At 48.6% G+C, this 70771-nt stretch overlaps 1 protein-coding gene and 1 pseudogene across 2 annotated transcripts; both read right to left on the reverse strand.

The window, feature by feature from the left end:
- Window positions 1-31713: 31713 nt before the first annotated feature.
- LOC129397867 (large ribosomal subunit protein eL8-like) lies at window positions 31714-32358 on the reverse strand (annotated as a pseudogene).
- Window positions 32359-38308: 5950 nt separating this feature from the next.
- Window positions 38309-43192, reverse strand: NKX2-5 (NK2 homeobox 5). Of its 2 annotated transcripts, none has more exons than XM_003814003.5 (2): window positions 40633-43192; window positions 38309-39091 (listed from the first exon to the last, which is right to left on the reverse strand). In XM_003814003.5, the coding sequence occupies exons 1-2, from the start codon at window positions 40964-40966 to the stop codon at window positions 38448-38450; spliced, it is 978 nt and encodes a 325-aa protein (XP_003814051.1). In that variant the 5' UTR covers window positions 40967-43192; the 3' UTR covers window positions 38309-38447. The 2 variants fall into 2 exon arrangements, with proteins under 2 accessions (XP_003814051.1, XP_054968852.1); XM_055112877.2 differs by lacking the exon at window positions 38309-39091 and adding an exon at window positions 39225-39348 and having other exon boundaries at window positions 40635-43192.
- Between the last annotated feature and the right edge of the window lie 27579 nt (window positions 43193-70771).

Raw genomic sequence — 70771 nt, forward strand, 5'->3', positions numbered from 1 at the left:
TAGTTATGAATTTGGGTGGGAACTCCAGAGAATCACAGGCAGCTCCGATTCCTGTGCTTAGGGCCACTCAATCCACTGGCTTTGAAGCCGCAGATGGGGCCTCTGTGCAGCTTCCAGTGGAGCAGAGTTCAGGAAAGGAAGACAGATGGCTGAGTCATTAGTGGAGGACAAGGGGAAAGCATCCTTCAGCTGGAAATCCAGAGCTCCAGATGGGTTCGTGGTGTCCCCTTCGGGAGCTCTGAGCTTCTAGAAGAATATGGGATGCCACCAGCCTCAGTGGCAACTTTGGTGAGTAAGAAGAGGCTGTCTGGGTCCAGTGCAGTGGCTACCACCTGTAATCTCAGCACTTTGGGAGGCCGAAGTGGTAGGATCACTCGAGTCCAGGAGTTTCAAACCAGCCTGGGCAACATAGTAAGACCCCATCTCCACAAAATATTTAAAACTTAGCTGGATATGGTGGCATGTGCCTATAGTCCCAGCTACTTGGGAGGCTGAGATGGGAGGCTCACTTGAGCCCAGGAAGTCGAGGCTGCAGTGAGCCCTGGTTGTGCCACTGCACTCCAGCTTGGACGACAGGGCGAGACCCTGTCTCAAAAAAAAAAAGAACAAAAAAAGAAAAGAAAGGAAAGAAAAGTGTGTCCCCCTGAGGGCCACAGTCCTCAGAACCACAGTGGCATGCTTGTGTGAGCGCATTTAGCCAACTTGCGGGAACGCAGACAACCAAGGATGGATGCTGGAATGCAGGCTGGAACCAGGCTAGGAAGGACTTTGGTTTTCATGCCAAGAGATTTGGACCTCATCCTGTACTTGATGGAAGAGCCGAGTGTTGACAGTCAAGTGAGGTGTATTCCCAAAACTAGATCTAAGGGAAATCTGGTTTCCTATTAGTGGATGTAACTCACTGTGGTGGTTTTAAAACGTGGCTGCAAATCCTTTGACATTCCTCCTATGGAGTGCAGGTCTACGTCTGTGTCCATGACTCTAAGTCCTTCCCCCTGAATCTAGAAGGGCTTGGGCTGCTCTGACCAACAGGATGCAATGGAGGTGATGCTATATGACTTCCAAGATTAGCTCATAAAAGGCTATCCAGCTTCAGCCTGGTTTGCTGGAACTCTTGCCTTTGAGAATTGTGCTGTCATGTAAGAAGTCCAACTATCCTTGAGGCCACCATGCTGTGAGGAAGCCCAAGCCAGGTGGAGAGGCCGCATGAAGTTGTTCCTGTTGACAGTTCCAACTGAGTCCAGTCTCTGAGTCATTTCGGCCCAGGCTCCAGACACTTCCAGCCCCCAGTCGTTCCAGTCTTCCCAGATGAGGCTGCAGACTCATGGAATAGAAACCCAAGCCATCCACATTGTGCTTCATCTGACTATTTGACCTACAAAAGATAAAAATGGTGGTTGATGCATGCCACTATATTTGGGGTGGTTGGTCACACAGCAATAGATAAATGGAAAATCATCAATTACTCGAGGAAGCCAGAGATCACTGATGCTTTCATCTGGGTAAGGCAGGCAGTAAAAATGTGAGGGAGTGGAGGGATCTGGGGCAAAAGCACTACACCATGCAAACAGGAGACCCACCTGATGGCCCTAGGGTGAGCCCTTTGTGACACCTGGATTACAGCAGTAACACCTTGCTAAATGTGAATGAAGAGTTCTGGGGACACCTCCAACTTCAACCAACTTCACCTGGGACAATCTCGGGGAGGCCCAGCTATTGCAATAGGCCTGGAGTTTGTGAAGCAGAAACCTCAGCCATCGTGTTGGGCCCATCTAGAAAAGCAAGCTGTGGATCAGTCCACCTGTGAGGATTAGAAAGGGCTGCCCAGAGGCTCCACTGAGTCCCCCAGCTCTGTCCACCAGGAAGGAGTGGGTCCTCTCCATCTCTGCCCCTGGCCCCGTTTCCTCCACAAACACCTCTCCAGAAGCACACAGCACACAGTGCCCTGGTCCTGCCACCTCTGTCCCAGGCCTGCCCCAGCCTACCTTCTGGCCTCCTAGCCTCCAGATGTGTTCCCAGCACCTAGCACATACCTTGGGAGTGGTAGTTGCTCAGTGAGTCCATGGTGCATGAATGAGTGGCTATGAATTGGCTTCCCATGGGGCTCCTGTTCAGGGAGAGAATTTACTGATCTGATGCTGAGAGATCTGGTTCATGGGGTGATGCGTTTTCCACAACCAAGCAATAAGTCACATCAGGTTTTCCACATCAGCCTGTGAGCTTTTGTGTTAGTTTCCTAGAGCTACACGTAACAAAGTACCGAAAACTAAGTGGCTTAAAACAAGGGAGGTTATTGTTTCTGGAGCCTGGAAGTCTGAAATGAAGTTGTTGGAAGAGGCCACGCTTCCTCCGAAGGTTCCAGGGAGAATTCCCTCCCGGCCTTTCCCGGCTCCTGGTGCTGTAGCAATCTTTGGTGTTCCTTGGCTTGAAGCTGCATCACTCTAATCTCTGCCCCCGTCGTCACATGGCTGTCTTCTCCCTCTCTGTCTTCACGTCGTCTTCCCTCTGTGTGAGTCTGTCATTGTGTCCAAACATACACTTTTTTATTTTTATTTTTTTGAGACCGAGTCTCGCTCTGTCACCCAGGCTGGAGTGCAGTGGTACGATCTCAGCTCACTGCAACCTCTGCCTCCTGGGTTCAAGCGATTCTCGTGCCTCAGCCTCCCAAGTAGCTGAAATTACAGGCACCTGCCACCACGCCCAGCTAAGTTTTGTATTTTTAGTAGAGACGGGGTTTTACCATGTAGGCCAGGCTGGTCTCGAACTCCTGACCTCAGGTGATCCACCTGCCTCGCTTCCCAAAGTGCTGGGATTACAGGCGTGAGCCACTGCTCCTGGCCCAATTTACACTTTTTAAAAGGAGACCAGTCATATTGTTTAGGACCCACCCTAATGACCTCATCTAGGGGTTAGGACCTTAACATATCTTTACGGGGAACACAATTCAACTCATAACTGAGCTTGGATAACACAAGTCCCCCTAAGACAAGCATCTGCCCCCAGCTTGCAGATCAAAAGACTTCCCAGTCAATGGGACAAGGGTGAGAACCGAGCCTGGGGGAGTCCCCCAGGTTACCAGTGGAGCTCCTACCCTGCCCCACATGGGGGGCTTGTGGGAGTCCCCAGTGTGCCAGCTATACCGTAAGTTTATTGCCTCATTTAAAAGTGCCACCCCCTTTAATTGTTCCTTTGCATCTCTTTTCACATGGTGGCACTCACGACCACAGGTCACTATTTTTTTCACTGTCATCTCTAGGAAGGGTGGGAACCTTATGTATCTCATTAGGTTCTATATCCCCAGCACCCAGCACAATGTCCCAATAAACACTGAGTACATGAGTGAATGAAGAGTGAGTTGTCAGAGGGAGAAAGGTTTCAGAAAGCTCCCTTTGAGCCACTGTAGAGAGGCAGAGACCAAAGTCAATGAGACCAGGAAGGTGGCTGCAGCCACCGGCTGTCACGTAGAAAGCTTTTGAAATTTGACTGGTGGAGGTTTCAACCTGAAAGCAAAATGCCGCCTGGGCCTTGCAGGGAGATAAAGCGTTCGTGTCCAGTGATAACAGCGCCCCTCGGAGCCAGGGAGGCGCTGGGCAGGGATCAACGCACACCCGCCCGACAGACAGACCGACGGGTGGTAAATATAGAACAACATGAAAGCAGGCAGCGCTGGCCCAGCCCCTCCTTTCCAGCTGTGTGGTGGGTGAATCCAACAGAGCAAGTTTTGTTGACCCGCCCCTGTCCAGGGCCACCTCGCCACTGCACCTTTCCTTCCCAGCACCCAGGGACGGTGATAGCAGAGTGTCGTATGCCCTTGGCAAGCCCCCTTGCAAGGAGGGGCGCACACAGCAGACATGTCATATCTTTCTGTTGAAACCACGTTATGCAAACCCATTCAATGACTTCCAAATCCTTTACCAACTCCCATTCAGTGGGTGCTTCTGTGTCCCAGCGGCCACCGCTCACAGCAGCTCCACTCAGGAGGACCTCTTATCCCAGTGACATGCAAGCAGAGCCAGTGCTCAGCAGTGTGTCTGGGCCAAGGTCATGCCTCTGGTGAGCAGAGCCCAGGGCTGTCTGAGTCCAAAGCCTGTGCTCTGATCACTCTATTCCTGACCTCCAATTCCACACCTGTCTGGGAGGAATCTCAGCTTTGGAGGCCTTAGGTCCACATTCCTGCTTGAGGCTGAGACCCACAGGGAAGTGGGGAAGGGAGCTGACATTTGCTGAGACTCTATCCAATTTATGCTTCCAACCACAGGGCTTGGTGGTCTTTGTTAACCCCTTTTGCAGTCAAGGATATCAAAGCTCTGAGTGGTGGAACAATTTGCCTTCATAATGGCAGAGATGGGATGAGAACCTGGGTCAGAAGGTGCAAAGCCAGTGTTTTCTGCACTACCCCACGGTCTCTTCCTGAAGAGGACCTTTCTGCACCTTCCCTTGGCTCACTCACACGTCAGGTCCCCGTCTCTCCTACCAGGGCTTCTTGCTCCAGGACTGGTCAGCCATGGGCCCTGTTTGCTTTGTGGCTGTAGGATGTGGCCAATCCCCTCACCCGAGGGCTGTGCTGGAGATAAGAGGTCAGGGACTGCTGGGCTGGGCTGGGTGGCATTTAGGGGTGGGAACAGCCTTCATGTGGCCAAGGCCCGGTGGAGAGACGCCAGGGTGGTCACAGCCCTCAGGACTTTTTGTATAGATTGAGGAATAAGGACAAGCTACGGATAACCAGTGAAGGCTGACAAGCCCCTCGGTGAGACACGCTTAGAGGAGGCCTTTGAGCTCCAGTGGGAAAATCATTGCTGGGGCCACATCATTCACTAAGCGTTTATCGAGCACTAGGTGCAGGGAAGAGGGATGGGAGGAGGGAGAGGAGGAGGAGAGGGAGGCCACAGAGTCTAAAAGCTTGAGTTCTAAAGGCAGACTGCCTGGCCCATATCCCAGCTCCTCTAGTTGTTGTTACTGCCATGACAACATTTGCCACATCAGGCTACGCTTGCCTGTTGATGATTCTTTCTCTCTGTGTCGTTAGCTATGGCCACAGTAATGCTGCCTAACAACAACTAAAGAACCGCGGAGGTGGCCAGGCACAGTGGCTCACGCCTGCAGTCCCAGCACTTTGGGAGGCCGAGGTGGGCGGATCATTTGAGGTCAGGAGTTCAAGACCAGCCTGGCCAACAGGGTGAAACCCCATCTCTACTAAAAGTACAAAAATTAGACAGGCGTGGTGGTGGGCACCTGTAATCCCAGCTACTCAGAAGGCTGAGGCAGGAGAATCGCTTGAACCTGGGAGGTGGAGGTTGCAGTGAGCCAAGATCATGCCACTGTACTCCAGTCTGGACAATAGAATGAGACTCAGTCTCAAAAAAAAAAAAAAAACATTAAAATAAAAATAAGAACCACAGAGACACACGGCAATAAGAATTACATTCGCGCTGTGGCTTTTGTCATCCAGTTGCGTATTGGCTGGGGAAGAACTGATCTCGGCCAGCTGGCTTCACTCCCTAGGTCTCTCCCTGCCTCCTAGAACCAGTGGCCCAGCCTGGGCTTGCTCTTCTCCAGATGTGGCAGAAACGCAGGAGCACAGGCCCAACGGTGCAAATGCTGCCCCAGCCTCTGCTGCCATCTTATTGCCAACATCCCATGGCCAAGGCAAGTCACAGGGCCGAGCCCAGTGCCAAGGGGGTGGGCTGGGGGACGCAATGAATATATTGCAATGATAAACAAATCTACCACACATGCCCTCCATAGTGTGAGCTCCAATGGGACCCTTACTGATTGCTGGGTTCCTTGTCCTTGGCACAGGGCTGGCCACAGAATAAATACTCAACAGATAATAATAATGATGATAATGGCTAATGTCTATCAAGTACCTACTATGTGACAGGCACTATGCTAAGAGATTTACTTTCTTTCTTCCTTTCTTTTCTTTCCATTCCTCCCCTCCTCCCCTCCTCCCTCCCTCCCTTCCTCCCTCCCTCCCTCCTTTCTTTCTTTTCTTTCTTTCTTTCTTTTTTCTTTCTTTCTTTCTTTCTTCTCTCCTTCCTTCCTTCCTCCCTCCCTCTCTCCCTCTCTCCCTCTTCCTCTCTCTCCCTCTCTCCCTCTTTCTTTCTTTCTTTCTTTCTTTCTTTCCTTCCTTCTTTCTTTCTTTCTTTCGACAGAGTCTCACTCTGTTGCCCAGGTTGGAGTGCAGTGGTATGATTTTGGCTCACTGCAACCTCCACCTCCTGGGTTCAAGTAATTCTCTCGCCTCAGCTTCCTAGGTAGCTGGGATTACAGGTGCGCACCATGACGCCCGGCTAATTTTTGTATTTTTAGTAGAGACAGGGTTTCACTGTGTTGGCCAAGCTGGTCTCGAACTCCTGACCTCAGGTGATCTGTCCACCTTGGCCTCCCAAAATGCTGGGATTACAGGCATAAGCCACTGCATCCGGCTCTTTTTCTTATTTGGCTTAGTAACCCTGTGATGTAGGTCCTACTATTCTCATTTTATGAATGAGAGCATTGAGGTCCAGATAAATTAGTAACTGGCCCTAGGTCACAAGGTCCTTTAAGAGCAGAATGTAGCCTCAGCAGTCTGGCCCTAGGGTCTGAGCTCCCATCAAGTATAAAATAAGTCCTATAAAGGGAATGCTGAGCTCAGCTGGGGCAGGTGGCAGAGGCAGGATGGAAGAGGCCTCCCTTGACCTGAGACTTGAAGGATGAGGAGAACTTACAGGGAGTCAGACTGGGAAGGGCATTCCCGGCAGAGGGAGCGGCACATGCTAAGGCGCAGGGTGAGATAGATCATGGCTGCTGGGAATCTACAAGTGGTTAAGTGCTGCCAGAGAGTAAATTTCTGGAGGCAGCAGGTGGGAGATGAGGCTGGAGGGAAGGGCTTGTCACGTGGCAGGGGTTGTTCCTTTTCTCCTCCATATAGAGTAACTGAATTTCCTGATGGCCATTAACATGAATACCAGCTTAACCCTGCATTTGTCAGCCTCCCTTGCAGCTAGGTAGGTATGGCAAGGTGACTATTTCAGATAATGAGATGAGTGAAAGTTCTGGATTGTGCCCTTAAAGGAACAAGAGCCAGGCACGGTGCCCACGCCTGTAATCCCAGCACTTTGGGAGGCCGAGGAGGGCAGATCACCTGAGGTTAGGAGTTCGAGACCAGCCTGACCAACATGAAGAAACCCTGTCTCTACTAAAAATTCAAAAAATAAAAATAAAAATTAGCCGGGTGTGGTGGCGCATTCCTGTAATCCCAGCTACTTGGGAGGCTGAGGCAGAAGAATTGCTTGAACCTGGGAGGCGGAGGTTGCATTGAGCCAAGATCGCCCCATTACACTCCAGCCTAGGCAACAAGAGTGAAACTCTGTCTCAAAAAAAAAAAAAAAAAAAAAAAGGAACATGAGTGCTCCCCTTCCCTTCTTGGGGTGAAGGAGCCATCTAAGACCAGGAGGTGGCTCCTGCATTTTTAAAAATTACTTTTTACCCAATGGTTCTGTTAGAGACATGGCTGCCACATGTTAAGAATGAATTGCAGAAGATAAGAAGAGCCTGGATTCCCAATACCATCAAGCCACTAATCAGAGCAAATTTTACACGAAAAAGATAGAAACTTCTCATTTGTTTAGGTAATTGTAGTTTGGGTCTTTTTGTTGTAGCAGCCTAACTTTATCCTAACCATTGCATCATACAACTTCATTATACCATGCAGAGGAATTTAGATATTTTCCTCAGATCAGGGGCTGCAAATCAAAGGCCTACAGGGACCAGGCAGGCCATGTGGCAGGCTGGATGTTTCTTTTCACCAAGAAATATACTCTTTGCTGTTCTCCTTGAAACAAAGGACCCTCTTCATCTATCTCTAATTCTCCAAGACATGTATATAGAAATCTTTCTCTGTTCTAAACTGCTATAAGAAAAACAACTAGCTGGGGTCAGTGGTATGCACCTGTAGTCCCAGCTACTGAGGGGAGAGGATCGTTTGAGCCCAGGCATTCAAGGCTAGAATGAGCTATGATCATGCCAATGTGCTCTAGCCTGGGTGACAGAGCAAGACCCTGTCTCTAAAAAAATTTTTTTTTTAATTGGCACCATCATTTTATTGGGGAGCAATAGGGAGTGGTGGGGACTGTGGTGTAGTGGATGAAGATACCTCAGGTCAAGCCGCCACGGAGCTTCTCTAGTTGCTGCCACGTGGGAACAGGGATCTAATTTCTCAGGAGGTTCATGACCTGGATTTGTAAATTTCGCAGTTTATATAGGGGAGGAACTCAGAGGCTGTTGAGAGAGCTGCCACTCAGAGGCCTCAGGGAAAGGCTCGGTCCCACGGACAGTCTGAAGCTCCATACAGCAGTGAGTCCCGTGCACTCCAGGCCACCTGGAACCAAGATGATGCAGGACAAAAGAGAAGTCCACTGGGACCAGCACAGAACCCCACTCCCCGAGCCCTGCTGGCTATGCCGAGGAGGAACAGGAGGCCATTTTCTGAGCTCCTGGTATAATCTTTACAGCTGTGACATAAATATTCATAAAGATCACATACATTGTGGTCGTTTTTTAAAGTTAGCCCTGCCTGGGCCAAACAAAACTAGTTTATGGCCTTGGGTCTAGTGACTGGAAGGCATGATAGAATGTTGAATGAGGACATCGAGGGGACAGATTTGTGTTTCCAAAACACTGTGGAGATTCTGCTTAATTCGGCAAGACCAAAAAATTAAAAAAAAAAAAAAATCGAAGTGTGGAGAATGGGTTGGAGGGCGAGGGCGAGAGACAGCCAGTGTCTGGGCTGGCAGGAGGCAGTGGAGCCGGACCAGGAGATGGTGACCACACTCGTTAGAACCCAGTGCTGCAGCTGAGATGACTAGACTGGCCTCTTTTGCTGGTTCACCCTGGGCAGTGTCTCCGCAAGGAGCCGAGCCTCGCCCTGTGGTCCCGGCTTCGAAGGTTGAGGGATGCTGGCCCCAGCAGAGAGTTGTGTCTCTTGAGCCTTAATCCCTTGAGGGGAAATCTGGCTGTAACAGCACAAATATGGGGACAGCCGGCCCCACCCGCTGCCCAGGAAGCTGCCCTGCCTGTCTATGTCAAGGTCAGAAGTCAAAGTCGTTGAAGGGCAATGTGCCTGGCTTATGGCACCTACGGCCCTGGCCACACAGCTAGAAGCTACACTAAGGCAGCAACGCCCAGGGCATGATTCACAAGCTCCTGGGCTGCAAGAGAGAATTTTAGGTGACTCACAGAAAACATTTGACTTTCAATCGCTTTGTACTTTTTTTTCAAATGCCTTTGGGAAATAAAGCTGGCATATCGAAGCTGTGATTTCACTGATATTACTGTTTAGAATTAGGTGAGTAAAAGCAGTGAGTCCATTAACATGAACTTAAAGAAAACTATAAAATAAGGGGACATGTCCTCAGGGTTTCCTGAGGGCTTTGTCATGGGCAAAAAATCATCATTATAATAAAAATATAAAATAAATAACAGCATAAGCAGTGAGTAGACATGGTAGAGAGGGTGGCGGTGGGACAATAGGCGTGGCTTGAGCTCTGCTTTCCAACTCCACCAGCACGTTTTTAATTCCCCCTGGCTGCTTTGCATGTGCTGGGCATGGGCTCAGCATGTTTGCACACAGCACGTCCCCTGTGGCTCACAAGTCTGCCTGAAAAAGCTTTTCATCCTCATTTAAGGATAAAAACCTAAAAGGTCAAGGGACTGGCCAGGTCAGTGTGTGGCTGCTGGGGACAGGGTGACACAAAGGTTGGGGAGATTCTCACTGCAAACCGCTTTGGGAAGCTGGGCTGGGGGAGGAAGCCGCTCTGGCTCAGGGCGGACACTTCGTCCCCAGGGGAAGTACATCTCCCATTTGCTGTGTTGAGCAGTGGGGAGAGCTGTTCCCAGGATGCCTGGAGGGCAGCCTGGCATTTGGGTCCAGGTTCATAATCTCAGAATCTGGGAGAAAGCATCTTTTTTTCCATAACTAGTTATGTCTCCCCCTAGACCCCATTTTTCTAGGACCCAGTCAAGTTGCTTCCCAAACACTAAAGAATTCTTACAGGTTCCCGGCCTTTTCTTCATCTCACAGGACGCTCTGGTTTCTGCTGTCTGCCCTTCTCCCTCCTCTCCAGCAGTTCTAACCCCATCTGCCCGCAAAGCCTCTGTAAATAAGATAAACACAACAACAGATCTAATATCAAAGGCGTGGGAGGTTGAAAGTGGACACAGGTGACGTGCATGTAGAGCAGACGTCCCGTATGCCTCACCCCTCTTCAGATCACCCCAGCCGCTGCTGCAGGGAGCACCCCTCTGTGAGCACTGTCCAAGTGCACACAAGCACAACCTGAGAGCGGGCCTTGCGCCCAGGCTGCCTACCTCTCACCTGCAACCCAAGGGCTACCCTATTGCCATTGAGGAGTGAGGCGCTGAGGGTCCACTCGGTCCCATGCAAAACCTAGAACTGCAGGGGACTCCATCCCTGTGAGGCAAACCCTCCACCTACAGGAAATGGGAACGGGCAGAGCCCTCCCCTCCCGTCCCCCTCCTCTCTCTCTCTCTCTCTCTCTCTTTCTTTCTTTCTTTCTTTCCTTTCTTTCTTTCTTTATTTTCTTTCTTTCTTTTTCTTTCTTTTCTTTTTCTCTTTCTTTCTTTCTCTCTCTTTCTTTTTCTTTCTCTTCCTTCCTTCTTTCTATAAAATATATATACCATAACATTTCTTGTTTTAACTATTTTCGAGCGTGCCATCCTGTGGCATTCAGTTCTTGAAGTACATTCATACTGTCATGCAACCATCAGTTGGCATGCACCCACCAGCCATATCCAGAAGTTTTTCATCTTTCTAAATGGAAGCTGTACACCTATTACCCCCCAATCCCTCCTCCCTCCAGCCCCTGGAAGTCACCATTCAATTTCATGTCTACATGAATTGAACTACTCCGCGTACCTCATATGAGTGGAATCCTATGGGTATTTATCTTTTTGCGACTGGCTTATTTTATTTAGCATAATGTCCTCAAGGTTTGTCTATATTTTAACATGTTAACATTTTCTTCCATTTCAATCTGAGCTATTTGTTCAGGAAGAAAGCATTAAAAATTTTTTCCTTCCAATCACCACCAGTTACAGAGTTCTTTTTTTCTCCTCCACTCCCACTGCTTCACTTGACAAGTCTTAAAAAAATTCTGACCAGCCTAGGCAACATAGTGAGACCTCATCTCTATAAAAAATAAGCAGAAAATTCGCCAGGTGTGGAGGTGTGCACCTGTAGTCTCACCTACTCGGGAGGCTGAGGTGGGAGGATTGCTTGAGCCTGGGAGGTTGAGGCTGCAGTGAGCCGTGATCACACCACTGCACTCCAGCCCGGGCAACAGAATGAGACCCTTTCTCAAAAGCAAACAAACAAAACAAAACAAAAAAACCCAAAAAACCTCCTTCCTTTTTATGGCTGAATAATATTCCATCGTATGCACATTCTGCATTTTATTTACCTATTCATCTGTCAGTGGACACTTGGTTTGCTGCCACCTTTTGGCTATTGTGAATAATGCTGCTGTTAATCTTGGTGCACAAATATCCACTCTGCTTTCACTTTTTTGGGGTATATACCTAGAAGCGGAATTGCTGGATCTTATGGCAATTGTATGTCATTTTTTTTGAGGAATTGTCATAACTTTTTCCACAACAGCCACACCATTTTACATTACCAGCAGCAAGGGACAAGGGTTCCGATTTCTCCACATCTAGCCAGCGTTTTCTTTCTTTCTTTCCTTTAACTTTTTTTTTTTCCTGTGTTGCCCAAGCTGGTCTCAAACTTCTGGCCTCAAGTGATCCTCCCACCTCAACCTCCCCAGTAGCTGGGTCTGTAGGCATGCACCACCATGCCCAACTTTTGCTTCTTCTTCTTCTTTTTTTAATTCCTTCCTTCCTTCATTCCTTCCTTCCCTCCTATCCCTCCCTCCCTCCCTTCCTCCCTCCCTCCCTCCCTCCCTCCCTTCCTTCCCTCCTTCCATCCATCCATCCTTCCTTCCTTCCTTCCTCCCTTCCTTCCTTCCCTCCTTCCCTCCCTCCTTCCTTCCTTCATCTCTCTCTCTTTCTTTCCTCTTTCTTCTTTTTCTTTCTTTCCCTGCTTGTTTGCCTTCTCTCTTTCTTTTGATAGTAGCCATTCTAATGGGCATAGAATGGAACCTCGTTGTGGTTTGGATTTGCGTTATCCTAATGACTAGTAATGCTGACCATCTTTCCATATGCTCACTGGCCATTTGTATATCCTCTGTGGAGAAATGTCTATTCAAGTCGTTTGCCCATTTTAAAATCAGTTTTTAAGAAATTGTTGTTGGCCAGGCATGGTGGCTCACGTCTGTAATCCCAGCACTTTGGGAGGCCGAGGCGGGTGGATCACGAGGTCAGGAGATCGAGACCATCCTGGCTAACACGGTGAAACCCCATCTCTACTAAAAATACAAAAAATTAGCCGGACGTGGTGGCGGGTGCCTGTAATCCCAGCTACTCGGGAGGCTGAGGCAGGAGAATGGCCTGAACCCAGGAGGCGGAGCTTGCAGTGAGCCGAGATTGCACCACTGCACTCCAGCCTGGGCAACAGAGCGAGACTCTGTCTCAAAAAAAAAAAAAAGAAATTGTTGTTGAGTTGTAGGAGTACTTCATATATTCTGCATATCACTCCCTTGTCAGATACACAATTTGCAAGTATTGTCTTCCATTTTATGGTTGCCTTTTCATTGCTTATAGTGTCCTTTGATGCACAAAAGTTTTTAATTTTAAGAGTTCAACTTATCTATTTTTTTCTTTTGTGGTCGCAATTCTTTCTTCACCTGTGTCTAGGAGTGCACTGTTCATGCTCTTCATTTTCTTTAGTAGCCTGGTGGTGTCTCTGGAACTTGTTGGTACAGAGTAGGGCCATTTTCAAAAGGGTCCTTGACATCGAAAGCATGTGGCATCCAGTGCCCTCTCAGAGGGTGACGCTCCTCACTTGCACAGCTCAGGACGAAACCTCTCCTGTTTCTGGTAAAAGCATTAGGAACATAAAAAGGAGCAAGTGTCTGGGCCTGGGGGCTAATTGCTGGCAGGGCCTCACCTGCCACAGCCCCAGTGGCTCAACCCACATCTGACTCAGGACCACAGGCCCCAGAAGGCTGCCGGATGAAAGGGCAGAGGGGAGGAATTCCAGCATCTTCATTTCAGCCCACAGCTTGGACAGCTGTGTGAAGCAGGCCCCTCATTCCACAAGAGAAAGACAGCCCAGCCATCTGGTTGGTGGGAGTTGGGGGCGTGATTCGTTTCTTCTAAATGCTGTGCTTAAGCCAGGTTGTCTGGCTTTGAAGATGATTCCTGCAGGACCAGTGCGTTCATTTCCTTGCGGGGAAACTGTCAGGTTGAAAGCCCTCCTGCTCCAGGTGGCTCTATCCTCATCTGTAAACACTATTAAGGACTTGGTTTCAGCTCTAACCAGATGAAACTCCTAGAGCTTTTCACTTAATGGGGACAGGGCAGCACAGGGAACAGGTGGGCAATTGGGCCATAGACAGCCCAAATAGTTGGATGTTGTTATCTTTTGATTTTCATTTGTGTTTTATTTCAATGATGCGGCTGTGCTCTTCCAGCATCATTACCCTTCCCATCAGGGACACCAAATTCTTAACCCTGTGACTGCCCCTCTAGAGAACATCCTTTCATTTGCTATGTATTTACTGAGCACCTACTGTGTGCCAGGCAGTGGTGGACCAAATAGAGGCAGGTGAGTCCTCTGGATAAAAGTCTCGGCTCTGAATGCAGCCCGCCTGAGTTCAGTCTTAGCTCTGCTCCTTAATTTCTGTGTCTTGTTGACTAAGACTTTGGGCCTTGTCTGGAAAATGAAGAGAACGATAGTGTTTGTCTGTAGGGTTGTCCTGAGGTTTAAATGTCCTGGTGCAGGGGCAGCAGGTGCAGCCTGACACTTGGTAACTGCTGAGTAGGCATCGACTGTGATTGCATCGTCTCTGCCTTCATGGTGCTTACCTTCTAGAAAGGAGACAGGAAAGCAAGGCACCTGCAAGTGCATAGTAGCAAGCTAGAATGTGAGGCTAAACTAAAAGACTTGGGCGTCTGGGCTTGGTGAGTAAAAGAGTAGAAGCCTTGGTGGCTCACGCCTGTAATCCCAGCACTTTGGGAAGCTGAGGTGGGTGTATTGCTTGAGCCCAGGAGTTTGAGACCAGGCTAGACAGCAAGGTGAAACCCTGTCTCTACAAAAAATAAAATAAAAGAATTAGCCAGGCATGGTGGCATATGCCTGTAGTTACTGGAGAGGCTGAGTTGGGAGGATCACCTGAGCCCGGGAGGTCAAGGCTGCAATGAGCTGTGATTGTGCCACTGCACTCCAGCCTTGGTGACAAAGCGACACCCCGTCTCAATAAATAAATGACAAATAAATAAAAGGACTTGGAAGGATCCAATTTTGACTCAGGCTTGGGAAGATCTTCTCTGAGGAGCAGCACTTAGGCTGAGTCCTGATGGAGGAGGAGGAGACACAGGCCAAGTGTGAGCAGAAGGGGGAGATCTGCAGGAAGTAGCTGAGGAAAGGCGGGTGCAGCTGGAGCTGGTGACCAGGAGTGGGAGATGGGGCTCCGGAGGGCCTTGCTGCCCAAAGAAAGAGTTCAGAGTCCCCTGCAAGAAACAAGGAAGCCTAGAGGCCCTGGTGGAGGGGAGGGATGGTGCCAGATTTCTGGTTTTGAAAAGATCAGTCTGGGCTGGGTGTGGTGGCTCATGCCTGTAATCCCAGCACTTTGGGAGGCTAAGGTGGGTGGATCACTTGAGGTCAGGAGTTCGAGACCAGCCTGGCCAACATGGCGAAACCCTGTCTCTACTAGAAATACAAAAATTAGCTGGGTATGGTGGTACATGCTTGTAATCTCAGCTACTCGGGAGGCTGAGGCAGAAGAATTGCTTGAACCCAGGAGGCGAAGGTTGCAGTGAGCCAAGATCGCGCCACTGCACTACAGCCTGGGTGACAGAGCGAGAGTCTGTTTCCAAAAAAAAAAAAAAAAAAAGAAGAAGAAAAAAGAAAAGATCACTATGGCTGGTTTGTAAAAAACAGACTTTAGAGGCCGGGTGCGGTGGCTCAAGCCTGTAATCCCAGCACTTTGGGAGGCCGAGGCGGAAGGATCCCTTGAGCCCGGGAGTTTGAAACCAGCCCAGGAGTTCCAGACCAATGTAGTGAGACCTCGTCTCTACAAAAAAATAAAAAACAAAATTGGCCAGGAATGGTGGTGCATGCGTGTAGTCCCAGCTATTTGGGAGGCTGAGACAGGAGGATCGCTTGAGCCTGGGGGAGGTTGAGGCTGCAGTGACCCAAGATAGTGCCACTGCACTCCAGCCTCAGCGACAGTGCAAGACCTCATCTCAAAAAAATAAAAAAGAAAAATTTGTCCCCAGAAGTGTATTTCTTTATCTTGAATGAAAAATAAATAAATCCATTCCTTCATTCAGGCAGCACCTACTCACTCTGCCTGCTGGGAGGCAGGCTTTACGCAGGGTGAGCATGCAGACATGGCCTTCATATGATGGAGCCCACAGTTTAGCAGCAGAGGCAGAATCAGGACAGGATTTACAAATGCCACAACTGCTAAAGAAAAGAAGTATGGGAGACTATGAATCTGCAGCTGCTGCTTCCTACATGCATGTTTCATTCATTCACCATTCACTCGTTCATTCAACACCTGTGACCACCTACTGGGTTGCTTGCTCTGTATTAAGAATTGTGGGCACAGGGAGTAATCTGATGCAATAATAATTGCCATGTTACGAAGTCAATTCTCTAACAGTGAAGGCTGCTTTTCAGAAAGGGTGGGTCCATGACATGGACCTTGATGGATGAAGAGGAGCTCACTAGGTAGAAAGGGAAAACTGCAAATACAAGAATGTGGTTGCATATGAGACAATGAGAAGAGAGGATCATTAGTTCTATGGAAAACTCATGCCAGAAAAAGAGCAATTTAAAATAAATAGAGTTGGGGCTGGGTGCGGTGGCTCATGCCTATAATCCCAGCATTTTGGGAGGCCGAGGCAGGCAGATCACCTGAGGTCAGGAGTTCGAGACCAGTCTGGCTAACATGGTGAAACCCCGTCTCTACTAAAAATACAAAAATTAGCTGGGCATGGTGGTGGGTGCCTGTAATCCCATATACTTGGGAAGCTGAGGCAGGAGAATTGCTTGAACCCGGGAGGCGGAAGTTGCAGTGAGCCGAGATTGTGCCACTGCACTCCAGCCTGGGCAACAGAGTGAAACTCCATCTCAAAAATGATAATAATAATAATAATAAATAAATGAAAATAAAAAATAATTTTAACAATAAAATAGAGTCCAATGTAAAAGCATATTTTAAGGGAAGAAAAAATGATTAGTTTGGGACTTTGTCTTAAAGAAATGATTAGTTTCTTTAATCATTTTCTTAAAGAAATGATTAGTTTGGGACTTTGTCTTAAAGAAAATTCATGAAAATAAATTCATCTTACAGTCAACAAAAGTTGTTATGTTTTAATCCTTGGAACAACTCAAGATGGAAGCAAATGCTGATTTGGGGAAAGGTATAGTTTTTTAATGATCAAGTCAGCCACAGGCTTCACTTTGCATTTGATTTCAGTGCAGGTGCCAAGGTTTCCCCAGGGCTGCCTTTTCCTCGGGGGTGTCAAATCATTCTCGGGTGAGGCTGTCTCTGTCTCATTGTTTTCTCTGTCATTTTTCTCTTCATCAATGGTTGACCACTCCCATCCCCGGCCAGTTCCCCATTGCCCATGACTGAGTTGGGATCCACGAGGTTCCCGATGACCTCCTGCATCTGTTGCAAGACTGGTGCCCTTGATTTGCCCTGGATCTGCACCATCTTACCAGACCTTTGTTGGCAAGCTCACAAAGACATTAACAAGATTCATGGTGGCCTTGTTGGGAAGGCAGAGCAATGGACCTAAGCAGGCAGGGAACTTGAGTTGGGGCAGACTGGGTAGGTGGTCAGGTCTTTAATGCTTCCCCGAGCCTCGGTGTAGTAGGGACTTGCACATTGCAGACCCTCTGTAGTTGCTGGGTCCAAGGCTAGGGCAAAGGTGAGGGGCCCAGGGAGCTGAGGCTGGGAATGGAGGCCCGGGCAGCCTCCAGTGCTTGGCTTGCCCTTGAGGGCAACGGGAAGCCCCGACCAGTTTAAGCGGCACAGGACCTGGTCAGCTCCAACCTCAGAAATCTTATCTGAGACAGCTGAGTGGACTGGAGTGGACAGGGAGGAGCTGGGGTCTCAGCCACATTGAGGTAAGGGCTGTCCATCCTCTGCCCAAGGGTGGCTGGTGGCCCAGGTGGTCTCACCCAGCCCCCAGCCCCCTCCTTTGTGTAAGCTGGGTCTGAGGGCGGATGCTCCCTCATGCTTGAGAAGAGGCTCTTCTGGAATCATGGACTGCCAAGGCAGGAGTTACAGGGAGTCAGATGGGAAAGCAGGAGCTACTTTGCGTAGGATGGCCAGGGAAGCCGCTCTGAGGAGATGATCCTTAACTGATGACTGGAGGCTGAGAAGGGGCCGGGGGCAATGAGCCTGTGGAAGGGCCTCCCAGCATGGGCAAAGGTCCTGAGGCAGAAGAGGCTTCACTGTGAGCCTCGTGCAGGAAGAGGAGGGTCTAAGCTGAAGCTGAAGAAGCAGATGCTGGCGCGGCACACCTTGGAATTTGGATCTAAGTTTAAGGAGAAAGCACCCAAGGGCTTTAATCAGGGGAGTGATGTGATTGCATCTGACTTGTGTCTTCGTAGGATTCCACTGGCTGTAGAGGCCAGAGGGGAGCAGGGAGATTGGAGCCTGTGACTGGAATCCTGGTAAAACCTCAAAGTGGCTTGGACCAGGGCAGTGGCAGTGGAAACAGAAAAAAGTGAGCAGATGTGAGGTGTAGTTTGGAGCTTCATTAGACTGGATCCACCAATGCCACCCCATACATGTATCCAGATCACAGCCCCACCTCTCAACCCTGAGGCCATAGAGCATGCTGGAAATAGCATGTGTTTCAGAGTGAGACAGGTCTGGCTGGAGTCCCAGTACCCTTACTGTAAAGCAGAGCCAGTTCCATCACCTTTCTGAGCCTCAGTTTTCTTATCTGTGAAATGAGAAACAGAAAGTGAAACAGAATTACCATATGATCCAGCAATCGCACTCCTAGATATAGACGCAAGGGAATCAAAAGCAGGGACATGAATAGATACTTGTGCACCAATGTTCATAGCAGCATTACTCACAATAGCCAAAAGGTGGAAGGAACCCAACTGACCATCAACAGGGGAAGAGATAAACAAAACGTGATCTATCCAAACAATGGAATATTATTCAGCCAGGAAAAGGAAGAAAATTCTGCCACATGCAACAACATGGATGAACGTTAAAAACATCATGCTAAGTGAAACAGGCCAGTCACAAAAGGACAAATAATATAGGATGCCACTTATATGAGGTATCTAGACTAGGGAAATCCGTAGAGACAGAAAGTAGAAAGGTGGCTGCTGGGGGCTGGAGAGGGTAATGGGAGTTATTTTTTAAAGAGAGCAGTTATTTATTAAAGAGAGATGAAAAGTTCTGGAGATGAAGAGTGATGACATTTACACAACTTGTAGGTGTGCTTGGTGCCACTAGATTGTACACTTAAAAATGGCTAAAATGGTATATTTTATGTAACATATGTTTTACCACAATAAAAATATTTTTTTGGCTGGGCGTGGTGGCTCACACCTGCAATCCCAGTACTTTGAGAGGCCGAGGTGTGTGGATCACCCGAGGTCAGGAGTTCGAGACCAGCCTGGCCAACATGGTGAAACCCTGTCTCTACTAAAAATACAAAAATTAGCCAGGTGTGGTGGGGGCCTCCTGTAATCCCAGCTACTTGGGAGGCTGAGGCAGGAGATTCGCTTGAACCCGGGAGGCAGAGGTTGCAGTGAGCCGAGATTGTGCCACTGCACCCCAGCCTTGGCAACAGAGCGAGACTCCATCTCAAAAAAAAAAATTAAAAAAAAAAGGGAACAACAATATCTGCCTCATAGGGTGTTTTGTGGAGTCCAAGAGGCCCCCACCTCAATGCGACCCCAGGCATAGGTGGGCTGAATGAGGAAAGGCCAGCATGTGGGGACTCCAGCCACCTGAGTTATGGCAAAGAGTACCTCCCCGCTGGGGATACTGGTCAGAGCATAAAGAAAACAAGGCCCCTTATTTATCTGTGTACGTGTGCCGTAAAGATATTGAGAGGTGACAGGGTGCTGGCAGCCCTCCCTCGCTCTTGGTGCCTCCCTGGCCTCTGCGCCCACTCTGGCCGCGCTTGAGGAGCCCTTCAGCCTGCCGCTGCACCGTGGGAGCCCCTTCCTGGGATGGCCGAAGCCGGAGCCGGCTCCCTCAGCTTGCAGGGAGGTATGGAGAGGGTGACACGGGCGGGAACCGGGGCTGCGTGCGGCCCTTGCGGGCCAGCTAGAGTTCTGGGTGGGCGTGGGATTGGCGGGCCCCGCACTCTGAGCGGCCGGCCAGCCCCACCAGCCTGGGCAGTGAGGGGCTTAGCACCCGTGCCAGCAGCTGCAGAGGGTGTGCGGGTCCCCCAGTAGTGCCGGTAGCTCGATTTCTCGCCGGGCCTTAGCTGCCTCCCCGAGGGGCAGGGCTCGGGACCTGCAGCCCGCCATGCCTGAGCCTGCCCCCGACGCCGTGGGCTCCTGCGCGGCCCCAGCCTCCCCGACGAGCGCCGCCCCCTGCTCCACGGTGCCCGGTCCCATCGACTGCCCAAGGGCTGAGGAGTGCCGGCGCAAGCACCACGGGACTGGCAGGCAGCTCCGCCTGCGGCCCGGGTCCAGGACCACTGAGTGAAGCCAGCTGGGCTCCTGAGTCTAGTGGGGATTTGTAGACGCTTTATGTCTAGCTAAGGGATTGTGAATACACCAATCGGCACTCTGTATCTAGCTCAAGGTTTGTAAATGCACCAATCAGCGCTCTGTGTCTAGCTGATCTGTTGGGGACTTGGAGAACTTTTATGTCTAGCTAGGGGATTGTGGATGCACCGGTCAGTGCTCTGTGTCTAGCTCAAGGTTTGTGAATGCACCAATGAGTGCTCTGTATCTAGCTAATCTAGTGAGGACTTGGAGAACTTTTGTGTCTAGCTCAGGGATTGTAAATGCACCAATCAGCACCCTGTCAAAACAGACCAATTGGCTCTCTGTAAAATGGACCAATCAGGAGGATGTGGGTGGGGCCAGATAAGAGAATAAAAGCAGGCTGCCGGAGCCAGCAGCGGCAACCCGTTCGGGTCACTTTTTACTGTGTGCGAGGTTTGTTATTTCACTCTTTGCAATAAATCTTGCTGCTGCTCACTCTTTGGGTCCACATTGCCTTTGTGAGCTGTAACACTCACCGCGAAGGTCTGCACAGCTTTACTCCTGAAGCCAGCGAGACCACGAACCCACCAGAAGGAAAAAACTCAGAAGACATCCGAACATCAGAAGGAACAAACTCCCGTCAGACTGCTTTTAAGAACCGTAACACTCACCGTGAGGGTCCGCGGCTTCGTTCTTGAAGTCAGTGAGACCAAGAACTTACCAATTCCGGACACAATGCCACTAATGATCAACACGGAAGGGATTATTAATACCATAAGGTTGGGAACTGACGCTGGAACATGCCACTTGGTTGGAAGATGGATGAGGATTTTCTTTGGTCTGTTTTTGGGAAAAGTTTTCAAGAGGGTCCAGGCCTGCACTTCAGGGGCAGAGAGTTTCTAGGATGTGGCAGAAATGGGCTTGGCTTCTACTGGCTTTGCCTGGAGCCGACGGAGGGCGCTCCCAGGAATAAGATCGGGAGAAGTTTCTACCCGCTGGAAGGATGACTGGTGACTGATGAGAAGTCAGGGATGGCTGCTGCTTGCCAGGTGGGCCCAAATGGAAATGTATTCACACACGGAGTAACACCCTGAGTGGAGCAGGAGCCTCCCCTAGTGCGGGGAAAGTATTCTCGGGTGCAGCATTCTCCAGGGCAACTTGGCAAAACAAAGCCCAAGTTTTCAAACTCTGCCTATCAGTTTTACTGCACATTACGTTGATGCAAAAGTAATTGCAGTTTTTGCCATTAAAAATGATGTAATAGTTACTGTAAAGATGTTCATCACAGCGTCAACTGTTAAGAGAAACAAAAGGGCCCCAAATGCTTTAGGTGGGGAGATGAATTAAACTAATTATGCTATATCTGAATAAAAGAATTGCAGTTGGCCAATAAAAATGGCATCATTGTGTTGTAGAAGAATATTGAGCATCATGGAAAGACGACAACGGTGGGTGCTTTCTATGTGCAGGCGCTGTTCTCGATCCTTCATACAATCTGCAGAGGTGAGTACTATTAGCCCCGTTTTGCTGTTGAGGAAACCTAGGCACAGAGAGGTTAAGTAAGCTGCCCAAGGTAATGCAGCTGTAAAGTGGTAGAACTGAGATTTGAAACTAACCAGTCTGGCTCCAAGCTCTCAAAGACTTTCATGATGGAAGACAAGCCTGTTTTGTTTTGTTTTGTTTTTCCTTTAATAAAAAAAGAGGCCAGGTGTGGTGGCACACATCCGTAATCCCAGCTACTCAGGAAGCTGAGGCGGGAGGATCACTTGAGCCCCACCAGGGCTCCCCCCAACCTCTGGCAACCACTTGTCTTTTTACTGTCTCCACAGTTCTGCATTTTCTAGAATGTCGTAGAGTTGGGATCATACAGCGGCCTTTTCAGATGGGCTTCTTTCACTTAGTAACAGGAATTTAGCTTCCTCCATGTCTTTTTATGGCTTGATGGCTCATTTCTTTTTAGTGGTGAATACTATTTTGTTGTCTGGATGTTCAAGGAGTTCAAGACCAGCCTGGGCAACATAGTGAGACCCCATCTCTAAAAAAGAAAAAGAAAGATGATATATGCCTAGAAAAAGCACTGAAAGAGAAAAATGTTGCCTGTTTCTCTTGAAGCGGCATCATGGATAATTCTTATTTCTCTGTATTTTTCTAAATTTGCCACAGTAAAATGTGTAACTTTGTAATAAGGAACACTGTCTGTTTTTTTAATAGACTTTGTTTTTTAGAGCAGTTTTAGGTTCACAGCAACACTGACCAGAAAAGTACAGCCAGCTCCCATATTCCCATCCCCCACATTCCCCCAGCCCGCCCCACTATCAGCACCCCACACCAGAGTGGCACGTTGGTTACAATCCACACACCTACATTTACACATCATTTTCTGAGATCAGATGAGATCGGGCACGTTCAGGGTGGTATGGCCGTAGACATTTACACATCATTTTCATTCAAGATCCGTAGTTTTGGTTACATTAGGAGTCATTCTTGGTGTTGTACTAATACTTTTTTTTTTTTTTTTGAGACAGAGTTTCACTCTGTCGCACAGGCTAGAGTGCAGTGGTGCGACCTTGGCTCACTGCAACCTCCGCCTCCCGGGTTCAAGTGATTCTCCTGCCACAGCCTTCTGAGTAGCTGGGACTACAGGTGCACGCCACCATGCCCAGCTCATTTTTGTATTTTTAGTAGAGACAGGGTTTCGCCATGTTGGCCAGGCTAGTCTTGAACTCCTGACCTCAGGTGATCCACCCACCTCGGCCTCCCAAAGGGCTGGGATTACAGGCATGAGCCACCATGCCTGCCTGGCTTACTAAAACACTTTATGGGTTTGGACAAATGTATAGTGACACGTATCCACCATTAAAATATCATACAGGATAATTGCCTTGCTCTGAAAATCCTCTGTGTTCTACCTATTCATTTCTTCCTTCCCCCTAACCTCTGGCAACCATGGACCTTTTTTTTTGAGAGGGAGTCTCTCTCTGTCGCCCAGGCTGGAGTGCAGTGGCGCTATTTCAGCTCACTGCAAGCTCCGCCTCCCGGGTTCACGCCGTTCTCCTGCCCCAGCCTCCCGAGTAGCTGGGACCACAGGCGCCCGCCACCACGCCCGGCTACTTTTTTTTGTATTTTTAGTAGCGACGGGGTTTCACTTTGTTAGCCAGGATGGTCTGAATCTCCTGACCTCGTTATCCGCCCGCCTTGGCCTCCCAAAGTGCTGGGATTACAGGCGTGAGCCACCGTGCCTGGCCAACCATGGATCTTTTTACAGTTGCTATAGTTTTGCCTTTTCCAGAATGTCATAGAGTTGGAATCATACTGTATGTAGCCTTTTCAGATGGGCTTCTTTCACTTAGTAATATGCATTTTGCTTCCTCCATGTCTTTTTACGGCTTGATGGCTCATTTCTTTTGGTGCCGAGTAATATTCTGTGGTCTGGATGTACCAGAGCTTATTTATCCACTCACCCCTTGAAGGACACTGTGGTTGTTTCCAAGTTTTTGGCAATTAATGAATAAAGCTGCTATAATAATCTGTGTGCAGCTTTTTGTGTGGACCTAAGTTGTCAACTCCTTTGGCTAAGTAGCAAGGATGATGATGGCTGAATTGTATGGTAAGAGCACATTTAGTTTGTGTTTGTAAGAAACTGTCAAACTCTCTTCCCAAGTGACTATATCATTTTGCATTCCCATCAGTCATGAATGAGACTTCCTCCTACTCCATATCCTCGCCAGCATTTGTTATTGTCAGTGTTTTGGATTTTGTCATTCTTGTTTTTCAAGAAGAGGAAGGAATCATGTCCCTGCCAGTCTCTCCTTGGGCTCCCCAGGGTGCACTTAAGGATTCCACGCCCCACTGGTGTCATACTGGTGGCAGGGCCAGCTGGATCCTGATGTCCCCTTTTCTGGGAAGAGACCCAATGTCCAGGGTGGGCCCTGAGCTCCTCTCTGGCCCAGTTGATTGACCCAAGGGGGAAGCTGGACCTAAGCTAAGCCTGTCAGCTGCTCTCTCCCAGTTACGCGACAGTGACTGGAGCTTCAGTGAGGCCACCTGATGTTAATGGAGTTCTCTAAAGAGGAGGGCTGTGAACTCCTCCCCCAGGGAGGCCTCTGGGCTGTGCTGATTCTGCATCCCCTAACCTTGCTGTTTGGATCCCGCTCCTTGGATTGAGTAGGATCCGTTCAACAAATTCCTCCTTTTTGCTTGTTTAGCCAGTCAGGTGCTGTCATCTGCTACCCTAGAAATTTAAGCCATACCATTAAGCAATACCATTTCTTTCCTCCTTTCTTTTTTTCCTTTCTTTTCCTTTCCTTTCCCTTCCTTTTCTTTCCTTTTTCCTTCCCTCCCTCCCTCCTTCCCTCTCTTTCTCTCTCTCCTCTCTCCTTTCCTTCCTTCCTTCCTTCTTTCTTTCTCTTTTTCTTTCTCTCTCTCTTTCTTTCTTTCTCTCTCTCTCTTTCTTTCTTTCTTTCCCTTTTTTTTTGGTTGAGATAGAGTCTCACTCTATCACCCAGGCTGGAGTGCGTGGTGTGGTCATAGCTCACTGCAACCTCCGACTCCTGGGCTCAGGTGATCCTTCTGCCTCAGCCTCCTGAATAGCTGGGACCACAGGTGTGTGCCACCATACCTGGCTAATGTTTTTATTATTATTATTTGCAGAGACGAGGTCTCACTATGTTGCCCAGACTGGACTTGAACTTCTGGGCTCAAGCAATCCCACCTTGGCCTCCCAAAGTGCTGGATTTACAGGCGTGAGCCATTATACTCAGCCCCATTTCATATAACTAGAGATAAATGATAAAATATATGACAGTATTAAGAACCCCTCAAAATGTAGCATAATACTCTGTAATTAAGAAATAGTCCACGAAGGGATTATTTCTTTCAAGTTATTAAAGACCCTTTAAAAACTTGAAAGAGCCTTTAAAAACACATGATGAAGAAGTGTTTTGTGTTAATATAGCAGTAGCCAGAATAAAAAAAAATTCTTGAGGACTGTAGCAGAATATCATCATTAAAAATCTTAAAAAAAAATTTTTTTTTTAGACAGAGTCTCCGTCTGTCTCCAGGCTCGAGTGCAGTGGCACGAGCTGGGCTCACTGCAACCTCAGCCTCCCGGGTACAAGCGATTCACCTGCCTCAGCCTCCCGAGTAGCTGGGACTACAGGCGCGTGCCACCATGCCCGGCTCATTTTTTGTATTTTTAGTAGAGACAGGGTTTCACCATGTTGGCCAGGATGGTCTCGAACTCCAGACCTCATGATCCGCCCACCTTGGCCTCCCAAAGGGCTGGGATTACAGGCGTGAGCCACTGTGCCTGGCATCATTAAAAACCTTAATAAAAAAATCATAATCTGTTACATAAATGTACTTGTAATTATACAAAATGACATATTAATAAAGTTTTTCATCGCAGCATCATTTGTAAGACAAAATGGAAATAGTTTTAACAGGAACTAGTTAAACACATTATAGTACATCCATGTAGTGAAATAGTATGTAGGTATAATAAAAAGAATGAGGCTTCCTTTAGAAACTAATATGGAACAATGTCCAGAAATAAAATTAAGTAAAAAAAGGCAAGATGCAAAAGCAGTAAGATGAAAATCTACCACTTATGTAGAAAGGGTAAGAAAAGAAACAGTTGTTTGCTTGTTTGTGCGTAAGGTATCTCTGGATACCTTGTCGCTGTATATCCTTTGATTTGTCACTGTATGTCCTTTGACATTTCCTTTGATGTTTTGTGAAAAATTTCAAAGCATATTTTTAACTGTTAACTATACATACAGCATGAGGCATAAAACACACAGTCACAGTTTTACTTACTAAAAACACATATTCACGGTTTTACTTAGTAATAAAGTAACACCCATATAACAGCCAGCCAGGTCAAGAAATACAACCTTGCTGGAAAAATCTACAATGATTCAAAACCTCCACCCTCTTTCTGGAAACTAACACACTTTAACTCCATTTAATTTCTCCTGACTTAGAAGTTATTGTTGTCTGGTATTTTAATCCTAGCTTTCTGCAACCCCTGCCTTTTTTTTTTTTTTTTTTTGAGACAGGATCTCACTCTGTCACCCAGGCTGGAGTGAACTGCTCACTGCAGCCTCTACCTCCCAGGCTCAGGTGATCCTCTCACCTCAGCCTCCCGAGTAGCTGGGAGTGCAGGTGCACCGCCACCACATCCTGCTAATTTTTGTATTTTTTGTAGAGACAGGGTTTTGCCATGTTGTCCAGGCTGGTGTCAAACTCCTTGAGCTCAAGGGATCCTCCTGCCTCGGCCTCCCAAAGTGTTGGGATTACAGGCATGAGCCACTGTGCCTGGCCAGCTTCCCCCTTTTTAAACCCTACACTTTATAGTCAGGATTTGCTTACATTTGCTTACTTATTTACATCTATCTTTGCTTCTCATTCATTTCAGAGCTCATGTAATGAGTGTATTATAATTTTGAAATGAATTAGTAACTAGTTAGTCACAAATTGATTAGTATTAATAATGCATATTAATAAACATTAATTAATATTAATGTTTACAAAATTCTCACTTTTTAATTTCTAACATGATCAATCTCAAGAGATATAACCCACCTAAACAAAAGCTCTTTGGGGTTGTCAATAATTTTTTATTTTTATTTTTGAGACAGAGTCTTGCTCTGTCACCCAGGCTGGAGTGCAATGGTGCAATCTCGGCTCATTGCAACTTCTGCCTCCTGGGTTCAAGTGATGCTCCTGCCTCAGCCTCCCGAGTAGCTGGGATTACAGGTGTGCACCACCATGCCTGGCTAATTTTTGTATTTTTAGTAGAGACAAGGTTTTGCCATGTTGCCCAGGCTGCTCTCGAATTCTTGACATCAGGTGATCCGCCGGCCTCAGCCTCCCAAAGTGCTGGGATTACAGGTGTGAGCCACCATGCCTGGCCTATTTTGATTTATTTATTTTTTTGAGACAGTCTCCCTCTATCACCCAGCTGGAGTGCAGTCGTGCAATCTTGGCTCACTGAAACCTCCACCTCCAGGGTTCAAGCAATTATCCTGCCTCAGCCTCCTGAGTAGCTGAGATCACAGGTATGTGCCATCACACCCGGCTAACTTTTGTATTTTTATTAGAGACCAAGTTTTGCCATGTTGGTCAGGTGGGTCTTGAACCCCCGGCCTCAAGTGATCCTCCCACCTCGGCCTCCCAAAGTTCTGTGATTATAGGCATGAGCCACCACTCCAGGCCCTCAATAATTGTTAAAAAATATAAAAGCTTCCTGAGACCAAAATGTTTGAGAACCTATGACCTAGTGAAATTTTACTATTTCACAAGCTGGAAGTGATTGTTTTCAGAAGACAATGGGTGGGTGGGCTTGGGGTGGGGAATTCCAGGTCATCTGAATCTACTGAAAACAAGGATGAACATTTGAGTAAATGATGAAAATGTGCTTATTTAATCTCATAAATTTGGTTATAAATGCCTTTCTGTACTAACTTTTGAAAGGGAGAAAAATGAATTATGAGTTGTTTAGGCACAAGGGTCATAATTTTTTCTGACAATGTTATATTGCTGCTCATTCCTGTAATCCCAGCACTTTGGGAGGCCGAGGCGGGCAGATCGCTTGGGCTCAGGAGTTCTAGACCAGCCTGGGCAACAAAGCGAGATCTCATCTCTACAAAAATTTAAAAATTAGCTGGTGTGGTGGTAAGCACCTGTAGTAGTAGCTACTCAGGAGGCTGACATAGGATTGCTTGTGCCCACGAGTTTGAAGCTGCAGTGAGCTATGATTGCACCACTGCATTCCAGCCTGGGTGGCAGCAAGACCTTGTTTAAAATGTTTATATATGTGTGTGTGTACGTATATATATGTATGTATGCGTGCATGTATATATCTTAAGTGGAGCCTTCTGATTCTAAGTGAAGTAGTGAAAGTCCATAATTAATTTTGGAAGTGCATGTTAAAATTGTGAAATACGGCCAGGCATGGTGGCTCATGCCTGTAATCCCAGCACTTTGGGAGGCGGAGGTGGGCGAATCACCTGAGGCCAGGAGTTTGAAACCAGCCTTACTAATATGGAGAAACCCCGTCTCTACTAAAAATACAGAAATTAGCCGGGTGTGGTGGCGCATACCTGTAATCCCAGCTACTCGGGAGGTTGAGGCAGGAGAATAATTTGAACCCAGGAGGTGGAGGTTGCGATGAGCTGAGATAATGCCATTGCACTCCAGCCTGGGCAGCAAGAGCGAAACTCCATCTCAAAAAAAATTGTAAAATACAGTATGCTACATACATAAACAAAAGAGTATTATAGTTTGTAAAATTAGGTGGAGCTGAACACTTAAGACTTATGCACTTTACTGTAAGTTTTACCTCAATTAAAAGTTAAATAGTAAAATAAAAATAAAGAGCATGTACATATATAGCTTAAAGAATAATAAAATGAACATGAGTACCCATCACCCAGACCAAGACATAGACAATAACGTGCCCCACAGCTCCTATTGAAATCTCCTTCCCATTGCATTTTCTTTCTCTCCCCCAGAGGCAACCACTATCTGAATTTTGAGTTAATCATTCCCTTGTTTTTCTTTATAGTTTTGAAATCCAGGTGCACATCCCTAACTAAAACATCATTTTGTTTTGCCTATTTTGACTATTATGTAAAATAAATCACATTGTTTATATTCTTCAGTGACTTGCTTCTTTTGCTCACCTTAGAGCATTGATTCATCTTTGAGATTGATTCATGTTGTTGAGTGTGGCTGTGGCACTTTCATTTTCACTGCTGTATAATATTCCACTCTGTGAATTTTCTACAACTTAATTATAACTCTGTCCAACTGTTGATAGGCAATTTGGTGGTTTCAAGGACATACCCTTACACTCAAGGCTGTTTTGAACTTCATTACTTATGTCTCTAGGTACCCATATACAAGACTATCCCTGGTGTATATTCCTAGAAGAGGAATTGCTGGATCTTGGGTAGGCTCGTATTCAGATTTACTAAGTTGTGCCAAACTGGCTTCTAAAGTCTTTGTCCTCAGTTATACCCCTACCAGAAGAATTCCCACTGATGCCTACTCTCTCCCAATTCTAATTTTTGCCAATCTGTTATATGAAGTATATTGTCTCATCATGACTTTTTGTTTTTCTGAGTAATAAACAGAGTATTTTTTTATATATTTTGGGGCCATTTGTACTTCCTTTTCCTTGAAATCCCTGTTCATTTCTCCTGCCCATTTTCCCCCTTTCGGTAATTTGTCTTCATTTGTTTATTCAGCATCATTTTTTTCTAAGCTCCTACAAGTGCCAGGCCCTCTTTCTGGTGCTTGGGATATACATCATTGAACAAAAGAATATGTTAGATATGATAAAGTCTCATGGAAAAAAAAACACATCAGAGCAAGGTAGGGCTACCAGGAGTATGTGCATAGGAGTGCAAATTAAAATAGGGTACCCAGAAAGGGGCTCATGATAAGGTGACATTTAGGTAAAGACTGGAAGCAGATGAGGAATTCACCAGGCAGACATTCTGGGGGAAGGACAGTCCAAGCAAAGGGAACAGCCAGTGCAAAGACTCTGAGGCAGGAATTGCCAGGCTTGTTGGAATAACAGTAAGGAAGTCAGAGAGGCTGGAGTGCAGTGGCCAGGAAGTGTTAGGATTTCACGATATATTCTGGTACTAATGCTTTGTTGGCTATATGTATTGCAAATATCTTCTATTTTGTGGCTTGACTTGCCTTTTCACTCTATGTGTGGTGTCTTGGGGAGTATGGGTTTAACTCCTGGGCTTAAGCGTAGATTTTTAATTTTAATGTATTCCAGCTGTTCCTTTAAGGTTTGTGCTTTTTGGAGTCATGTTTCAGTAATCTTTTCCTACCATAAGGTCATAAAATATTTTTCTATGTTGTCTTTTAAGTGTTACATAGTTTTGCTTTTCATAGGTGGGCCTTTAATTAACCTTGATTTGATTTTGTGAATGATGTTCTCTCTCTTTTTTTTCTAAATCTTATGGAGAACCACTTATAGAAAAGTTCACCCTTTCCCCACTGAACTTCAAAAATACCTCTGGGCCAGGTGTAGTGTCTCATGCCTGTAATCCCAGAACTTTGGGAGGCCAAGGTGGGAGGATCCTTTGAGCCCAGGAGTTCAAGACCAGCCTGGGCAATGTGGTAAAACCCTGTCTCTGCAAACAACAACAATAACAATAAGCAACAACAACAACAAAACTAGCTGGGCGTGGTGGCGCGCCTGTAGTCCTAGCTACTTGGGAGGCTGAGGCAGGAGGATCAATTGAGTCTGGTAGGTAAAGACTGCAGTGAGCTGCGATCGTGCCATTGCACTCCAGCCTGGGTGACAGAGCAAGACCCTGTCTCAAAAAAACTTCTTTTAATTAAAAAACCAAATCTCACTTCCCCCAAAACAAAACTAACCCTTTCATGGATTGTATATGTATACTTCTGATTCTAGGCACTCTGTTCTGTCTCATTGATCTATTTTTCTGCCCTTGTGTCAGTATCACAGTATTAACTACCATAGCTTTACAAGCCTTGCTAACTGATAGGAAAGAACCCCCCACCTCATTTTCCTTATTTCTTTATTTAAGAATGTCTTGGGGCTGGGTGCAGTGGCACATGCCTATAATCCCAGCACTTTGGGAGACTGAGGCAGATGGATTGCTTGAGTCCAGTAGTTTGAGACCGGCCTGGGAAACATGCTGAAACCTCATCTCTACTAAAAATGCAAAAAATTAGCCAGGCATGGTGGTATGCAGCTGTAGTCCCAGCTACTTGGGAGGCTGAGGTGGGAGAATCACCTGAGCCTAGGAGGTTGAGGCTGCAGTGAGCCAAGATCATGACACTGCACTCCAGCCTGTGTGACTGGACTCTAGGCACGGTGGCTCACACCAGAAATCACAATAGTTTGGGGGGCTGAGGTGGGAGGATTGCTTGAGCCCGGGAGTTCAAGACCAATCTGGCAACATAGGGAAAACCCACCTCTACACACACACACACACACACACACACACACACACACACACACACATATATTAGCTGGGCATGGTGGTGTGCGTCTGTGGTGCCAGGTACTCAGGAGGCTTAGGTGGGAAGATAGCTTGAGCCCAGGAAGTCGAGGACACAGTAAGCCATAATTGCACCACTGCACTCCAGCCTGGGTGACAGAGTGATACCCTGTCATCAAAAAAAAAAAAGAATTTCTTGGCTATTCTTAGATCTCTACACTTCCATGTGAAACTTCCATTCAGCTGTGACGTTACAGAATACACAAATGCACTCTTAGCACTTTGATTGAGAGTGCACTGAATCTGGAAAACATTTAGGGATATTTCAAACCATCATCTATTTATTTACGCTGTTTAAGCCTCAAATCTTTTTGAAAGGCTTTTGAAGAGTTTACACTAGGTGGTTAGGAAATCTGGATCATGGAAAGATGTGAAAATAGTCACCAGAGAGAACAAATATGGTGATAATTAAGCATCAAATTTGCCTGGAGTTGGGGGAAGGGGAAGCTATTCTTTTTAATTTGTAGGAAGAGGCTACACATGATGGAGCACCTGTAGTCCCAGCTATTTGTGAGGCTGAGGTGGGAGGATTGCTTGAGCCTAGTAGTTGAAGCCCAACCTGGACAACAGAGCAAGACCCCATCCCTAAAACAATTTTTTGTAAGGAGAAAGCTAAGCTAACATTGTTAGCAATACATGTTTCCTATTGCTGAAATTGCATGGGAATTTATGAAGGGTCACAGAAGGACAATAATGAATAATGAATGGTTGCATTAATTGAAAATGCAGACTCCTTTCCATATAGCCACTTATTTTATTTTTTGAAGGAAAATTTGTATTGTTTTAATTATTTTTATATACAGAAAACTTAACAGTGTACATTTAACCCGGTTTGGTGGCAAGTTCTTTAGCCTTTGCCTTTTCAAGCTTGGCGATGTGAACCACAGACTTGGGACCCAGGACACTGCCTCCCCAGTGACGGTGGATCTCATCATATTTGTCGTTGTAATTGGTCCTGATAGCTTCCACCAGCTTAGCCAAAGCTCTTTTGTCTTCTGAGTTAACCTGTGTGAAGGCGGCAGTGGTGCAGGTCTTCCTGTGGACTGACTACATGCCCCAGTCTTGCCTTCCCCTTGATAATGCAGTAAGGGACCCCCCTTTTATGACACAGTGCAGGCAGGGAGACAACCAGCTTGATGGGATCCACGTTGTGTGCAATCACCACCAGCTGAGCTTTCTTGTTCTCTACCAAAGTGGTGATGGTGTTAACTCCTGCTCTCAAAGGACAGATGGTCTCTTAGTGGGGCTGTCCCCTTTGCCAGCAGCTTTCTTCTTGGCCTGGGACAAAAGCCTCTGCTTCTTCACTTGCTTTATCTCTGGTCTGTACTTATGAGCCAGTTTAAGCAGCTGAGTAGCTGTTTGGCGGTCCAGGGCCTGGGTAAACTGTTTAATTGCAGGAGGCACTTTCAGCCTATAGCCACTTATTTTAAAGATCTCACCCGAAAAGCTGAAGGCAGAGAAAACCAGTCAGGGGCAGGGGGTGAGGTGAGTGCTGTGAGGCTAATATGAGTCCATTTCAAGACGTCTGCTAAGCTGGAGTTCAAGATAGGTGAGGATAGTTTAGGGTATACTGGAAAGAAGGGCATTTGGTCATGGAACTTGGCTTGGCTACTTTCTAACTGCAGGAATAGGGAAAGTGACAAAACTTTTTTTTTTTGAGGCAAAGTCTTACTCTGTTGCTCAGATTGGAGTGCAGCTGGAGTGCAGCAGAACACTCATAGCTCATTGCAGCCACGACCTCCTGGGCCCAAGTGATCCTCCTGCCTCAGCCTCCTGAGTAGCTGGGACCACAGGCGTGCACCACCATGCCCAGCTAATTTTTTGATTTTTTGTAGAGACAAGGTCTCCCTGTGTTGCCCAAGCTGGTCTTGAACTCCTGGGCTCAAGCAATCCTTCGCCTCAGCCTCCAAAAGTGCTGGAATTATACACATGAGCCACTGTGCCTGGCCCGACAAAACCTTTTTTTTTTTTTTGAGACGGAGTGTTGCTCTGTCACCCAGGCTGGAGTGCAGTGGCATGATCTTGGCTCACTGCAAGCTCCGCCTCCCGGGTTCACACCATTCTCCTGCCTCAGCCTCCTGAGTAGCTGGGACTACAGGCACCTGCCACTGCGCCCGCCACCACGCCCGGCTAATTTTTTGTATTTTTAGTAGAGATGGGGTTTCACCGTGTTAGCCAGGATGGTCTCGATCTCCTGATGTTGTGATCCACCTACCTCTGCCTCCTGAAATGCTGGGATTACAGGCGTGAGCCACCCCGCCCGGCCCTGACAAAACCCTTTTAAGGCTCACTTTCTTCATCTGTAAAATGGACTCCACAATGAACAGCAGATTTCAAAGCTTCAGTGAGCTCACGCAGAGAGCCTGGCTTACTATAAGCCCCCACGGAGGCTGGTTTGCTCCTAGTCTGCTTCCTGCAGGACTCCGGTGTGGAGTTTAGGATCTGGGTAGAACAAATGGACTGTCTCGGAATATTCCCCCCAAATTGCTCTTCTCTCCAAAGCAGCACTGGCAGGACCTGAGCTTCACAAGCCACAGGGATGGCTTTGGGGTCCAGACTGAGACGGGCATGTCCCAGAGTCCCTCTCCCAGCCTCCACCATTCCACTTTCCTGCCCGGGGTCCCCAGGGCTGCCTGGCTTGTGCCTCAGCCATTGGATCACAGCAAACACACAGAGACCCTGAGATAGAAGAGCAGGGCCTGGAGAGGGGAAATCTGACTCCAGTTTCTCGCAGGCCCTCAAGAACTGGAGCCCGTGCAGTCTGGGGCCTCTGCTGGTGGCGGTTGCGGTTCTCCAACCTGCCAAATGATGAGAATCATCTGGACACCAATGCAGTTTTGCAGGCCCTGTCCCTGGGGAGTCCAGTTCAAGGGAGCTGGGGCAGGCAGGGGTTTGGGTTTGTCCCGGCCTCCAGGCAGTTTGTCTCTTCGGGCAAGCTTGGGAGCTGCTGAGAGTGGGTTGAAGAGCTAGGGCTCTCTGGAACCATCTGGATCCCAGCACCAGCTTCCCCACTCCACACTACTGGAGTGGCCTTAGGTAGGTGATGTTTTTAACTTCTCCGGGTTTCAATTTCCTCCTTGGAAAATGACAGAATGAGATTTGCAGGGTAAGCATTTAGCCCTGGGCCTGGCACAAAGTAAGCACCAACAGATGTTAGGCAATAATCCATACTGTTATTCCACGCAGCTGTGGGCTGCAGCAGGGTGAGGAGCCCATGGTGATCTGAGGGTCTCGCCCTCGGGTCTCTTCACTGCTCACCACTGGGGTGAGCTCTCCTCTGAGTCGCAGCAAGAGGGCCAGGCTGCATCCCTGGAGTCCCAGCTGCCACCATCCCGTCTGAGATTCCTCTCAGACTCAAAGGGAATAATAAGTGTGCTTCTCTGGTAATTTGTTGTGCCTGGCACATAGAAATCATCCAGGAATTGTTAGCTAATATCATGTCTGTACTCTTTAATGGACAAACATTTCCTGGCGCTTACTCTTTGCCAGTCCTGAACTGGGATGGGACCACGCTACATACTGGGGCTCTGGAACCAGCCTGCCTGGGCTTGAAACCAAGCTCTGACACTGACCAGCTGTGTGACCCTGGGCAACGTACTCCTTCTTTCTGGGTTTAAAATGAATCCTTCATCTGTTTCCTCACGAGAACCCAGAGGTATAAAAAGGGATTAAATGGGTTCACTTGTAAAGAGCTCAGAACAGTGCCTGGCACGCGGTGAACTCTGTGAGTGATAAATTAAAGGCAGGCCACAGGCCCCTTTCTCCAGGAGCTCAGCCTGGTAGGGGAGTCGGCAAGGCTTAGAGGCCACAAGGCTGTTGCCTGCGGCATAGAAGCGCCGGGCCTGAGCTCGGAATGCTTCCCGGAGGATGCGAGGGGCGGGCGCTGCGGGGAAGACGGTGCTACTCCCGCGCGGGGCCGCGTGAAGTTTCCGAGTCAGCGGTGAACCCTGCGGCTTCCGCGCGTCCTTTAAAAACACAGGTATTTAGATACACACCGTGGCGTCGACTTAAGGTGAAATCTAAACAAAATGAAAGGACGGGAGCTATTCTGATTTGGCCGAACCTGTGCCTGCGGGCTGGGAATGACCCGAGGAAACGAAGGGACGGCGGAGCCAGTGCGGCGGGGGCCGGGTGGGAAGCGGTGGCCTCGTGCTGGGGACCCCCAGCCCCCGCCCGCCTTTGCCGGGAACCACCAAGCTGATTTTTTTCCCTTTCTTTTTTAAATAAACCTACCTTCCTTCCCCGATTTTTTCCTTTTAATATCGCTGTTTATCTCCATTTTTTTTTTAAACTGCGGCGTGTTCTTGTTCGATTTTAAAAAATACTAAAAATAAAATGAGTCCCCGAGGTGCCTCCCTGGCGCCCTAGGCATGGAGAGCTCATGCCTGCGCCACCCTCATCTCCGCTGGCTTTGCCACCTCGGAGGCGCCCCACACTTCTCCTTTGTTTTGCTTTTCTCTGAGCCGGTTGAGTTTTCTTACCCTGAATGCGTCGTTTATACAATTAGCAACTGAAAACAGAACAAATATCACCGATATAATTGGGGTGGGGGTCGCCATGTAAACACGGGGTGTTGTTACTTTAGGATACTTCTGACCCTGTCCCGGCCTGAGTCCTCGCTCCCTGACTCAGCATCCATGCAGGAAAGCCTCGCCCCAGCCAGGCAAGGGCAGTCCCTGCCGGCTCCTTGAGTTCTGCCATCTACAGCTTGCCCCATCATGAGCCTGGATGTGAGGCCTGAGATCCTCACCCCACTGGCAAGAGTCTGGGTTCTGCTCAGCGCGGCCTGGAGCCAGTGTGTCTGCATCTTTGCTGGAGAGACATCCGCAGTGTGGCGGGCTCTGGCTTCAGGAACACGCTCCCCAGCATGTGTCCTGTGTGTTTCCCAGCTCCCGTTCCCGCTTAGAGACTGGATGATCTTGACCACCCACGTAACCTCCTCAGTTTCCCGGTCTGCAAATGAAGATGGGTTAGGTGAGAGAACTCCTGTATACACTTAGCTGGGGGTGCTGGCATTTGGTGAGCCCTGGCAGATGCCAGCCAGCCGTTGTTAGCCTTTGTGAGCGCCTTGGGAAAGCTGCAGGAGATCCTGGGTCACTCAGCTGGTCCCCCAAGGGAGAGTATGACACATAAAGAGGGAGGTATCATGGAGAAATCCTCGTGGTATAACGTTAAGTGAAATAAATATTGTTTCTAATGCTACTGCAGACACCTGTAAGATGAAAAAGGCCCACAGGAGTGCAGGACGGAGGCCACAGCGATCTGGTTAAGAGCAAATATGGGTCATTTCGGATAGAAGAATTTCCTAGTTGTGTGAGTTAGGCCTGCTGGGGCTGTGGGCTGGGGCTGCCTAGCAGGAGAGCACCGTCCTGCTTAGGAGCTGGTCTGGCAACCTGGAGGAGCCTCAGTGTGTCCCTCCGTAAGACTGAGATGGGAACATGTTAAAGACTCGCAGCAGGGTCACAGGCCCAGGAGGTGGAATGCCAGGGCTGAGCTGATCATCCGGCTCCCACTCCTGATGGCTCTCTCTAGCTGCCAGCTGGCCCGTCCCTTCTTCTACTCAGCCAAGCCTTGAGCACAGCCCTTTCCTCTTCCTTCCCACAGCACAGCCCAGAACCCTGCGAGGGTAGACTGCCTGCACTCCACTGCCCTTGTATCCTACTGTGTCCAGTGGTAACACTGGGTATAGACAGTGGTTGTACTTAGAACCTCCTGGCATCCTCCCCTCTTCCACGGGCGTGTGGCACTTACCCAGAGAGACACCACAGGCGCTGGCGGGGCTGCATGGTTCCTGGTGAGGCAGTAGGACAGCTCCTGGTTGTGCCAGGCCAGCCTGGTGACCCTTACTGGGAGTCAGGGGAACATTGAGAAGCACTCGGTTCCTGGCTGCCACAAGCAATGCTTTGGCTGTGTCAGGGAGCTCTCAGCCGGATGCCCCAATGCCCCAGGCCTCCAACTCAGTGCTTCCTGGGCAAAATATCAGAAAAACCCATATCCAGTGAGAAAACAAATCCTCAACTCCCTCTGGCTTTGGTCCCTTTTAAAGACGTATCTTAAAAAGATCCTGGGTCAGTTCCTCAGGCTCTGGGGCTGGTGATAGAGGAGCTGGAGGTCAGGTCCCAGCACCTGCTGACTGGCGATCCTGGATGCGAGCAAGGTGTGTTTGTTATCCTCATTTTACAGACAAACAAGAGCAACCACCGCCGCCGCCGCTGCCACCACCACCACCACCACCACCGCCACCGAGGCATGCAGTGGGCAAGTCCCATAACAAGCAGGGTTTAAACTTGATTTCGCTGAGCCTCAGTTTTCTCATCTATAAAATCAGGACAGTAGTAACATTTGTTGGTCAGAACTATGGTGAAATTAAATGCCCTAAGGAAAGGACATCAGTAAGGTTAAGGCTTAGGGGCTCCCTTGACCATGTGAATTTATGGGGCCTCACCACAGCTGGAGGTGAGCACCATCCGCAGGACACCTCTCTGGGGTCCAGCCTCGGCACTCAGTCCCATGGGCAGCTGATGAGGCCCCGACTTGGCATGTGGGGGCATCTGAGGAGCCTGAGAACGCTTGCCAAGGGCTTGGGTTCTTGGCTTTTCCATCTGGAAACAGGCTAAGGAGTTCTTTTAAGTGGGATGATCACGGTGCTCTCCAGCTACAGAGGGCCCAGGTTCTTTTGCTGTCCATTTAATGCCCAGTGCCTGTAACCGTGCCTGGCACACATTAGGATTCAAGGAGGGGAGCTTGGGAGCACAGGGAAGGCGGTCTCTGAAGTGAGGCATCCAGAATTTAACCAGAGTTCGACTAGTACTGGCTATTTGCTCGCAGGTAAGTCATTAAACCTCTCCGGGCCTCAGCTTCTAAACTTTAAAATAGGATTTTTTTTGTTGTTGGATTATTGAGGATTATATGAGACAATCTCAGAAAGTGCCCGACACGGAACCAGTATGGTTCCAGCAAGGGTTAGGTTTTATTAGTATCAATGTTATCAATTTGCTCAGTGAATGCCTGTGCCTGAGATCTGAGACCAGTCCCGGGTGGCCACCTCTCTCCTGCTTCTGAAGCGCCGCAAGCTGAAAGAAGCACACGTGCGGGGTCAACGCACTCTCTTTAATGGGAAGGGGATCCTCATTTCTTACAGCAATAGGTAAAAACATAAATACGGGTGGGTGCGTGGGCGGGCGACGGCGAGATAGCAAAGGCCCGGGCGCCCGGCCCTGGCTCGCAGAATGGGCGGCCAGATCTCAGGCCCTGCGTGCCCGAGCTCAGTCCCAGTTCCAACCGGGGGTGCCCATGGACTCTCGGAGGGCACTCCTGGGGGGACAGCTAAGACACCAGGCTGCAGGATCACTCATTGCACGCTGCATAATCGCCGCCACAAACTCTCCCGTGCGCAAGAACAAACGCGCGTGGGACAGAAAAAGTTCCTAGGTCTCCGCAGGAGTGAATGCAAAATCCAGGGGACTCAGGGTCATGTTGGGAGCCCCTTCTCCCCCCGAGAGTCGGGGAGCTGTTGAGGTGGGATCGGTCAGGGTCGCGCCACGCGGGTCCCTTCCCTACCAGGCTCGGATACCATGCAGCGTGGACACTCCCGAGTTGCTCTGCGGAATCCCGGGGCTCTGAACCGCATTCAAGTCCCCGACGCCGAAGTTCACGAAGTTGTTGTTGGCGGCGGCAGTGGCCGGCTGCGCTGGGGAAGGCCCGGCGGGGTAAGCCGCAGTGCAGCTGTAGCCAGGGCTGCAGGCCGCGCCGCCATAACCCGGATAGGCGGGGTAGGCGTTATAACCGTAGGGATTGAGGCCCACGCCGTAGGCAGGCGCGTAGGGCGCCGAGTCCCCTAGGCATGGCTTGCCATCGCGCACCAGCACTGGCACCGCGATCCTGCGGGCAGGCGGCGGCGGCGGCGGCGGGGGCAGCCCCACCAGCTCCAGAGTCTGGTCCTGCCGCTGCCGCTTGCACTTGTAGCGCCGGTTCTGGAACCAGATCTTGACCTGCGTGGACGTGAGTTTCAGCACGCTGGCCAGCTGGTCGCGTTCGGGGGCCGACAGGTACCGCTGCTGCTTGAAGCGCCGCTCCAGCTCATAGACCTGCGCCTGCGAGAAGAGCACCCGCGGCTTCCTCCGCCGTCGCGCCCGGGGCCGCTCCGCGTTGTCCGCCTCTGTCTTCTCCAGCTCCACCGCCTTCTGCAGCGCGCACAGCTCTGAGGGGGAACAGAGAGGCAGAGAGACGCTTGGTAAGAGCGGCTTGACCTACGGAGCGCGGCCGCACAGTAATGGTAAGGGATCCTCGTGGAGGCCACTGTGTCCTGCCTGGAGCGCCCAGCTGGCTGCGGCTCACTCTGCCAAGTGCACTGGGAGCCACCGACACGTCTCACTCAGCATTTGTAGAAAGTCAGGCTGGCTCAAGGCGCTGGAGAACAAAACGGGAGGTCTCTGCCCTCGGGGCAGTTCACACCCCGGTGAGGGAGACAGACGGTGACTTAAAATTTCAGGCTGCAAAAAAAAAAAAAAAAAAAAATAATAATAATAATAAAAATAAAAAAATAAAAATAAAACAAGGTGATGCTCTGGGGTGAACTGAATTAGGGCTAGTTTGGTTTGAGAAGTTAAATGAACAGAGGCCGAAGCCTCACTGCTAGGGACGGTCTTATCTCAAAATTAAGGAATCAAGAAACAGAAAGCCAGGGAGTGTTGGTTTGGTGATCGGAGGCTCCAGCCTGGCCGCAGCAGGGTTTGCGCAGTGTCCAAGAAGCTGCGGGTGGGCAGGCGGCCTCGGAACCTGCTTTGCTGGCTTCCTCGAATTGGTAGCGATCAGTTCTAGCCGCCGTGCCCGCCCGAATTTGTTCCCAGGCCTCTGCTCCTCAACAAACCTATGAATTCTCTCCCGGCTCACAGCGGCCCTTCGCCCAGCGCCTGCGGCCTCCCGGGAATCGCCCGGGCTCCTGCCTTGGGCTGGGGGGTCTCCCAGAAGGCCCCTTTCTGCAGCGGGGCCGGCCTCCCTCCCCGATCCTGGGATGGCCTGCGGGGTGATCCCGCACTCATCTCGTCCACTCCCTTGTGCCCGCGGTAGCGCAGCATTTCCTAACTTTTCCACGAGGGAACCTCTCCGCCCTGGCCGCGCCGGCAAGTTGTGCTGAAAAAATAAAGTGAAGTCAGATTCCTGAGGTTCCGCAGTATCCCATTTTAAAATCAAGGCCCTCGATCCCAGACTCCACTTTCCTGGCGCAAAGAAAGAAAGGCACCAGAAACCCGGGTCGCGGGTGGGCTGCAGAAAGAAGGTCCAGGACCCTCCTCCGATTGTACGCAAAAGCTGTCTGGTGAGCAACATTTCAATTTCTGTTTAGCGGTTCTCATCAGATCTTTAAAAAGATTCGTAAATCCAAAGGAGATTTAAAAACAGAGATTATCTGCTTGTCTCTCTGTTCTGTCTACCATAAACCGATTTCTCAACTTCCTACCAGACCCAGGAGCAGAGCCGAAGCCGCCCGGGGCTTTGTTAGGCCGGGGGGAAACGTTTTTTGGTCTCTTGCTTCTGATCCTTTCAATCTGGCATTTCCTCTGAACCTCCGATTGGGCGCGGGGCGCGGGAGCCTGGCGACAACACCAGGCATCTTACATTCTGAACCCCCCGCCGCAGCCCAGCCCTCGGCCCAAGGGCGCGTGTCTCCTCCTCCTGGCCCTGAGTTTCTTGGGGACGAAAGCGACCCAGGAGGGGAGAAGGGGGCCTGTGTTTCCTCCTCACCTTTCTTTTCGGCTCTAGGGTCCTTGGCTGGGTCGGGGTCGCTGTAGGCACGTGGATAGAAGGCGGGGGCGGCGGGAAAGGCAGACGCACACTTGGCCGGTGAAGGCGCGCGGCCCAGCTCTGCGCGCAGCTCTGGGAGGCCCGGCGCAGCCGCCTCGGGCCCAGCGTAGGCCTCTGGCTTGAAGGCGGCCAGCATGCAGGAGGAGGGCGCCAGGGTCGCCTCCAGGCGGGCAGAGAGCTCTCCGGCGGCAGCCAGGCTGCGCTGCTGCTGCTCCAGGTTTAGGATGTCTTTGACTGAGAAGGGCGTGGGCGTGAGAGCAGGGCTGGGGAACATGGTGGCAGCGCCAGTCTCACAGCGCCAGGTGGGCGGCAGAAAGCGGCGCTGCCCACGGCCCCTGGCAGCTTCCCTGCATGGTGCCGCCGCCCGCCCGCGCACCCGCCGGCCAGCTCTGGATGTGTCCGGGCAGCAGGTAGCGCTGAGCACAAGGGGCAGGAGAGGCGGGACCAGGCCAGAGGAGGGGGACTCAGCCTGCCATTGGGCCAGGGGCCTCGATGACAGGAGCGATGAGCAGTTTCGTGTCACCTAATATAGTCATACGGCAAAAAAAAAAAAAAAAAAAAAAAAAAAAAAAAAAAAAAAGCCCTGCCCAGCTTTTTTAAAGGGGCCACGACGCATTTGGAAGGGTCTCCTTTTGCTCCTGCAGCCTGCGTTTGCTCCCTAATGTGAGCCTGAAAAGCCTACCAGAGGCATGCAGAGTCAGGCCTCTGGGCAGGGCTGGATGGGTGTGGGTTTGAAGAAATATTCCTCAGCACCCAAACCAGAATGGGAGAGAGAAGGATGGGGTGGGAAGCGGTGGGGAGGAGAGTGATTTGAGGAAGGCTTTATTACTGAAGGTGGTGGGATGAGGGAGAGTCTGAATAGGAAGAGAAGCCTGGAGGACAGGGCTGGCTTTGGGGATAGCAGCAGGGCGAGATTCTGGACAATTCGAGGGTTTGGTTTGGCTTGGCCTACAGGGTCAGTCATGCCGCAGGCTCTGGGTGCTTCTGGGCGAGTCAACGAAAGTAAGGGCAAGGTGAGTGATGGCCAGGTGGGGTAGGAGTTGCTGCCTCCTACAGTAGTGTTATGCACAGCACAACTCCAGGGGGCATCAGTCACTGCCAGTACCCTCCCAGGGAAATGCCTCTCCCCTTAATAATGAAATAAATCAGGAATCCCAGCTGGTCAGCTCAGCTTCCCAGGAGACACCTGTCTTGTGGAGTGCCCCAGCTACCAGCCACCTTGTTTCCCCTGTTTGGAGGCCATCGATCCCACCTCCCTCCTTCCCGTGCCCTCCCTGCCTAGCAGCAAGGCCCTCAGGCTTCTGCCAACCTCGAGGTTTCAGGGTCCTAGCCCAGGTTTAGCTCTCAGGGAGGCGGGGCTCCTCTGAGCCCAGCTAGGCCAGGATTTCTCTGAGGCCTCTGGGCCGGACTTCCAGTGGGGCACCCCTGCGGCTCGGTCAGGCGCGTGGGGGAAGGGCAGGGCAAGTGGGGTGATCATGATCATTTTTAGCCCAGGGTCGGTAGAGTAGGGCACAGAAGTCAGACAAATCTGCCAGAGTTTCGGGAGTGCCAGCTGCATGGCCAGATCCCCCCCGGGTGGCCTCATTTCTCTGGGTCCCCGCACTCCTTGGGAGGTCTGATGAAAGCTTGGGGTCTTCTCCATTCCCCAGAACACTGCAGAGAGGAGTTTTATTTTGCTTACCATTCAGGAGTCCGGGCAGGCAGAGCGGGCCCAGGTTAAGGACGCCTTCTAGAGCTGGGGATGACAGGATTTGTCAGTGGAAAAGCGTTGGCTTCTCACGGCCCTAGCTGGTACAGGGAACCGCGGGCGGGAAGCTGGTCGGGACGCGTGGACTTGCTGAGAATGGGGATGTGGAGGGCTTGGCTCTTTGCGGAGTGCGGGTTGGCAAGAGGCGCTTGGAGTAGAATAAAGGCGGCGCAGGGCCAAAAACTACCTAAAGACACAGCTCCCGCAGGCGCGCCCAAGGTGCGGAGGAAACGCTCCATGTATGGGGACAAAATAGTGTCTGTCCAGAACGTACATCTTGGGTGCTCAAACCCGACAGTGTGCCGTCTGAGACGCCGACGCAAGTGAAGTCAAGCATTGGCCTGATGTTGAGACTTTTCCTGTCCCTCATTAAAGCCACACTCCCAGGACCTGGGGCCTCCATGCTGGGGAGAGAGGTGAGCCCCGCAGGGCAGCCCAGGAGGCGCGCAACGCCCTGACCCCGGCTTCTAGGCGCCAGCCGTCAGTAACAGGCCTGGGCTGCCACGCCGAAATCACGCCTCGAGTTTCTGAGCCAGGGACTACTGGGGGTCTGGAATTGTTAGTCTAGTCTGTGGAGGATGCCTTTTCTTAAAGGTGGGGCGTTCAAGGCCCAGGAAACCTCGTCCCCCCACCTCTTCACCTCCCAACCCAAATTCTCCTTGGACGGAGCTGCATGTCAGCGGCCTTGCGGCCCTTCCTCGCCTGGACTTTTGGCCACGTTACCGTTATGGCTGTAAATTAACCTAGCTTGGGGGCCCGCCTTGCCTTTGAAGATTGTTTTCGAGCGCGGGCGGGGGGGGGGTCGTTGGAGAGGATGCCTATCGCCGAGGCGGTGACGTCTGGCAAACGAGCCACATCCGATTCAATTAAATGTCTCGCTGAAAAGAGCTCGGAACGAGGGTCCTGGGAGCGCTGTTAAGTGAATCTGCTGGCCGGGCGGCTCGCGATGACAGTTTGAAAGATTAGTGTGAGCCGACGCCTGAAATATTACCGTTTAATGGGGGACATCGAGGCTACATCCGGGATCCCTGTTTTTAGTTAGGTTTTTTTTTTTTTTGAGAGCTCTGGAGAAAGAAAAAAATTAGCATTGCCCTTGCAAATCAAGGTGGCAAGGATTTATTTCCTATTTTCGGGTAAGGGGGCTTCCTAGAACTGTCAGTCCTGTGGGTCAGGTGTTACAAAAAGGGAAGGAAAAAAAACTCTCCCTATTTGAACAAGATCAGTGACTGTTACACTCTCTATGCTCTTTGTGAATCGGGTAATGATTTCTCTTGGCTTCCAAAAAGGTCTTGGTGTTGCACGGACAAATACGTGCAAAATAGAAATTGGGGCGACCCATGCTGGTCTCCTTAGAGGAAAGTCCGAGAGCCATTTGCAACTTTTCTTTCCAGTCCTCACTGTTTCCGAGTGAGTTAAAAAAATCCCTCTAAATAGATCTAAATAGAAATTGCAATAGTTGGGGGTTGGGTGGGAGGAAACTTGATTCTCTGGCCCTCAACAGGGACACATCTTTTTTTCCCAAGGGCCGCTGACCCAACCTGGCCGCCTCTCTGCGCCGCACTTTGACCAAACTAGCAGGACAAACAAACAGCCTTCAGCCTAGAGAAAGGCAGAGAGAGACAAAAGGAGAGAGAAGAGATCGAAAATCTATCTGTGTATTTCCTTGACTTTTAAGGAGTTGGTGCTTTAAGATAATCCAAATTCCAGGGTGGCTCGAGCGCATTCTCCGTGAATAAATTATTATTAATTGAAAAGCGATCGGCGCGGCCGGAGCCGGCCCCCCTTTCGTGCAATCAGCAGGGCTGGTCGCAAAAGGTATATATGATTAATTGAAAGATAAGCTGGAACTATCACCGGGAATGTCATTAATGCGCCGGGGAGACGTCCATTGGAGACAGGCGGCGTTATCCGCGGCTTTATCTTCAACAACGCCTCGCTCTCGGCCCGCGCGGGGGAAACAGATGGGAGTTTCTGTCTGGGACGCTCGCCCCATGTTTATATTTTGGGAAGAATCGCAACTCGTGGGAGTCCCCGGCTGGCCCCCTGATAAATGAACATTAGCACTTTTTCGGACTACTGTATCAACAAAGGGGCTGCGGCGCTGCAATAATTGGCGAGAAAGCAAACAGAGGGCCGAGAGCGCGACTCTGCTCTTCGTCCGGCTGATGGATGAGCAGCTCCGGCTGCGCGCCGGACTCCCGGCCTCCGCCTCCGCCTCCGCCTCCGCGCCGGGGCCGGCCACTGGGCCCCTCCGCCGCCCCGGCTTCCTTCCTGGCCGGGAGTTGGGGGCGGGGGGCGACTCTGAGGGCCGCCGACCTCGCCCTTGGCTCCGGAAGAGTCCAGGCGGCCTCCGCGGCACCGGATTTTTCCTGCCTCCGGACGCGCCGCATTCAGGTGGCTCAGCTGGCACCAAATCCTTCTCATTTCCACGCTTGTTCAGTGCCCACGGGGTGTGCCAGGCGCTCTCACGGATCTCGTCACGGATCCTCTTATTCCGACTGCAGGCCTGAGGAGAATGAGGTTCAGAGACGTGGAGTAAGTTGCTCAGGGTCACACAGATGGGAAAGGACAGTGTCAGGGTGTTAGGATTCGAACACACAGCTGACTGCACAGCTGAGACTGTTTTCTTTTATTACACGTCGCTGCGCCCAAGACCGTACCAACTGGAGGAAGAGCAAGACCCCCACCATCACCCCCCACCCCGCAGCCAGGGGAGAGGACCAGGCTGTTGGATTTGAGATGCCAGGTCTCCCCAAACCTTCATAGACAAGGGAGATTTCCTGCATAAAGTTCATTTGGGAAAGAGAGGGGGAGAGAGGAATTTAACATGCGTTCATTTCACTTCCGCCTTCCCCTCCCCTCGCTCTCCCGCCTTTCCTTTCCCTTCTCCCTTCCCTCTCCTATTTTGATAACAGCTTTATCGAGATATAATTCGCATACCATACAATCCACCCATTTAAAGTATACAGTTCAGTGATTTTTAGTATGTCCACAGAGTTGTGAAACCAACACCACAATTTTATAACATTTTTATCACCCCAAAAACAAACTTGTGGTCTTTAGCCATCAACTCCAATCCTCTCTCCTACCTTCCCAGCCCTAGGCAACTGCTAATCTATTTTCTGCCCCTATAGATTTGCCTGTTCTGGACATTTCATACAAATGGAATCATACAATATGTGGCTGTTTGTGTCTCGCAGCGTTCACTTAACATAATGTTTTCAAAGTTCGTCCATGCTGTAGCACGTATCAGCATCTTGTTCCTTTTAATGGCTGAACAATATTCCATTGTATGTCTATGCCACACTTCGTCCATTCATCACTTGGTAAACATTTGGGTTATTTCCACATTTTGTCTATTATGAATACTCCTCCAGCCCACTTCTACCTTACAGTCTGAAGCTTTAGAGTCCTTGAAAGGGCCCTTCCCCCTCCTCCATAATTAACCCTATCCTTCATGGGCATGGCATCTGTGCAGTCTCACAGGGCCTGAGCTTGGTTTAATGTTCCGCTGTTGCTGTCTTAAAACTCCTCATAAGTTTTTAAGCAGAGTCTCCACGTTTCTATTTTGCGCTGAGCCCACAAACTATGTAGTCAATCCTGCTTTCTGGGCTGTCTGAGCAGAGCACTGGAAATACTAACTCTCTATTGCCTGGCTGGGTTTTGGCTTCCTTCCCTCACCCCCCTACCCCTCCCCAGCCCCCTGCTAGCCAGCTAGGACAGACAGAAAGTCCCCAGGCTGCTTTAAGAGCTGTCCATGGAAACTTGCTCAGCCATAGGAAGGGCCTAGAGCCCACAGAAGGAAAGAGCAGATCCACATGGCTAGTGGATACTGTGCGTGTGTGTGTGTGTGTGTGTGTGTGTGTGTGTGTCTGTGTGGCTGTGAGGGGAGAGGCTAAAAGAGTGGACCATAGCTTTCACCCAGCCGCCAAGTGACTCCACAGCTTGGTCACTGTTGGATTCTTGGCCTGATTTTCTCCATCCCTTCACCTACATTGACTGGGTGCCCACTATGTACCAGGTGCTGGGGTTGCACAGCCCAAGATGCACAGACCCTGAAAAAGGCAGGCGTGTGTCAGAAAGAGCGCTGGCCTCTGAGCCCGCGGTGGGTGTGGTCCTGCCTTTTCAGCAGTTGGCTCACCTTGAGCATGTCTCTTTTCCTGTCTGGTCCCCAGTTTTGTGTCTGTCTCCTTGGTGGTATGAGGTGTACACAGCGTTCCTTTCCAGCGACACTATCCTGGGAGACATCCCAGGTTGTTACCTGAACTCACCTGGACAGTGGGCAGAGGTAGACAGGCACGTGGGTAGTTGTCTAACCAACAAAGTAAAACTGGTTAAGATGAGAAGTCCCCGCCAATTGTAATATTATGCTATTTGGGGTGGGGGGAGGGATGGTCTATATGACAATATGCTTTCAAAATAAAATGATGTTAACGTAAGGAAAATGTGATGGATTTTTCTTATACCAAATACATTCAATTTCAGATAGATCAAACATTTGGACGTTAAAAATGAAACACAAAAGTGCTACAGATAATTAAAATAATAATTTTGGAGTGCTTTTATATATGAGAGGGGGATTAAGAGAACAAAAGACCTAGAAACTATAAAAGATGAATTATATAAACCTGATTGCATAAAAATAAATCTGTGCACAGCAAAAATACCATTAATAGAATCCAACAGAAAACTGTACTCAGGAAAAATGCTAGAAATACATGACAAAGTACTGATTTCCACAATTTGGAAAGAATACCTGTAAATCAATAAGAAAATGATCCAGCAAAAATATTTGAAAAATGACCAAGAGTATCAGAGCCTTGCTGGAAAAAATAAAAAGAAATAAAGAAATGCAAATTAAAACACAGAGAGGCAAATGTTTTTACTTATCAGACTGACGAAGATCAAAAAGTGTAATAGTTGCCTCGTCATGCTTCTACATTGTAAACTGGTAAACCTCTTTGGAGCAATTTGGTACTGCCAAAATTAAAAATGAATAAGCTCTTTGAACAAATATTTTCATTTCTAGGATTCCATTCTATAGGTATATACATATATGCAAAGAAAAGTATTTTCATCACAGTTTTTAATTTTTTTAAGAATCAAAACATGTTAAAAAAACCAGTGTATATATATCTGAGGACTGGTTAAAAAATTATGTTGTACCAATAGAACAGAATACCATATGCCATGAGAAAGAATTAGTTCCATTCATATGTATTCTTATGGATATGTTTTGAGATACTTTAAATAGCAAAGCAGGTGCAGAATTTGTATTTTAAATATGGGCATATGTACACATATGGTTCACATATGGGGTTTTTTGGTGATGAAAACTTCAGGGGAAGAATAATTGGGGGGCAAGTCAAGAATAAACATGACAGTTTCCGTAATACACTTTTTGGAACAGGTTACTTGTTACTTTTGGGGCTGTAGAAATATCTAGACCAGAATCCTCTGAGGTACATATTAAAAATGCAGATTTCTGGGGCCCATCCTAATCTTGGAGTTTAAGAATCAAAGGTGTGTGTATGGTTTGAGACAGGCAGCCGAAGCAGCGGTGCAGTGAGCTCTCTGTGAAGGGGTGGCAGCGGAGCCCGTGGTGTAGGAAGACTGCGCAGGGTGGTCAGCGGAGCCCTAGAGAGAGGGGAGGAAGGGTGGCCTTTGTCTAGTACTATCTGGGAACAGGACCCTGGTGGCACTGGCTGCCCTCAAGATCTCTCCTGACTTGTGGTTTGGTCTTGGGGTCTTGGACAGTATGAGTCAAAGGAGGGGGCAGGTATAGACAAACTAGAGGGCAGGCCCAAGTCTTGTGGTCACTGAGGATGCAGAGCCTGGTCCCTGTGAGAAGGTGGCAAAGTGGGAAGATGGAACTGGCTTGTGGCCTTGGTAGCCCCACCCGGGCGCTCCCCGCAGGCCAGCAGAGGAGTTTAGCAGTTCCTAGATTTCCTGACCCCTGGCCTTCAGCCCACTGTCCTTCCTTCTCCTGAGAGTCAGCCTCTAAAAATCTCTCTGAAATAGCCCTGCATCTGAAGCAGATCTGGAATCTGACCTAACAAGGTTGAAGTGACTTTCCTGTCTGGGGCCGGGGTAGGGGTGTAAATGGAAATATTTCATACCTAGTTTCTCCAAACACGGTGGGGACCCTTGTAGCCACTGATCCTGGCAGCTCCCTGAAGTGTGGGGTCTGCCCAACGGTGGCACAGCCTGGAGCCTCTCAGGCCAGCAGGGACTCCAGCTGCAGGGGGCACCACTCTCATCCCCCGGTGAGATCTGAGGTTCCTGTCCGGGCCTGGCCTTCCCCCACAGCGCAGCCGGCCACCACATCTTTGCTGCAAGCGGGACTGTGTGCTGCTTACCGGCTGGGACTCAACATCCAGGGAGCCTTTGGTCCTCCCACACCTGTGGCCTTCAGTAGCCAGTCCCAAGGAGATGACAGCCACACACACCACACGTAACCACTGGATAAGTTTTGGGTCCTCATTTCTCGTTGATGTTAAACACATGAGCAAAAAACCCAAAAAAACAAAGTGGAACGACATTCATTTCCAAAATATTTTATGAGCTTGGACAGCGAGTGCTTATTCTTATCCCTCTAACAGGACGCACCAGTGTCTCTTGTTCCCGCTTTTGTTGGTTTCCTTAACAATTGTTTTACATTTACATCAGTCACTCTGCTAATGATATATTTTTGAATAAATAATACATCGTAAGAACAAAACCAAACCAAAACGAACATGCCTAAGAGGGAGATCAATGTAAAGTGTCCCAAGCCTCTCCCCCAGCCACCCAGGCAAAGCTGTTACCGGCTTATTTAGGTTTACAATCCACTTTATTGAGGTCTAATGTACCTAGAACAAAAGTGTACAGTTCGATGAGTCTTGACACTTGGATGCGCACCCCCATAACAGCCACCATAATCAAGATACAAAAACATTTACGTCACCTCAAAAATGCTTCCTTCTCCCCTTCTCAGCGAATCCCCACTCCCTCCCAAGCTGCCACTGGTTTTAAAAATATATCCTCTTAGAGACTTTTTTTTTTGCAAATTTAAATCATATTATAGGATGTATATATATACATATATTTTCTGAGAGCAATTACGTTTCGCAAACTCCTTTGCATTTTGTCCTTGTCAGTTTTGTTTTGTTGTAAGTCAGTTTTCTTATGCTCTGGGGAGTATGTTTCCCAACCCGAATTTTTCCTGGATTCGTGGATACGATCCGCTTTCAAACTAGTGTTAGGGTTTGCCTCGGATTCCGAGGATCCGAGGGAGTCGCTTTCAGACTTCCGGTGTCCTTTCGCGTTAATTTCGTCCTCTTTTCTTCTCTGGGCTGGGGCTGGTGGCTGCCACATCCCACCCCTTCTGCCCCGACGGCTGCAAACCGCTTCAACCAAAACGGGCGGAGAGGCGGAGAGAATCGAGACGCTGGAATCAGTTCCTCGGAGTCCCGTCGCTGGAGGTCACAGCTGGGAAAATCAGGTGACATTCGAGTCAGATGGACAACGACTCAGATACGGTGAAGAGGAAAATGGTTGTCCTGGGGCTGGTTCACGCCTGCCCGGCGGGTGTGAAGCCCGGGGAACCGCGACTTTGGAAGAACCTTCGGCTTGGCGGTTCAGGTTTGGGAAAAGAGAGCCGGCGAACTGCCGCCTGTTTTTGTGCCCGCGCGGGGGACCAGCCGGGCCGACGGCAGCGCTGCGGGTGGCTTGGGTCGTCAGCCGCCGCTCCCTGGAGAGGTGAAGAGTCGCACCTACCACCGGGCAGCCTCCGCGGCTCTGGCCGAAACCCCGGCCGGCCGCAGCTCCGGGAGCCCCCAGCCCTGTGCTGCTGCGGCCGGCTCAGTGCCGAATTGATGCTGGAAACGGCTGGCCAGCGGGCCTAGGGTCGCCGCCTTTCCCTCCTCGCCTCTTCCTTCCTTCCGGGTCGTGCCCTCCAACCTGCCGTGCGTTAACGCAGCGAAGTTTCCACCGCCCGGCGGAGCGCATTGTGAACAGCAGCTGACAAATTGTTGTGTTGCACACACACCCCAAAAAAACCCATTCCGTCTCGTATAATTCGGCGCAACCGGTGTCTGTGGAGAGCCTCCCGGGGGCATGGCACGGGGGACCCGGAGGCCAACAAGCTGCGCGATACCGAAGCAAATTCGGGATCAGCAGCCGCCTTTCGCGGAGGGCGTTCTGCGCTCCAAGCAAATTGGCGAAATGCGGGGATTCAGACACGAAACGAGCGCGCTAGAAAGGGTCGTGTTGACACATCCCATACTTTAAGTGTACACATGACAGTTGCAGACATTCAAGCCCTTAAAAGGAGCACAATGGAGCGTTTACATTTTGGACCTGTGTCTGTGGGATACATCTACAGCCACCAGTAACCCGCTTTGAATGTGGAGTTGATGTGCTTTATTTATTCATTTTATTTTATTTTATTTTTTTGAGACGGAATTTCGCTCTTGTCGCCCAGGCTGGAGTGCAGTGGTGTGATCTTGGCTCACTGCAACCTCCGCCTCCCGGGTTCAAGCGATTCTCCTGCCTCAGCCTCCCGAGTAGCTGGGATCACAGGCACGCATCACCATGCCCGGCTAATTTTTGTATTTTTTGTAGAGACAGGGTTTCACCATGTTGGCCAGGCTGGTGTCGAACTCCCGACCTCAGGTGATCGGCCCGCCTCGGCCTCCTAAAGTGCTGGGATTACAGGCGTGAGCCATGGCGCCCGGCCTGATGTGCTTTAAATTCGCTAAAACGACACGGGTACACACACGCGCCCTAAGTGCACAGTCACTTTCTCTGTGTGTGCATGTTTTACGCGCAGACGGTGAACAAAAACTTTCCAAGGGCACAGAAGACCATACTGTGGGTGCCCCTCGCCGCCCCCAGCGTCCCTGCCGCACTCTGGAGCTGCTCTGGGAACACACACGTTTGTGCACTCTAAGCGTCAATGTGTTTTTGCTTTCCCCGCGCCAAATTGTGCGTCGCCTGTGCAGACCCTCCGTTGTGTGGCCTTGTGTCTTTAGGTAGGGAACATCTTTTGTCTCTCCGCAAGAAGCTTTCCTCCAGGAAAGATAAAGTAATCGATAGGGTCTTTTAAATAGCTCCGCGTTTCCTGTCGGGAGAGGAGTATCAGCGCGCGCACCAAATCTGCTCTGGTATGTCACCTTATCTCTCGTCCCCGCTGTTGTCCCCAAACGCCGCCTGTCAAAGGAGACGCCACCCGCATTAGGACCTAGACTGGGGCCCTTCCGCTCGGGGTCAGGCGCAGCGCCCTCGGCTTGGGCCCCGCCGCCCCTTTAGGGGTCCGGGAGGGTGGAGAGAAGGGGCGGGAGCCAGGATGAGGGTGCGGGGGGCCTAGAACCCGAGGCTGGTAGGAGAGCAAACTCTCAAACGCGCTGAAACCGGCCCATCTGGGAGAAATATTAGGGCGCATGTCTCTCCCGGAGGGCTTCCTTTTTTTTTTTTTTCCTAACCACGAAAATAGGGAATCTTCGTTACAGGCTAGTCGTGAGCGAATCCTCCTTTGTCCGCGTCCGGAGGAAAATCAGGTTTATTCTTCAGAGAGGGCAGCCTGGACTTTAGGAAGTGCCTGCCGGGTCCAAGTTTACCTTCCGGACTGCGACGAGGTGAGGTTTCGCCACCGTCCTAGCCTCTGTCCTCTCCCCAACCTGCAGCAAGTCACCTCTGACTCCGGCGGGGCCGGAGTGCAGGGCAGAGGGGAAAGAAGGTGCCGCCAAGGCTGGTCCTTCAGCCACAGCAAAGGCCCTGTGGCCAGCCTAGGCGACCCCTTCCTGTGGCTAACTCTCCACGATCTGCAGGCAGAAGTGTTTCTAGGTGCCCCACCAGCCGCTAGGCCCTGGGCCCCTTCAGACGTCCAAGCGCTGTTATGCAAATCTCCTCATTTTTCATTTTCTGTATTCAAAGTCGGCTGTATCCAGTTTTTTTAAAAAAAAAAATAAACCAAATAACAATAACAAAGCACTCTCAGTCTCCTCCTGCCTTCTATGCACAAACCCATCAATGACCTCTATAAACATGGGAGTCAGCCTCTCGGTGTTTCCAGCCTCACAATTACCCACGGGGATCCCCTCTCTTGAGAAGCTGTAGGGAAAGATACCTCTTGGCTTCAACACAGACTTGCTCCCTTCCGACTTGCCCGGGATCACTCTTCCAACTGCTGAGGGAGGACCACCCACCAAAACACAGCCTGGGGGAAATCCAGGCCTTGGGAAAACGTGGGTTCTCATTTATTAGGGTTTATTTATCCAAAATAAAAATTACTGTAGGAAAGTAAAGGAGGGAAAAACATCTTCCTCCCTTAGGAGGCTTTTTTGAATGAATCTTCTTCTCATTCTTTAAGGCCTTGGTTTAGGCCTTCCTATTCCCTGTGGTCCTTTCCATATTATCTCAGCCTTAGTTAAAAAAAAAAAAAAATGAATTTGATTATTATCAGTAACCAAAGGTTGCTGGTGGAGGAAGGGAGACTAGCTGTGTTTTCTTGCATGATGGTTCATTTGCACCGTGTGCTATGCTGGAACCAGAAGAACATGAACTGGACATCACCCTCCCATTCCTGGCCCAATGCTTGAATGCCCTTGTCTCCTGGCCTCTTTGGTTACTCTGGTGACCTAGTTACTCAGTCCTGGGTAGCCCTGGAGATGACTCTCCTGGAGGGGGAGGGCTGCCTCTCCCACTCCTCCAGGCCAGGGGCCCTCAAGCAGGGCTACTCTGAATGAACACTTTTGTTAGAAGAAGCCCTGGGAGATTCGTTTCTTTTCTTCTAACAAGATGTGTGGGTGGGAGATGAGGAAGTCCGGGCATTTATAATTCAGAGTGGTGAGACAGCCAAGGGGGGTGTAGGTGAGGACCCCAGTGCATCGCCCTCTCCCTAGATGTGACAGTCATCGCCTAGGGACCCAGGCTCTTTTCTTAACAGAAGCTGTACTGCCCGTTCATTAGAAGTGGGAGAGGGGAGGTGGGACCAGGTGGCACTGGGAAAACTCTCAGCCACTCCCGAATCCTGCCTTGCATCCTGCCTGCCAAGCCATTCCTGGATCCTGACTCTGGGAGATGCTACTTAGGGCAAGAAAGCGGGCTTTGCTTGTGCCTGTGACAAATTATGGGATCCCCTAAGTTCCCAGCCAAGTCCAGCAGTGTACTTGCTTCCACTTGCTGAACACTTTCTGATTTTGGGGGAACGTTTAACTCCAGTGTAACACAGGACTGCACAAAATAACAGCTGCGTCACTAGCATGCAGTTCAGGAAGCAGAACATTACCAGTAGCTACTAAGCCCTCTTGAGTTCTGTTTCCCCGCAGGGCAGTAACTATTCTGACTTCTAACAACAGAATAGTTTTGCCTGTTTTCAGACTTCACATGTATCTAAATACAGTATATACACTCTTTGTGTCTGATAATTTTACTTAGTATATGTTTGTGAGGTTCAATCACATTGTTTGTAGTTGTAGCTAGCTACTTTTCATTGCTGTCGAAACATTTCATTATGTGAAGATGCTACTGTTTATCGCCATTCTCTGCTGATGGACATTTGGGTAGTTTCCAGTTTTTGACTGTTAGGAATAGTGAGTGCCTCTATGAATTGTCTTGCGTGTGTCTTTTGGTGTACATGTTTACACATTTCTGTTGGGTAAATTTCTAGGAGTAGAATTGCTGGATCACATGATATTCACAAATCCAGCTAGAGTACATTCTACTCAGCAGTTTTCCAACCTGGTTGTACAGATTTACCCTCATACTGGCAGTGTACAAAAATGGCAGTTTCTCCACATCCTTGCAAACATTAGGTATGACATGTTTTAGATTTTAAGCCGTTCTGGTGGGGGCGTGGGGGTGTCTCATTGTGGTTTTATTTCACCTTTCCCTAATAACTAGTGAATTGAGGATCTTTTCAAATGTTTATTGATTTTTTGAATATACTTTTTTTTGTGAAGTGCCTGTTTAAATCTTTTGCCTTTTTCTTATTGATTAGTGAGAGTTCTTTGCATATTCAGATAGGAGTCCCCTGTGGGTTTTATGCTTATTGTGAATAATGTCACCCTGTCTGTGGTTTGCGTTTTTACTCTCTTAATGATATAGCACCTATTTTTGGCTCTGGTCTAGTGACATACTTCTGACCTTGAGGTTGTAGCACTGCTAGTCTACATCTAGGGTATCTGTGGCTGAGATATTTTCTTGGGCTCTGGACTACCAGGCCTGCCAACATGGTAAAATCTTTGAAGACAGAATCCAGGGCTGGTTCTGCTTGTTTTTCTCATAGTTAACTAAAGCTTTGTCCTTCCCAAGAATATTTTAATGACCCATTAAATGGGGGAAACTGCAATAGGACCTTTTGGATTTTACAGAGAGGGCTGAATTCATTATCATGCATCCCTTTTTAATACATAGTAGTGGGTCAGATCTTTACAGAGCAATGCAACCAGAAGAGTGTAAATTCTTTGAGTTTGGAAACATGCACAGTGTAAACCTGGAAGGAGAGCTGAGGCCTACCCCCTTTTAAAATCTCAGTCTAAGCCCTGCCTCTTCCAGGGAGTTTTTCCTGATTGCTGCTGTTCAGGAAGAGAACATGAGTGAAATGTGGGTATAATTTTGAACAATCCTTCTGGAAAGCAATTTGGGAATTTTCATTTTAAAAATCTTTACAAAATACAAGGTGAAAATAGCATAAAATTAGTTTTAGTTATTTTAATCATTATTTGTTTGTTTATTTATTTGACAGGGTCTCACTCTGTCTCCCAGGCTGGAGTGCAGTGGTGTGATCACGGCTCACTGTAGCCTCTACTTTCCAGGCTCAAGTGATCCTCCCACCTCAGCCTTCTGAGTAGCTGGGACTACAGGTGTTTGCCACCACACCTGGCTAGTTTTTAAATTTTTTGTGGAGAGAGAGGGGTCTTCCTATGTTTCCCAGGCTGGTCTTGAACTCCTGGGCTCGAGTGATCCTTCAGTCTCAGCCTTCTGAGTAGCTGGGACTACAGGCGTGCACCACCACCATGACTGACTAGTTTTTAAAATTTTTGTAGAGACAGGGTCTAGCCACGTTGCCCAGGCTGATCTGGAACTCCTTAGGCTCAAGCGGTCCTCCTACATTGGCCTCCCACAGTGCTGGGATTACAGATGTGGGCCACTGTGCTTGGCCTATTTTTCAGTGTTTTAAACCCGTTTGTATTTTTCTTTTTAAAGAGGTGTTATCTTAACAAGTTTGGGGAGTTAGGGAAAAAATTGAAAAGAAAAGGTATTATCTGTTTTCATCTTTGATCTATTGAGATCTTAGGAACCCTTTGTCATTTTATTTTGTGCTGCAAATATTTTTGCCATTCTCCCGTTTGTCTTTTCAAAACGTTCATTTTTTAGTTGAAGACACTTGATGATAATGTACGAAGGGGCCACTCAAACATGGGGTGGGGTGTTTGATTCCCAGTTGGGACTGGTCAAGAGCAATGTCAGGGCCCTAACCTCCCTTACAGCTGGCCCGAGGCAGTGGGGATTCCAGAGGACGGAGGCCTGTCCCACTCTAGCCTTGTAGGGTATGAAGAGTCTGTAAGTAGCTGGCTTCAGAGACTGGGGAAACCTGGGGGACTGCCTTCCTTGAAGCTTCCATCCTGGGCCCCAGGCTGGCAAAGATGGAATGGAGGAGGGAGTGCCACTGGCTACTCCCAGGGAAGAAGGAAATTGAGAGCAGGTAATCCAACAGAAAGAAGTGAGGAAGAAGAGGTGCCTTGAGTTTGGGCTGGTGGGTGGAGGGGACTTGGGGAGGATCCAGAAGAAAGGAGAACATCAGCCAGGCGGGAAATCTGATGGGCAGACTCAGGCTCTGGAGTAGGGCTGCAACCTACTGCATGGAATTGTTTAATCTCCCTGAACCTCAGTGTTCTTATCTGTCAAATGGGATAATACTTGTACTTTGTCAAAAGATTATTTGTGAGAACTAAAGAAGATAACATTGTAAAATATAGCCTCAGATTCTTTGCCACTCTTCTGATTGAGAGGTAGGGTCTATGTCCTCCCGCTTTCAATACAGCAATTTTTCTACTGCCTCGACCAATAGAGTACTAAGGAAGTGGCACCATGAGACTGCAAGCTGTAGGTCAGAAAAAGCCACTTACCTTCTTTTCTGTTTACTGGAGCATTTGCTCTTGGATCCCTGAGCTACTGTGTGAGAGACTGACTCCCTGGAGTCAGTCTTCACATGCTGTGAAGAAGCTCAAGCTATAGAAAGAGGCCACAGGTAGGACACTCTGGTGGACAGTTCTAGCTAAGCCAGCCTTCTAGTCGTTCCAGTGCAGGTGCCAGATGTGTGAGTGAGGAAGCTTCCAGATGATTCCAGCACCTAGCTGATCCAGGTTTTGTTGTTGTTGTTTTTGACAGGTCTTTTTTTGGTATGTCTCCCAGGCTGGAGTGCAGTGACACGATCTCGGCTCACTGCAACCTCCGCCTCCCAAGTTTAAGCAATTCTCCTGTCTTAACCTCCTGAGTAGCTGGGAATACAGGCACATGCGGCCACACCCGGCTAATTTTAGAGACGGGGGTTTCACCATGTTGGCCAGGCTGGTCTCGAACTCCTGACCCCAGGTGATCTGCCTGCCTCAGCCTCCTAAAGTGCTAGGATTACAGGCGTGAGCTACTTCGCCCCACTGGTTGATCCAGTTTTCATAGCTGAGGCCCCAGGCTTCATAGAGCAGAGAAAACTCATCCCTGTTGTGTGCTCTCCAAACTTCCAACCCTCAAAATCAGTGAGCATAATGAAACGTTTGTTTTCATACCACTGAGTTCTGGGATTGTTTGTTATGCAGCAGTTAGATAACCGGAACGTGGTCCAAATAGAACGGGTTAGTGTACTGCTTGCCCAGTAGTAGGTGCTAAAGAAACAGCACCTGTCAGTAGCATTTTGGTAACAGGGGTATTCCAGTGTAGAGAACAAAGGGCTGTTAAGGAAGAAAAGGCAGAGGGCCCTGCTCCAGGAAAGCTGATCCTGGACAATCTCCAGCTTTCCACCTGGACAGTGTCTTTATCTTGGCTCTAATTTTAGCTCCCCTCCCGCTTCTTCCAGAATTCAAAACCCCGAATAGCCACAAAAGGAGGTAGTCAGTGGGCCTTAGAGTTTCCTTTGTGTACCCCCTTGTGCCCTTTTAAAAAGCTCTGGAGTGGCATTGGCAAGGATTGTCGGCTGGAGTTGAGCTTGGGGAATGTGGGGGTGGAGAGCAGAGGAGGCATCAGAAAGCACTTTGTTGCTGCAACTATGAAACCACAATAATACAGCGACCATCATGACAATCAGGCGGAATAAGTCATCCCTGCCTCTGCGCACTGCTTTTCAGTTTGTTAAGTGCCTTCTTTCACATGGCCTAGTCTTCAGGCATTTGAAGGTGGAGAACACATTCTTAGCACACTTCTTGGCAGGTTGCAAGTGTCCAACAAATGCTTGCTGATTGATAAATATGGACCACACTGAGCAGTGACTTTACAGCAAGTCCCTCTGCGTGTGCACTGCCTCCTGCACGGGGAGTTTGTTTCTGTGATTGTGCATGATTCAGGCTTTCATTTGGCCCCGTTCAAGTCCACCTGCTTGTTTCTCCTTCTGCAGGGCCTCAGGGGGAGATGCAGTCAGGAGGCAACTAAGGGACATGGCATCTGGGGGTCCAGGCCTGCAGAAAGGAAAGCCTTGGACTTGGCAAACACTACATAATTTTAAGCTGCAGCAGTACCATCCTTTTATTTTTCTTTGGAGATGGTGTCCTGGCCCCAGCACATCCTCAGGAGTTCATGGAGGGGGCCTGGGACTGTGTGCAGATTCTGCCCAGGTTTCTGTGGTGACTGCTGTCCTCTGTCCTCTGGAGAGCGGCAGGCAGGGCGATATGACAGGAAAGATTTTCCACAACTGCAGAACATCTGGACAGGTGGTTAATGCTGCTGCACGCCACACCTCCTTGGGGCTGGTCTCGGCTCTCCTGAACCTCACCTTGACCTTCCTCCGTAGCGGGGTGCCCATGACAGAGGTTCACCTGCCCACTTTTTTTCTGCTTCTCTTTCCTTCGCTGCTCGTGGGGCTTCTCCTAGAAAAGCAGAAGAGAGAGGGAGGGTTATTAGTCCGTCTTCACACTGCTATAAAGAACTACCTGAGACTGGGTAATTTATAAAGGAAAGAGGTTTAATTGACTCACAGTTCCACAGGGCTGGGGAGGCCTCAGGAAACTTACGATCATGGGGAAGTGAAGGGGAAGCAAGGGACGTCGTACATGGTGGCAAGAGAAAGCGAGAGAGTGGGGAAGTGCCACACTTTTAAATCATCACGTCTTGTGGGGAACTCCCTCACTATCATGAGAACAGCATGGGGAAAACCACCCCATGATCCAGTCACCTTCCACCAGGTCCCTCCCTAGACACAAGGGTATTACAATTCGATTGAGATTTGGGTGGGGACACAGAACCAATATTTTGGAAAATTGGACCCAATTTTCTGTCTCTCATATTAGAGGGAGACAGAAAGAGAAAGAGAGATTGAGAAAGAAAAACAGAGGGATTGAGAGAGAGGGGAAACAGAGAAGGGGGCGAGGGGGAGAGAGAGACAGAGAGAGAGAAAGACAGAAGGAGAGAGAGAAGGGGGAGGAGATTGAGAGAAGAAAGAGACAGTTGACAGAGGAGAGATGGAGAGATAGAGGGGGAGAGAGAGAGATGACCTTCAAGGGCAAGGAGGGTTTCCAAGTCTGAGGGAATATGCCCAGCCTGGCCTGGGAGGGAAGGGTTCTGGGTGTGGGGAGAAGGAAAATGTCTCTCTTTCTGTCTCTCATCCACATGGAGACTGACAGTGGCCAGGGGTTAGGGAAGGAGAATGGGCACCAGGTTTTTAAAGGACGTTCAGCTTTGATGGAAACGTTCATTTGCATGTTTAACTATGGGGAGAATGCCTTTCTGTTAACCAGCTAAGGGTGGCTGAGTGGGGGTGAGTGGGTGGTAAGTCATTCTGTGTCAGATTCCTGTGAAGCAGGGGAAAGAGTACCCGGGAGGAGTCCTGTGGATAATCTGTCTCTCGTGAGCTTTGTGTGCCAACCAGCCCCTTCCTTCAGTTGTGAAAATGGGAGTAGAGAGTTGTTGATCAAAAGGTACAAAGTTTCAGACACAAAGGAGGAATAGGTTTTGACATCATTGCACGGCAGGGGGCTGTAGTCAGTATTAATGTATTATACACTTTAGAATGACTAACTGCAGATTTCAAATGTCTCACCATAAAAAATTAGGTAAGCAAGGTGATGGATATATTGATTAGCTTGAGTTAGTTGTTCCATACCACATACATATATTAAAACATTGCATTGTACCCTATAAATATATACATTTATGATTTGTCAATTAAAAATAATGTCAGCTGGGCATGGTGGTTCACACTTGTAATCCCAGTAATTGGGAGGTCAAGGAGAGAGGATTGCTTGAGGCCAGGAGTTCCAGACCAGCCTGAACAACACAGTGACACCCATTCTCTACAAAAAATAAAAAAATCTGACCGGACTCCTGCTTGAACCCAGAAGTTGAGGCTGCAGTGAGCCATGATTGCACCATTGCACTCCAGCCTGGGCAACAGGACTAGACTTTATCTCTTAAAAAAAAAGTACTTTCTTTCTTTCTTTCCTTTTTTTTTTGTTTTAAAGGCTAGTCAAGTGAAGCAGTGGGAATGGAGAAGGAATAAAGAAACCTGTAACTGGTTGTGACCAATTAGTTGTAAACACCATTGCACTCGGACCACCAGTGGGGCAGGGGGAGCTCAGAGTGTTTGGATTTCCTGTCTTCTCCCAGGCTTTGTCAGCAGGATTTGAGCTGGAATCAGATTCTAGCCAGGAATCCTCAGCATTGGGAAAAAGGCCAGAAGAGAATGATAACCCATGGTATCTCAGTTGGGCTTAAGAATCACCTGGAATTCTTGCTCAATGCAGATTCTTGGGCTCCCTTCAGAAATTCCTATTTAGTAGGTCTCAGGAGTCTGCATTAAAAAAAAAAAACTTAAAAAAATTAAAAAGTATGTGTAATAGAGACAGGGTTTCCCTGCGTTGCCCAGGCTGGTCTCAAACTGCTGGCCTCAAGCGATCCTCCCGCCTCAGCTTCCCAAAGTGCTAGGATTATAGGCATGAGCCACAACGCCTGGCCCAGGAGCCTGCATTTTGAAACAAACACGCCAGGCTATTTTGATGGCACTGGTTTTCGGATCTGCGCTTTGCTTCCGTGTGAGTATTCGAGAGCACCATCCTGCTTTCCTGAGATGGCAGACTCCTCAGGGAGGCAGCCAGGGCCTCCTGTTTCTAGATGGGGAAACCAAGCCAGGCAGCCCTCTGGAGGCTTGCTGTGGGGTGCCCCGGCAAGCTAGCAAAGCCCCACAGCCAGAGGGCCAGCCCCGGGGGATGGGGGCGACCAAATATTAAAAAAAATATGCAAACTCTGTTTTTGGCTGATAAATCTAATGCTGTTTCCTCATAGCCACATATAGGTTTTGCTTTGCATTTCATGTTCTTGCTCCTTACGTTTAAACATTAAAAGTTTTTATTGTTTTATAAGATTCTATAAGTAAGGGATAAATTCTCATTGTAAACATTTCAAATTCTATACGAATCACTCTATTTCCCTAGTCTCACGTCTCTCCTCAGAGATAACCCTTCTTATCTGTTAGCTGTGTGTCTTTCTAGATGTGTGCTATTCAATAATACATGTGGCTGCCGAGCCCCTGAAATGAGGCTGAAATGAATTGAGATCACTGGAAGCATAATTTTGAGAATTTAGTATAAAAAAGGTAAAATAGTTCATTAATTTTTTTATAATTGACTTGCATAATATTTTGGATACATTGGGTTACATAAAACAAATTTCACTCTGTAAAAATATGGATACTAGAAAATTTTAAATGACATATGTGGCTCACATTATCTTTCTTTCTTTCTCTCTTTCTTTTTTTTAAGACAGGGTCTCACTCTGTGATCACCCAGGCTGGAGTGCAGTGGTACGATCACAGCTCACTACAGCCTTGAACTCCTGGGCTCAAGCAATCCTCCTGCCTCAGCCTCCCGAGTAGCTGAGACTACAGGCTCATGCCATTGCACCGTACTAATTAAAACATTTTTGTTTTGGTAGAGATAGGGTCTCGATTTGTTGCCCAGACTGCTCTCAAACTCCTGGCCTCAGGTAATCCTCCTGCTTCTGCCTCCTGAAGTATAGCAATTACAGGCCTGAGCCATTGTGCCCGGCCACATTCTGTTTCTATTAGACAATGTTGTCCTAGTCCTTTCCCTATGCATTTATATTCATACATATGTGCCTCTACATGTATAATTACAAGAAAAGATAACAGGGATCATTCATTTTGCATTGACCTACGGTTTGCTTTTTTCTCTTACCAGCCTGTTTCGGAGATCTTTCTACATCAGGACATATAGATCCACTTTTTCCCTTTCAAGGGATGCATAATATTCCATACTGACAAGCCATGGTTTATTAAACCATTTCCTATTGGTGGACATTTGACTTGTTTCTCTGGCTTCCCTGTTACTAACCAATGAACATCGTTGCTTTTTGGCTTGTTTTTAATCCCACATCTCTTGGCATGCAGAACTATTTGGGGTTTCTCAGATTCTTCCTGAAAAACATAGGTGATGATGTAGTGAAATGTCGGGTAACTGTATGGTTTATTGTCCACATGGGAACTTTGAGAGTGAAAGACAATGATAGCGGTAATGATTCCAGGACATGAAGAGGTACAGACTCAGACTGCCCTGTGCAGATTTTGGACATTTGGTCACTAGGGCCAGAGACAGAGTCCGAATGCGTGTTTTAATAGGAGACGCTTCACAAGATGAGGATCTGAAGTCAGTCCAAGACTGTCTCAAACAAATGCTGGAATCCAGCCTCCAGCTTCACCCTTTCCTTCTGTCCGGTAACTGGTGGGCATTGGGGTAGCCCCCTGAGGCTGGGGGAAGGTACAGGGTAAGCAATGAAAATCTCCAAAGAGAAAGGCTCAGTGAATGAGGAGTCTCATTTGCGGGAGGCCCTACCCCATAGTTGCTCTTTGTAGAGTAAATGGTGGGCAAGTCAGCAGAGGGTTTGCAGAGGTTGATTTCATTCTTGACCACTCGTGGCTAACTCAGGGACAATCCGAACTGCTGTGACCTTGAGGGGAAAGACCCCAGATACTGTTACCGGCTCCTTCGGGAAACCTCCACTCTCTTCCCGCCCTCCTTTCTGTGACTAATTTCTGAAATCTCTGTAACTGAGAAGGCATTGGATGAGGTTTCCCACTCTGGGAGGGCCCTGGGTGCCAGACTGGGGCAAGGGGGGGCTGAGGCTCCTGTGCAGTCACATGCCATCTCTCAAGAGCAGGAGCGCAGGCCTCCAGATTGGGTGGCAGCAGCTGGTGGGGTATTGGGATAACCTCACTGATGACTGGGTAGATAGGGCTCTCTTGTGTTAGCAGAGTCCAGAAAACAGTGTGCTCCCTGATGAAAAGGCCACGGTCACTGTCTTCTGGGCTCTGCCTGGCTCTGACAGTTCTCAGCTGCTCCATAAATCTTCCATCAGTTCCATCTGGCCAAAAAGATGTCATCACCGTTTTCTCCTAGCGACGAAAAGTAAAAGGTCATTAATGAAAGCGCTCCTCTCTGCCTGTTCAAACCAAAGAAGATGATCTTCAGTTTTTCAGTGGAAGGGGAAATGAGTGTTGAGGTTGGGTTGTTTATGTATAGTAATAGTTTATATTTATATGTTGTACATGAGTATAAGGAGGATGATTATGTTTTGGGTATTATTGAACACTCTGGGCACCCACATACTTAAAACACAGAACATTACAATCTGGAAGTTAAAAGGAACATTAGTGCTTATCCAGTTGTTTTCAAGTTTTTTGCTTTAAAGCAATGGAACCCTCATAGCAAATGATATGTTTATGCAAAATCCCAATACATCAAACAGAAGGACTGAGCGTAGCAGAGGCCTGGCACTCGGGGCTTTCAATACCGGCTCCCCCTGACCTCATGGTGGCTCCTATTTGGAAACTTCTCTGTTTAAATTTCTATCCAGTCCCTAAATCCTCATTGTAGCATCCCCAGCAATTGATTGTTACGGTCTTGCCTCTTCCTCTCACACCCCCAGTGCCTTGGAAAGCAGCCTCTACTGTGCTAAGACAGAGCCAATGGTCAGAAAGCATTGCTTTATCATTTGCTATTTTTTGTATATTTTGAGATAGGGACTTGCTCTGGTGCCTAGGCTGGAGTGCACTGGCGTGATCTCAGCTCACTAAAGCTTCCACCTCCTGGGCTCAAGTGATCTTCCCACCGGAGCCTCCCAAGTAGCTGGGGCCACAGGTGTGAGCCACCATACCTGGCTAATTTTTTAAAAATTTTATGTAGAGATGGGGTTTCTCTGTGTTGCCCAGGCTGGCCTGCAACTCCTGGGCTCAAGCGATCCTCCTGCCTCAGCCTCCCAAAGTGTTGGGATTACAGGCGTGAGCCACTGTTGCTGGCCAGAAAGACTTACTTTAATAACAATAAAATTCTCTTACCTACTCCTCTCCCAAATCTGTGATCCCCAGAAGGTTCTAATAGTAGCCCATTTAGTACCTGTGCTGGAGACGGTGGATATTTCCAACTGCTGAGCCATGGGTGTGCTAAACAATGACTGTGTCCTTTGCTTGGACTGTGTGGTCTGCCAGGGATCTGGTTCATCTTGATTTGCACCGTGTGGACACTGTCAGGGGCAGAAGTCGGCCACATGTCACCCTCACGTCACCCTCCTCCCTCAAGAGACCTTGTTGGAAGGCTGGGAGAGGTGCAGAGGCCCATGCCTGTTCTTACCATGGCCTCTGGTCTGATGCTTTTCTGGCACACAGGGATAGCCTTGGGTTTTCATGTTCCCATGCAGACACCAGCCTTGCAAAGGAGTCGCTTTATCAGCTGGTGTTACCCAGGTTGGAGGCTGATTTGGTAATTTCCTGAAAACAACAACAAACCCAAATAAACAAACAAAAACAACCAGAGGCATAGTCAGAGGCATAGTCATCAGAGGGGGACTCAAGGGTAGCTTGGGATCTTGACTCTCCTAACTCTGATTTGGCCCAGAGGCTGCAGAGCCTGGTGGTGTTGGAAGACAGAGCTTTTTATTGTTTTCTTCCAACTTTCTGCCAGCAGTCACCGGCAGTGGTTTAGTCAGTTTCTGCTTCTGGGTCATGATGTAAATTTAAGTTCCGGGCTGGGGATAAAAATTCTAAATGTGCTCTGCTAGTGCGTGTGTGCACGTGTGTAAAAAAAAAAACAAAAAACCTTATTTATTTATTTTATTTAACATTAAAGTTTTTTTCCCACTTGTATTTTTAGCAGCAAAGACTAAAAAAGTGATCTGGTTCCTCTTGTCCAGCTCCTGATGAGGGAGCTGACTCCCTGCTACCCCCGCCCCACGGACTCTGTTGGGCAATAGCTGCTGCAGGCTTCTGCCCTCTCGTTGGCTGTTGACACCTTTCCCTTTTGAGTACAGATGCCCCTCGACTTATGTCCAGATGAAACCAGTATACATTGGAAATATTGTTAAGTAAAATGCGTTCCATACACCTACAGTACCGAGCATCATAGCTTAGCCTACAGAACACTTCCATTAGTACAGCTGAGCAAAACCATCTCACACAAAGCCTATTTTATAAGAAAGTGTTGAACATCTCATGTCCTCTCATGGTGAATATCTCTCATACTCACGATGCTGTGAAGCATTGCTAGAGTACTGTACCTACATCGCTAGCCTGGGAAAAGATCAAAGTCCAAAATCTGAAATCTACTGAAATCTTATTGCTTTTGCACCATTTTACAGTAGAAAAATCATAAGTTGAGCCATTGTAAGTCGGGAACCATCTATATAAAGAGTGTTTCTACTAAACTCCATTATTAAAGAGAGCATTTAAAAACAGTTTTTATTTATTTTAATTTTTCTTTCTTTCTTATTTTCTATAAGAGTTTGACACAAAATTAACTTTTAACTTTTATGCAGATGAAGTCTTGCTATGTTGCCCAGGCTGGCCTTGAACTCCTGGCATCAAGCGATCCTCCCACCTTGGCCTCCTAAAGTGCTGGGATTACAGGTGTAAGCCACCACACCTGGCCTAAAGACAGCACTTTATCCTCAGGCAAATGGCAGAGACCCATGGAGAGGTAGGGGATAGGAGGGGAGGGATGTTTTGGCCTCCACCAACATTCAAGCTAGAGACCTGGGCATGGAGAGGTTTCTGATCTGGTTGCTTACCTTAGGCTGGTGGCTTCCAAACTTGATTGAGAGTCAGGATCTTCTGGGGAGCTTGCTAACACACAGATTGCTGGGCCCTACCCCACATTTCTGATTTGGAGCCTTAGAATTTTCTTTTCTTTCTCTCTCTCTTTTTTTTTTTTAAGACAGAGTTCTGCTCTTGTTACCCAGGCTGGTGTGCCATGGCGCGATCTCAGCTCACTGCAACCTCTGTCTCCTGGGTTCAAGCAATTCTCCTGCCTCAGCCTCCCTAGTAGCTGGGATTACAGGTGCATCCTACCATGCCCTGCTAATTTTTGTATTTTTAGTAGAGGAGGGGTTTCACCATATTGTCCAGGTTGGTCTCAAACTCCTGACCTCAGGTGATCCACCCACCTCAGCCTCCCAAGGATTTGCACTTCTAATAAGTTCTGAGGTGATATTCATACTGCAGGTCTGAGGACCACACTTTGAGAACCACTGGCATAGAGCTGTCCCCTGAGCTATGTAGCTAAAGTGGAAATATAGTTAATCTTACTTCTTGTAGTAGATAATGGTTTAATAGCCACGGATTCTTCCGATCCCAGTGTTTACGCCCTTTGCAATGTGACTTTTCTCCTCCTCCCCAGCAGAGATGGAGTCTAGATCTCTACTCCTTGAATCTGGGCTGATCTTCTTTCTTTCTTTCTTTTTTTTTTTTTGAGATGCAGTCTTGTTCTGTTGCCCAGGCTGGAGTACAATGGTGCAATCATGGCTCACTGCAGCCTCAGCCTCCCATGTAGCTGTGACTGCAGGCATTCGCCATCACATCTGGCTCATTAAAAAAATTTTTTTGTAGAAATGGGGTCTCACTATGTTGCCCAGGCTAGTCTTGAATTCCTGGCCTCCAGCCATCCTCCTGCCTTGGCCTCCTAAAGTGCTGAAATTACAGGCACAAGCCACCGCACCCAGCCTGGGCTAATCTTGTGACTTGCTTTGGTCAATAGAATGTGATGGAAACAGGCCAGGTGTCGTGGCTCATGCCTGTAATCCCAGCACTTTGGGAGGCTGAAGCAGGTGGATTGCTTGAGCCCAGCACTCAAGGCCTCTTGGAGTTCAAGACCAGCCTGGAGTTCAAGACCAGTCTGGGCAACTTGGCAGAACCCCATCTCTACAAAAAACACAAAAAGTTAGCTGGGTGTGGTGGTACACACTGTAGTCCCAGCTACTTGAGAGGCTGAGGTGGGAGGATCGCTTGAGCCTGGGAGGTTGAGGCTGCAGTGAGCTGTGATTATGCCACTGCACTCCAGCCTGGGCGACAAAGCAAGGCTCTGTCTCAAAAAACAAAAACAAAAACAAACCAACAACAACAACAACAACAAAAGAGAATGTGATGGCAACAACATTGGGTGAGTTCCAGAGCCCAGATCTCAAGAAGCCTTGCAGCTTCCACCTTCACTCATTTGGAATTCTGCCCTGAGACCATGTTGCAGCAAAGTTAGTCTAGCCTCCTGGAGGATGAGAGACTACATGGAAGAGAACTGAGGCCCCCAGCCAACTGCCAGCACCACCCACCAGACTCACGAGTGAGGGCATCTTGAATTTTCCATCCCAGTTGACTTTCCAGCTCAGATTTCTCAACCTCAGCACTATTGACATTTAGGGCCAGATAATTCTTTGTTGTGGAGGCTCTCCTGTGTAGGTTTTGCAGCATCCCTGGCCTCTACCCACCAGGTACCAGCAGCACCTACCAACAGAGTCCCCAGTCATCCCTGGTTGAGAACCACTGCTCCAGCTGAATGCAGCTGAATAAATGAGTTCGTGGGGAACCAGCTGAGGAACCACCCAGCCAACTCACAAAATCATGAGCCACAATCAACCACTGTTGCTTTAAGCCAGTAAGTTTTGGGTTATGCGGAGGTAACCGAGCGACTTCTCCTCTAGCCATTTCTTTCAGAGCTCTTCTTCCTGCCCTAGCATCACAAATTAAGAACACTAGCTGCTTCTTTGTTCCACTTTTATATTTATCATTTGATCTTCCTGTGAAATAGCTGAACAGACATTTAAACATCTATCCTCTCAGCAGAGAAAAATGAGGAGCAAGACCTTAAATAATTGCCACATAGCTACTCAGAAAAGCCAGCCTTTCTGATTCCTAGCCCAGTGCAACTCGGATCCTGAAGTCAGGCTGCCTGGGTATGAACCTTACTCTGCTACTTATGACAGACATGATCTTGGGCAAGTCACTTCACTTATATGATCCTCTGTTTCCTCTTCTATCAAATAAGGAAAGTAATATCACTCACTTCATGGGATTTATTATGAGGTTTTAATGAGATGGACAACAGATCAGCAAATTTTTTTCCGGTGAAGGGGTACACAGTAAATATTTCAGGCTTGGCAGACCCTATGGTTTCTGTCACGATTACTCAACTCTGCTGTTGTAGGTGAAAGTAGTCATAGACAGTATGTATTCAAATGGATATGGCTGTGTTCTAATAAGACTTGATTTACAAAATCAGGTGGTGGGCTAGATTTGGGCCATGGAGTGTAATTTGTTGCCTCAGTGAGAGAGTATGGAAAGATCTTGGCCATTGCCCGCTGCCAGAGAAGCATGTGATAAGTGATAGCTACTGATGATATCATACTGTTATTATTACTTTATTATCTTAGCAGTCTTGTTCTTCTGCTTTCCTTTTTTTGGAGACAGGGTCTGTGTCACCCAGGCTGGAGTGTATTGGCGCAATCATGGCTCACTGCAGCCTGGACCTCCTGGGTTTAAGTGATCCTCCTACCTCAGTCTCCCAAGTAGGTGGGACTAAGTGCCACCACGCCCAGCTAATTTCCATTTCTGTACTTCCTCTCTCAGCATTGCTATTTTGTTCCATCTACTGGAGTGTGAGAAAAAATTCAGTTCCACTCTGGCCAACTGTGGTAGCCAGCTTCCAAGATGGACCTTGGTGATTCTCAATTCCTGATATTCTGGAAGGATAGGAGGCCACATGGAGAACTGAGGCTCCTACTCCCCTCCAACAGTGAGTAGGACTGACCTGGTAACCAACAGAGTATTGTAGAAATGACTGTGTATGACCTCTGACTAGTGTTGGCCTCAAACTCCTGGGCTCAAGCAATCCTCTTGCCTCCCAAAGTGCTGGGATTATGGGTATGAGCCACCATGCCCAGCCTCTCTATTATTAGTTGATTTTTCTATATTTAATTTTTCTTTCCTTAAAAAATACTGCTTTGTATTCTTTGTGTCTTATTTATTTGCTTATTATTTTTTACTGTGTTTTGGACATTGCATTTGAAAAATTGCTTGCAGAACTAATTATAGGCTTCAGATGATGATATTTTCCTCCTAAGAAGATTTATGTTTGTCTCTGCTAGGCTCCTGGGGCACCGACAATTTAGGTTTACTGAAATCTAATTTCGGGGGTTTAGAATACCTGAAGTGGAGCCGTGGTCTCTGCAAGGGCCTGTCTGCTTCTGGGTCACACTTAATTGTAGGGAGCTTCCCTTTAGAATCCCAGTTCAAGATGAATCTCAACTCTAATCTTGGTAAGCTTCAGATTTGTCCCTGCCCCTTTAGCCCCGTGAGGCTCTTGAAAGTCCACCCAGCCTCTCTGCCAGCCATGGTAGAATTGGCCCACGCTGCCAGGCCCAGGGGAGCTCAAAGGACAGACTCACTTCGCACGGCCTCCTCCTTCCTTTGGGTCCTGGCTGGTTATTCTTCACTATTTTGTAGCTCTCTGGTGTCTTTAAGCAGTTTGGTTTTTTTTTATTTTGAATAATTATCAAATTTATTAAAAGTGTACAACAGATGCTTATAAACAGCGCAAAATAAGCTGATAATCTTTTTCATTTCATCTGACCAATAAAATTCTCACAAAGTCTATACAGATTTTTCTTTCAGTTTATTTTACTTTTGTATGCTTTAGTGACAAATCCTTACACCTGAGACAAAGTGATCATCATTTAAGAATCACCATCATCATAAATTATTTTACATTTATTTTATTCTTTTACAGACAGGGTCTTGCTCTGTTGCCCTGCCTGGAGTGCACTGACTATTCAAAGGTGCCCTTCTAGTGCACTGCAGCCTTGAACTCCTAGGCTTAAGTGATCCTCGTGCCTCAGCCTCCCATGTAGCTGGGACTACAGGTGTGTGCCACCACTCCTGGCTTATTATTTTACATTTATTGAGACGAAGGGCAGGTTAATTTCATTATTTACTTTGAGTCGATTAATAACCCTCAATTCTAAATGTGCTGGGCAAAGTAACAGAGAGGGCTTGACAATACCCCTCTTCATTATGTATTCCAAGACATTTCGTGATTTTTTTTCCCATTTGTCTGATTTAGGATTTACTTATTCTGCAGCATTCCCAGTTGTCCTCAGTGGAATGGAGGGCAGTCTGAATTACGTACTTTGCTATTACTGATAATGGGAGTTCACCCTTCCAGATTTTATTAGTTCTAGTCTCAGCATGGTAACTAATTACTTCTACGACCTTGGGTTGAGGTTGGGCACGGTGGCTCACCCCTGTAATCCCAGCACTTTGGGAGGCCGAGGTGGGCGGGTCACTTGAGGTCAGGAGTTCGAGACCAGCCTGGCCGACATGGTAAAACCCCGTCTCTACTAAAAATACAAAAATTAACCAGGTGTGGTGGCAGGCGCCTGTAATCCCAGCTACACGGGAGGCTGAGGCAGGGAGAACTGCTTGAACCCAGGAGACGGAGGTTGCAGTGAGCCAAGATGGCATCACTGCACTGCAGCCTGGGCGATAGAGCAAGACTCTGTCTCAAAAAAAAAACAAAAAAAACAAAAAACTTTGGGTCACATGTGCTTTTCTTTCTTCATTTGTCAAATTAGATTGTTAACACTGGGCTTACCTGCCTCCTGGATTATTGCAGGAGCAAATGGGATAAGCTACATGGAAACCTGGAACCCAGTGTAAATGTGAGGTGCTAAAGCCCAGGTCCTGCACCCCAGATTTCCCGAGGCATCTGAGCCCTGTGAGAAGGAGGGCCTGTGCTGACTCCCAGCCCCAGGGTGCAGGTGCCCAGAGCAATTTGCATCAGGTGGTCTCTTTTGTTGCTTTCTAAACATCAGGCA

This window comes from Pan paniscus, chromosome 4 (genome assembly GCF_029289425.2).
Source record: "Pan paniscus chromosome 4, NHGRI_mPanPan1-v2.0_pri, whole genome shotgun sequence".
NCBI classification, from domain to species: domain Eukaryota; kingdom Metazoa; phylum Chordata; class Mammalia; order Primates; family Hominidae; genus Pan; species Pan paniscus.

Excerpts from the sequence above, each read along its gene's own strand:
- NKX2-5 (XM_003814003.5), bottom strand. The coding sequence starts at position 40,966 with ATGTTCCCCAGCCCTGCTCTCACGCCCACGCCCTTCTCAGTCAAAGAC. Across the intron at positions 39,092-40,632 it reads CCCTAGAGCCGAAAAGAAAG|AGCTGTGCGCGCTGCAGAAG; the intron begins GTGAGGAGGAAA and ends GTTCCCCCTCAG.